The 72,089-nt window shown below is 41.5% G+C and overlaps 3 protein-coding genes across 3 annotated transcripts in view; 2 read left to right on the top strand and 1 right to left on the bottom strand.

The window, feature by feature from the left end:
- Positions 1-2,151, bottom strand: part of SELENOM (selenoprotein M) — a 6,322-nt gene extending 4,171 nt beyond the window's left edge. The window contains exons 1-2 of the mRNA XM_089502470.1: positions 2,035-2,151; positions 1,800-1,835 (exon numbers count right to left, since the gene is read on the bottom strand). Of these exons, the coding sequence (XP_089358596.1) occupies positions 1,800-1,835; positions 2,035-2,151 (153 nt within the window). The remainder of the gene's footprint in view (positions 1-1,799; positions 1,836-2,034) is intronic.
- Positions 2,152-19,607: 17,456 nt separating this feature from the next.
- INPP5J (inositol polyphosphate-5-phosphatase J) lies at positions 19,608-32,616 on the top strand. Its single transcript, XM_089502468.1, has 11 exons — positions 19,608-19,714; positions 21,527-21,635; positions 22,680-22,796; positions 23,074-23,249; positions 29,817-29,928; positions 30,517-30,626; positions 30,893-31,091; positions 31,207-31,344; positions 31,463-31,549; positions 31,852-31,956; positions 32,158-32,616. Exons 1-11 carry the CDS (start codon positions 19,701-19,703, stop codon positions 32,614-32,616), a joined length of 1,626 nt encoding a protein of 541 aa, XP_089358594.1. The 5' UTR covers positions 19,608-19,700.
- Positions 32,617-44,142: 11,526 nt separating this feature from the next.
- Positions 44,143-58,467, top strand: P2RX2 (purinergic receptor P2X 2). The gene is made up of 12 exons (XM_089502467.1): positions 44,143-44,285; positions 44,931-45,081; positions 45,389-45,460; positions 45,664-45,739; positions 46,619-46,715; positions 47,820-47,900; positions 50,761-50,893; positions 52,216-52,343; positions 53,813-53,903; positions 55,119-55,184; positions 56,509-56,586; positions 58,270-58,467. The coding sequence occupies exons 1-12, from the start codon at positions 44,143-44,145 to the stop codon at positions 58,465-58,467; spliced, it is 1,314 nt and encodes a 437-aa protein (XP_089358593.1).
- Positions 58,468-72,089: the final 13,622 nt, after the last annotated feature.

Here is a 72,089-nt window from a genome sequence, read left to right as displayed (position 1 = left end):
TGCAGGTACAAAACTTTGCTAATCTCATTAATATTTTATTTATTGTCCCTTGCAACAAATACGAACATTTTCACATCTCCTAATGCACATCATGCTTCATGAGAACTAAAGGTGACACCTAAATATGGCCATTCAACTGTGACTACGACTGACGAAGGTTTACGGCTGTTGTATAAAGACAGCAGATATATAATGGAAATTTATAGGACAGTAACAGCTGGATATTTGTATCTGACCATCTCCATTACGAAGTTCTCTAGTGCCAAGATTACTACAAGTCTGATATCCATCTTGGGTGTGACCAGCTTGTTGCCAACATGGGACTCTAAACAAGTACAGAGTGTGCCAAATACTCCAAATCTACTTTGCATTTGGACACGTGTCCTTTGTTCATAGACTTCCATATGTTACAAGCCTCTGCCTGGTTTCCTACACTTCGTTACAGACTTTGATGGTGCTATATAAAACCATAAATAATAATAATAAGACTGCAAATATTTTGAGCTGATTTATGGATTTATTTGGCCAAGCACTATAACGCCGTGGTTGTCCCAGGACAGCCTGATCATTTGAGAAGAATAAAGAACTTTAAACGCTGATCTTCCTGAACTGTATTTGCTCAGAGACCACAAGGTCTATTTACTAAAGGAGGGTTGTTAGAAGTGTTGTGATTTTTAATTTGCCAACACTGGTAAGTTCCTCCAGCAAAAAGGGTTGAGCTGGTCCATATCGTACATAATTCAATGTGTAAGGGGACTTTGAAGAAATCTTCATTTATATATACATTATACAGGGTCAACCACCCTCGTCTTACAGGAGGAGCTCACTGGGGTTGGACCTTCCTAATGTATAGTTAAATCCACAACTCTTCCGACAACTTCCTTTTTAGTGAATAAACCTCAATGGAATAGAATTATCAGGCAGTGTTAGGGTCCCTTGATATGACCCCTAGCACTAGACCTGTGCCCACGTGTATGCCAACATGCAAAATGTTCTTACCATATGGTTATGCAGCAAATCCTGTCAGACTGTTGTAAACAATATCACTATTAGAAGTTATTTAGAAATTGTCAACATCATTTAAAAATAACTGATGCCGCAACTATGGGTGCCAGCTGTCCAGGATAGGAAACCCCATTGTATGTTATTGCCCGTGACCTCAGGCCTTTGGGATTGTTGCTGTTCAGTTGTTTAACTAACTCCCTACAGGTAATCGGTCACTTTACTAAAACACATTGAAATCTACTGAATGAGCTTACACCCCCGACCTGAGCATCATTACGTAATAAAGCACTCTGGGACATATACAAAGGGCCTGTGCGAGTGTGACCAGCGGGTCGTTTCCACGGGTAGCCAAAGTGTCTGACAAGCTTGTGGGGCATTTAGTGAAACCCCCATGAAATGTCTGTAGCTGCCTGGCTTTTTTTCTAAGAGGGCCAGTGTCACAGCAACCAAATGTTCATTTAGTTGTTTAATGTAACAGTATGTATGTTCATAAATCAATAATGATTTTAATAATGGTACGGCAAGAACCACCGGCCAAAATGGCTATACGCCAGCTTTGTTATGAGTTTATAGGGTGTGTGTGTGCGCGCGCGCGCGCGCGCGCGTGTGTGTGTTCCCAATTTTAGCATATGTTCCCTTTGAGTAAGTGAGCTGCCCAATCCCCTTTCATCTATACACATGCTTCCCCCATACATGTACATGACACATGTATAGATGCAGCCTTTCCATACGACGTTTGCTGGAGCCGATTGGGACGGATGAGTCTGTGTGATAAGCAGAGTGCTTTCTCTTACCTCTTTCAGCCTGTTCAGCTGTCATCCCCCACATGACTGTGAAAAGAAAAAATGAGAACGATCAGGCATCTGCTCCTAAGAAGTAACATCTTCTCTAGCAGACTGGTTTATATACTACAAACAATACAAAATAAGCCCACCCATAGATCATTTTAAACGCATCCCTCCCGACCACCCAAAGACATAGAAATCCCGGCACCGGAGGCACACGGAGTAAACACGCTGCGATCCTCACCTCAACTTTGCCTCTTGAGATATTTTCCAACTTCTTCCAATCGATCTGGAATCCCAGCAGGGGCTGCAGGAGGCCTAACAGCAGCAGCAGCGGCGGCAGCAGCGGCGGGAAGCGCATCTCCACAGCTGTGCGTGAGACGCGGCAGACGGCTCACAAATGGTGTCAGCGCTCGCTGTGTGCCACGTCAGTGGGGAGTGAGGAGGGGAGACTTAGAGGAGGGACCCAAGGAGGGGTAACAAAACTCGCTGTACACTCCAGAGAATTAAATGTGTTCCATGGGTTACATCTTACTGAACATTAAGCCGTGCAAACGTGATTAAAGGAGGTTAAAGAGATTGAAGGTTGTCTGTCTCTCTATCTATATTTCTATCTGTCTATTTATATGTTCGTCTGTCTATCTATATGTCCGTCTAAAAGTCCATCTCTCACTCTTGCATTGGGTGTCTAAATGTTCCCGGTTTCAACGAATTTTTACACTTTAAGGCTTTTATCCATGTGGTGAGAGAAACATTTAATTACCGTATTTGCTCAATTAAAAGGCGACCCTGATTATAAGACTACTCCCCAAAATTTGAATATTAATTTTTTTGGGGAAAAAGCCTGAATATGGGGGGCGGGGCCGGCGCTGAACCAAGATGGCTGCATAAGTTCGCAGCTCCGTCTACCGTCTCGGGACTATTAGCCTTTTTTACGCTCCCGCGATCATGGGGAAGTCGAACCGCGCTACCGGTACCCCTAAAGCTCCTGGCACTCGGGAGAGACCTCCGGCGTCGTCGGTACGCCACTTCTTTCGGGGCTCTCAAGACTCCGAGACTCGCGGCCATGTGTCCAAGATGGCGCCGTCTCCATCGAGCCGTGCGAGCGAGTGCTCTGACGACGCCTCGCTCGACCAGGATACCACGCTTTCGGATCCTCCGGCGGTGTCACTTACCTGGCAGGACGCTTTGAAGCAGCTTCCCACGAAGGCAGATCTCGTCTCCGTGATTGACGCCGCCCTGGACCAGGCCTTGCAGGGAGTTCGTGCTGATCTTACGGCGATTAAGCAAGACGTCCAGCATATTGGTGATCGGGTTGCAACGCTGGAGGAGGACCATGCTAAGACCTGTGAAACGGTGGATGCTTTATCCGCGATGCACCGGGATCACTCTGAACTTTTCCTTGCCCTACGCAGACAGCTTGAGGACCTGGATAACAGGGGACGCCGTAACAACTTGCGCGTCCGGGGCCTACCCGAATCAGTGTTGGCCGATGATGTCCGTATGACGCTACAGACCCTGTTTAATCGGCTCCTTCAACAGCCCGACGATACCCCGATAAAGTTTGATCGAGCCCATCGGGCGCTTCGTCCGAGAGGCCCTCCCTCGGCTCCACCGAGGGACGTGGTCTGCTGTCTACATGACTATTCCGTCAAGGAGGCTGTGCCCAAGGCATGTCGCCTCTCGGGCGACTTGGATTACGAGGGGGAACAGGTCAAGATTTTCCAGGACTTGTCCCCGATCACCCTTCAGAAACGCCGGGCCCTCAAACCCGTTACTGCCGCGCTTCGGGAGGCGGGTATCCCCTACCAGTGGGGTTTCCCGTTCGTCCTTATTGCTCGTAAGGACAAGGATGTCTTTACCCTTAGGCACCACGGCGATTTGGAGGACTTCCTTACTCACCTTGACCTTCCAGCCATTCGCCTTCCGGATTGGGAACTCTCTCTGGAGGTTCCGAAACAACTCACCAACCCTGCTATGTCCTGGACGGCTCCGGTGCAGCGTAGGAAGAGGTCTCGGCGGGCCGCGTCTGCCGCGCCACTGCCGGAGGGAGATGCCTGATGGATTGGCCCCGCTTGCGACGTTCCGTCCCTCGTTGGTTCCTGCGTCTTGGTTGGCGGTCTCCCTTGCCTAAGACTTTTCGCCGGTTTGGGTGGTGAGTTGGTGGAGTTGCGGGCATTGGTGTTTGTGCTCCTGTTCGCCCCTCCGGATGGAGAACTTTGGACGCTATTCTTCGGACTTTTCGGACTTCGGCACTTTTGTTTTGTTTTTTCAGTTCTTTTTCTTTCGCGCCCGCCCGTTTCGTTCCGGTTCTTCGCTGTGCACTCGCCGTCCCTCGTGCACCACATTACACTATTGTTGTCCGTTGCGCCGTGACTCTGCAGTCTCCGTATTTTTGCATTGTCAGGTCCCTTGTTCTATGGGAGGTTTGCTGTCTCATGGCCTTGTGATTTCTCTGCTGCTCTTCACTTTGTTTGTTTTTTTTTTCTCACCTTTTTTGCCTTTTACTTTCATATATACTGCAATACTTACCTGCTGAGCGCTTATTGCCTTCGGCGACCGTCAGTGGACGCTATAGCTCTTAGGTCTCTCTTCCTCTGCGCGGTTCATTTAATTTAGCTCCTGTCCCGTAGATGGGGACGTTTGGTTTGGCTCCCGCCACCTTTGTTCCCTGTGACCGATACGGTCCTTTCCTTTGTGCTCTTTTTGGCACCCCCCCCCAGAGCTTTCCTGTCCGTAGGTGGACAGTTGATTTGGGCCTGCTTGCAGTCCCCGTGCTCACCCTTCATATTGCTACAGCAATATTACTAGGGATGTTTTCCCTTGCATCGCACCACACCTTACACACATTTCACACAGTTTGGTTTATGTTTTGTTTTCTTATGTTTTTTGCATGTCCCAAGGGTCCCGGGTACAGGTTGTACTCTTTCTGGTGCTCTCTACTTTTTTTGTATGGCTCCTCAGTCTCTTAACTTGGTCTCCTTGAATATTAGGGGCCTTAATAAACCTCAACAGCGTTCTAAACTCTTAGCGTTTTTTCACTCCTTTAAGACGCATATCGCCTTCGTGCAGGAAACGCATTTTTCTACTAACAGGGAATTTCCTCTTTTAAATAGGCACTTTACCCACTCCTTTCTGTCCAGCTCTCCTTCCTCTAAAACCAAAGGGGTAGCTATCCTCATACATAAGTGTATCCGCTTTCGTCCCTCTGCGACGTGGAAAGATGACGAGGGGCGAGCTGTGTTTGTTAAGGGCTTTGTGGGCTCTCATAAAGTCACCTTGGCGAATATATATGCTCCTAATAGTAACCAAGCCCGCTTTGTTGTCTCGACCCTATCTAAATTGGCTGATTTCCAGGAGGGTATCACCATCTTGGGGGGAGATTTTAATATGGTTTTGGACCCTAAAATGGATACCTCCTCTGGGAGTTCCCATATCCCCTTTTCTATGATCCGTAAAGTATCCCACCATTTGCGCTTAAACCAGCTGGTTGATGTATGGAGGGCCCTCCATCCTACGGTGCGGGATTACACCTACTTTTCCCCTAGCCACTGTAAATATTCGCGTATTGACGCTTTTTTCCTGTCTCACTTTCATTTGTCGGTCCTGCGTTCGGCTAGCATCGGTGTGGCAACGATTAGTGACCACGCCCCGATTTTTCTGAAGCTCGCCCTCTCTGGTCTCCCTAGGTCTTCTTGGCATTGGCGTCTCAACGAGAATTTGTTGAGCGACCCTCACCACGTTACCCAATTGACTTCTCATATTAACCAATATTTCGCGGAGAATGCCACCCCGGACGTCTCGAAGCCGACTCTATGGGAAGCCCATAAGGCAGTTTTGCGAGGTCATTTGATCAAGTTGGGTGCTTCAGTTAAACGGTCCCGGGCGGCAACTATTTTAAACCTTACGCAGCAAATTGCGCGTCTGGAGGCCCGCCATAAGCTGACCCTCCTCCCCTCCGCCCAGGTGGAGCTCTCTGCATTGCGTACGAGATTGGCGGCGCTTCTGGATGATAGGACTAGGCGTAATTATCTTCTGGTACGGCGTCAGTTTTACGAATTTGGTGACAAACCTGGCAGGCTCCTGGCTCGGGCGCTGCGGGCGAAGCGAGCTCAAACTTATGTTCCGCGTATTAGAGACTCTGCTGGCCGTCTTCGCTTTCGTTTGGAGGACATTGCCGACTGTTTCAGACGGTACTATGCCTCCTTGTATAATTTGCCGGGTCCGGGATCTCCCTCCTCTGAGTCGGAAGCGGCCACTGCGGCTTATTTATCTGAATTTATTTCCACTACCCTACCGCCCGAGGCCAGAGCTCTCCTTGACCAACCGTTTTCTTTGGCTGAGGTAGCCGAGGTTGTGAAGTCTTCTCCCGCTGGCAAGAGCCCTGGTCCGGATGGTTTTACCATTTTATATTATAAGAAATTTTTTTCTGTTCTGGGCCCTCATATGGTTTCGTGCTTTAATGCAATCGCGCAGGGTGTTCCGTTTGCCCCGCAGGCTTTGTCCGCGCATATTGCGGTCATCCCTAAACCCGACAAAAATTTAGATCTCTGTAGTAGTTTTCGCCCTATCTCTTTGATTAATGTTGATTTGAAGCTGTTTTCCAAAATTTTAGCCAATCGCCTATTACCTTTTTTACCCCATCTTATCCATTCCGACCAGGTGGGTTTCGTTCCTGGACGCGAGGCCAGGGATAATACAATTAAGGTGATCAACATAATAGCTCATGCCCAGTCCTGTGACCTTCCGTTGGTCGTGGCTTCGATGGATGCCGAGAAGGCGTTCGATCGGGTGTCCTGGTCCTTTCTTTTTGGGGTGTTGTCCGGGATTGGTGTCGGTTTTAACTTTTTGACTTGTGTCCAGGCATTATATGATTCTCCGACCGCTCGGGTGACCGTTAATGGCTTGTTGTCGGACCCGTTCACGCTGGCGAACGGCACGCGACAGGGGTGCCCCCTTTCCCCTCTCTTGTTTCTTCTAGTACTTGAGCCCTTTGCGAACGCCGTCCGAGCCCATCCGGATATCACGGGGGTTCAGATTGGACCCCGGTCTTATGCCTTATCGTTGTTTGCGGATGATATCCTCATGACTCTCACCCATCCTATTCGGTCCCTCTCGACTGTCCTGTCGGAGCTTGACAGGTTTCAGGAATTGTCCAATTACAAAATTAATTTGTCCAAATCCGAGATTCTAGGGTTTCGCATTCCGGCGCGTCTTCGTGACCGCATTCGGACTGAGTTCCCTTTTAAGTGGAGGGAGGACTCTATCAAGTACCTTGGTTTGTTTATCCCTGGGGACCTCTCGAGGCTGCGAGTTCTTAATTTTGAGCCCTTACTCTCCGCGTTGGAATCGGACTTGCGTAAATGGGCGTTTCCTCATGTTTCATGGTTTGGGAGGGTGGGAGTTATAAAGATGAATCTATTGCCCAGATTCTTATACCTTTTTCAGACGCTTCCCATCGCTCTCCCGAGATCCTTTTTCCAGAGATGCAGGAGGGTCTTCCTGCGATACGTTTGGAGGGGTAAGCAGTCCCGCCTGGCGTTTTCCTATCTGACTCGGCCAAGGCTACAGGGGGGGATGGGTCTTCCAAATTTGGAACTGTACTGGCAGGCGTCTCACCTGCGCCGCGTTGTTGAATGGTCCGTAGATTCTGTTAAGCAATGGGTATTAGTGGAGGGGTCTTTCCTGACGTGTCCGGTGTCCGTGTTACCGTGGATCCGTGTCCCCGCGAGGTGTGTCACGTTTTCCGCCCATCCTTTCCTTCTCCCCACCCTACGGGTTCTTCGTAGATTGCTGGGTGCTGGCGTGGTGGCTAGGGTCCCCGGCCCATTGACCCCCTTGGTTGGTAACCCGGACTTTCCCCCGGGTTTGGCGGGGAGGGGCATACAAGCTTTCCTCCCTCCGGGGATTCGCACTCTGCGTCTGTGTCACGTGGTCGCTGGGACAGCCTTGAAGCCTCTGGAGGCCCTGTCGGGTCCGGGACCCTGTTCTTTCTCCCTCCGGTTCCTTTATCATCAGCTTAGTCATTTTGTCTCGTCCTTGGCGGTCCTGTCGCGCATGGACCAGCCTCTCTCTCCTCTGGAGAGGCTTTGTTTGGATTCGAAGGAATCCCCCCATCTTTTGTCTAAGCTGTATTTACTTTTGCTCTCCCCTGAGTCGGTCGCTAAGCCGTATTATTTTAGCCTATGGGAGAGGGATTTGGCCTGCTCGTTCGACCCGGAGGATTGGTCTAAGATCCTCTCTGTTGTCCACAAGGGAACGGTGTCTAGCCGGATGCAGGAGACGTCTTTTAAGATTCTTACTAGATGGTATAGGGTTCCCTTGGATATTCATAGGTTCGCTCCCCAGGTTTCCCCTTGCTGCTGGAGGTGTGGGACCCACCCGGGCTCCTTGTTACATATTTGGTGGTCCTGCCCCGCTATTAGGCCCTTCTGGGATTCCGTTACTGCGGTGATCCGTGATGTGGCCGATCCCGACTTTCAGGCTTCTCCTGAGTCCATTCTGCTCCACCACACACAGCTTTCTTATTCCTGTTATAAGCGGTCCTTGACATTTCACCTGATTAATGCTGCCAATGTGGTTCTCCCCCGCCACTGGAAGTCAGCCACTCCTCCCCCCTTTCTGGCCTGGGTGAACCAGGTCGAATTCGTTTACCAGATGGAGGTTTTGGTGGGGTCGGCTAGGGGTGCGGGGCACAGGGTTGAGCTTCGGTGGTTTCACTGGAGGACGTTTGTCACGTCCCTGGAACACCGCCCTTTACCTATTTCCATTTAGGGGGTTGTGACTCACTCTCTCTGGGTCGTTCTCTCATCTTTTGTGTTGGCTCTCGGTATCCTTCATTGGGCGACTGTGTATTGGAGCTACCCGATAGACCTTGGGACGGACATGTTTTATTTTGTTTTGGTTTCTTTCTCATGTAATGCATTGTGGCACTGTGATTTTGGGTACCCTGTTTTATCCATGTATTACACTGTGCTGTCTCCCTGGGGGATGGCTCTTTCCCGCTGATGTACCTGCGTGGTTCTACTTTTGTTTGTACCGTGTGCAGTATCCTCCTATGCTGTTTGGTAATCTGATCTCTTGCTGTTACTCTGTACTTCTTATTTTGTGCCCTGCGTTTGTTACCACTTATGCAATAAACTGAGAATTGATAAAAAAAAAAAAAAAAAAAAGCCTGAATATAAGACTACCATATAGGAAAATGTTTTGCAAGTAAATATTAATTCACATGTAAACTATTTTTCATTTTGCCTGATATGTCTTTTAACCCCTATTATGTCACTCTGCCCCCCCACGAAATGCCTTTTAACCCCCTATATGCCACTCTGCCCCCCAGATATGCCTTATACCTGCCTATATGCCACTTTGCCTCCATGATATGCCTTTTAACCCCCATTTTGCCCGCTAGAAATGCCCTTTAACTCCCTATATGCCACTCTGCCTACAGGAATGCCTTATACCCCCTATATGCCGCTCTGCCCCCCCAGGCTTACCAATGAATCCCCAGATTTATCCCTCATGCTCCAGATTCTCTGGTGTGTAGTGGGGGCAGCCGGTGGACGTTTGTGTGATGTGCCTAGACAACCTCTGCTGCTGCCTGTCATTTCCACCGGGGCTTCTATGACTGAGTACCGGAAGGTCATGTGATGCCGGTGCTCCATAATACTGCAAAAGCCCCAGCGGAAGTGCCGGGCAGAAGCGGATGTTGTCTGTGTGCATAGCGCAAACCTTCACATGCTGCCAGAGAAGAGGATCTGCGGGGGATCTGGATCTTAGTCTTATAGTCAGACCTCTATTTCAGATCCGATTATAAGAAGACATCCAATATAAGACGAGGGGTATTTTTCAAAGCATCTCAAATTTATATTCAAGCAAATATGGTAACGTTAGAACAAGAGATCCTAATCTAAAGTGTAACGTGAGGCTGTTTTACTTTACTGGGAGGATGAAAGATATTACTATTATTATTAGCATTATTATTATCTTTTATTTATATAGCGCCAACAATTTACGCAGCATGAGACTATGGACCATCCAGACCTCCTATACACGTTGTGACAAACCCTGTAGCATGAGGGCCATAAAATGTCACAGTTAGGGGTCTTAAGCACAGTCTTCTAGGGCAATCAGACTCAGGAACACCAACTTGTACTGCTTTATTTTTAACTGTTTAAAAGCAATAAATCATAAAAAGAAAAACCTAGCTCCCAATTGGAGCCATCTCTAAATACACTATGCTGGCCCAGACTGACCTGCCTAATCACCCACTCAACCTCCCCGCCAGACCCAGCTACGCCAGGCTCTGGAAAACCTCCCCCAGACAGCACACAAAATGTCCAGGTAGGTGATGCCTCACTTGGCTCAGGGGTGGTCTTCTTCAGGGCCTCTCCTTGCCCTGAGAACACAGGGAAATGTCCTCTTCCCACAACAGTCTCCCTGATTATCAGGCTCCAGGCATGGGCGTAGGAACCGGGGGGATAGATCCCACCCAGTAACTCATGCAGGGGTGGGGGAGCGTTAATGAAGAAACCCCCCCAGGGCCGTAGGAAACCATCCCCCCAATAGAAACGCCGCAGGAGGAGAGAGAGTGGTGCCGAGCGGTTTTCAGCAACGGCTCGGCATCCTTCTGTCTCCTCTGCTCCCTTCCGCCGCCACCACCCACCTCAACACTGCCCCGACTGCAGCATATGCCGGCGCTCAGCAGTGAAGCCGCGCGCATCGTGGCAGAGCAGCGATGCCTCGCGCTCCCACCCCAGGACGGTAACGGTACGTACGGTAAGTAACCTACAAAGGGGGGTAGGGAGAGGGTAGCTAGCGAGAAGGGGGTAGCAAGAGGGTAGCTAGCGAGAAGGGGGGGCAGGAAGAGGGTAGCTAGCGAGAAGGGGGGGCAGGAAGACGGTAGCTAGTGAGAAGGGGGGACAGGGAGAGGGTAGCTAGTGAGAAGGGGGGTAGGGAGGGGGTAGATAGTATGAGGAGGGGGTAGAGTGTGAGAAGGGGGTGAAGTGGGGATAAAAGTAACAAAAGGGGGGTAGTAAGTATATTGAAATAAAGAGTTAGAATGAATGAATTAATATGTGGATGAATTGTGTGAATGAGTAAGAGAATGAATTAATCCACGTGTGAATGAGTGAAATGAATTAATGTGTGGATGAATTGCTTTAATTATTTGTGAGCTGGGCTGTTTGGGGACAAAGTTGGCTCACGCTGGGCTGTTTGGGGACAAAGTTGGCCCACTCTGGACTGTTAATTTGTTTGTGTAATCTGAGCGCTGGTCAGGTTATATGTGGGGAATGTGGACGCCAGGGCTGGGCTTGAGGCGTGCAACCTGTGATCTATGCCTGAAATTTAGGGGGTTTCTATCTTTAATGCTGACTTTTTATGTGATTTCCAGTTGATTTATACCTGCAAAGCTGGGTTTATGTGTTGTTCTGTAGATCCATATCTGCTACGCTATGTTTCCATACATTATTTATATATACCTGCAAATATAGGGTTTGTATGACTTATTCAGTTAATCTATACATGCATGTGGGGATCTGATGGGGGAAAATGCTGTCCCCCCCAGATTTTTAGGGGTTCCTACGCCCATGGCTCCAGAGGGTTTTAATGCCCAGCACCTGTGACTGATGCAGGCCCCATAGAAATCCCGGACCGGATTGTGCAGATTTCTAGCCTCTTGGAAAAGCTGGCATTGATTTTCCACAGAATGGGACAACAGAGCATTGGCCCACCCTGCTCTCCAATTGTTCCACCCCAGGGACCCATATGTATGATCTACATAGCACCTGTACCCAAATGCCACGCTAATCATCTCCCTAGGATTTAAAGCCTCACAACGTGAATGCATATGATAGCTGCATGGCCCCTTTAAATCTTTAAAAGAGGGATTTTACAGACTCCCCAATATGCATTTGCTGTTTTTCTTCTTCATCCCCAGCTATTTTTTCCACGCAGGAGGTATAATATTGGTGGTTCATTAATTTATACTTAAATTATCGGTGTTCAAATCTAGTTGGGGTTTTCCTGTATTGAACTTTTTTGTAATGCAGTTCACAAGTGGTTAATAGTGGGTAACCCATCACGGGAGAAATAGCCAATGTTGGACAGCCTGCGGTGATCAGATCAGGACAGGGGATTTAGTATAGCTGCTTTATAATAGGTCAGAGAACATGCTCCGAAGTACAGACTCCCACTTGATTCTAGAAAACAGCGTAAATACAGAGGAAATAGGTCAAAATATGTCCATAGTTTATCATGTTATTAATCCCGGTGGGAGGAAAGATGGTAAAGAGCCCATGCAAACCTACTGGCCCCTATGCAGGCTTCCAGAGTAAAATACCATATTTTCAAGGGAATTATATTTAAAAATTGCTTTGTTTTTAGTACCTATATTGCAAAGTATTGGGTCTATTAACCTAAGCAGGAATTGGAAGCATAATCCAAGAAAGTTTTGGTTTTGTTTCCGTAAATACAATATGCATTATAAAAAGACCATCCTTGGATAATAAGGGCTGAACAGTAAAGGAATTTCACTGATTAAATACATAGGACCTTTTGTTGTTCTCGGAGCAGAAGCTCATTTAGGTTGGCCCTTCATAATATAAAGTGAGTTCACAAAGAAGGCTGTCCATCTCTCCTGCCAACAAGCCCCATTGTTTTGCATTCTCTTGTACTGGATAATCGGTTAATTATTGAGTACCACAGACATAAATAGTGGTTTAAAAATAAAATTATAATTGTTGCTCAAGGTGTAAGTGATCAATTCGTATATTATGGAGATTGACCTGTGGCCAAGACATAGTATGTCCAGCGCACCAATTAGATACCACACAGCTGACCTCAAGCTGTCTATTGAGTGAAGATACTTGGCGGCATATCTTACAGTAGTGCCCAGAATCTGGACATCATAATCTTTAGTCTACATAGGAATATGGTTGTACAAGCAACAAGGTTGCTTTATGCATATCCAATGCATTTTTACATTCCCTCAATGAATTAGTCTCTACTACCACCTGCTGGGTGGCTGTTCCATTTACCTACCACACTCACAGTAAAATCTTTTTATAACGTTTCTCTTCTTTTGAAATAAACTTTCCTACTATACCTTAAGTATTTTCTCTCCTTCTCTTCTTTCTCCCAGGCCGTACATATTGAGATCACATAGTCTTTCCTGATAACTTTTATCCTTCAGACCATTTACCATTGCAGTAGCCTTTCTCGAAACTGCCTCCAATCTGTCAATATCCTTTTTGGACTTGAGGTCTCTAGAACTATATACAATACTCTTACAACAGAAGAGGGGGACTATAATAATAGCCAATGTCTAAATATATGCCTCCATAGGCAACCAAGCCTCTGAGGAATTATAGAAAAGGTGGCCATTTCCATCCGAAATGTCAAGATGTGTTTCTGGTTGATATATACAGATATTGTAAAAATAAGAGACCAAGTGATTCTTTGATGGTATGGAACCCTAGATTATCTGCACTTGGACAGTGATATATAAACATGACATTATTATTGTTGTGAAATGCTGACACATATGCTGCACTAAAAGACTGTGAAAGGTTCTCGAAAGTTTTACACTGTAGGCTTGACACATCTATTGTATGAAAAGCCATCTGTGAACACCCTGGACATAGCAATAAATGTAGAAATATTATTATTATTATTATATTTTATTTATATAGCGCCAACAATTTACGCAGCGCATAATACAATACATATATTCAAGGGGTATGACAAGACGAGAATTGACAGACTAAGACAAACCGATACATTAGGTGCAGAGAGCCCTGCTCGCAAGCTTACAATCTTGAGGATATGTTTTGCAAGTTGCAACAATGTCCATGTGATTCAATAACAATACCCCATGTTTAGCACATCAAGAAACATATGTGTTGGGGTGTGTGGCAAGAGGTGTGGAAGAGCAGGCAACGGTTGAAGTACGCAGGGCTGGAGGTGTTACTACATGCCCATCTTATCCAAAGAACCACCTCCAGACTCTTCTTCAGAGCTTCTCAAGGAGGCCACATACGGTCTGCAGTGGAGGTCTGTGTTGGAAAAGCACACACCTCAGTTGATTTTACTGCTCTCTGGGCCAGTCAGAGTAAATCAAAGGATCTCACTGACTGGCTGAAGATCCCCACTGCCCAAAAACTGGAAAGCGGGGGACTGCACAAAAATTGTGATTATCCTACTAAAACTATCGGTAGGTATGCTATGAAGTTCTGTGTTAAGTAGGCAAGTTCATGTAGGGGAGGATGTAAATAACCAATTAATAACCACACAAATTACTCATCGGTTAAATAAATAACTCAGACTGAATGAGCTGAATACAGTTAACACGTATATATTGCCCTCTACCATTAAGTGCAAGGTCAAAATGTTTAAATATGTCAGCCTTAACTCTGTCAGACGTGAAAGTTAAGTTCTGCGAAAGGCAGTTTAGACAAGACAAGGGGAGAAGGACATCCAAAACCAAAGGTGTAGAGCTGGAATACATAAAGTGTAATTTGATCACAATAATAATATACTCAGCTAAATTAAAAATATGTATTTTAAAAACCTATTAAATTTGTATTAAGAATATCAACATGTGTCCGTTAAGGTTAGTTTATATTTTGCAAAAATAAGGTACATAATGTATCTGGAATAATATTATATAGCAGATAATTTATTCTTTTTTATGGCGAGAGGTTTGGTAGATATTGACAAGTGAAATGATGTATAAGAAAAACATTTTGAAAATGATACAAGACACTATGGTCATATTTATGAAAGAAAACCGTGGTGACCAAAGGATCACCACAGAAACCAATACTTCTGCTAGCTTCAGATTTCAGCATGTTGGCCCAGGATTGCTTAAAGTTTGCCTTGATAAACATGGTACAATATGTTCAAAAATTATTAGTGACATCAACTGCACCTTAAATTTTTACCCCTCCTTTGATTCATGCCTCTCTAGTGTCCCTGTTTAGGAGGGATAGCCCCCTCTTTGGAACGTAAAATCTTTCGGTCCCACTATCCTCCCAACATTGCAAATGGCCAAATAAGCCATTTGTATGCCTGTTCAGCACTGTATATATACTATAAGTGCTGAATTAAATGACAGCTGTCACATATTTCAACTTTTCAATAAAAATAGCACTGTAGCTGTCACGTGCCCCTTAATGCCTATGATAACTGAGAGGTCTCTTTTAATCCATGTGGGCTCCCCTTGTAAATGCATACAGGGATTTTACAGATCCCCCCTCATGTGAATTTTCCCCTCCCCCAATGTGTTATCTCCTGACACATGATATACTTCCCTCCAATCAGCTCCAGCGCTGGCTCCGCAAACCCTGTAGTGGGGTCTACTTGGACCTCCTGTGAGCATGCACCAAAAGCACTCCCGTTTCCCTGCAACTGATTGGCTAGCAGTGGCAAGGATTGACAGACAATGGAGAAGCTGCATCTTCTTCCTAAAGTAATTGTTTTTACATTTTAAAGAATGCATATTTAAGTCCTAATAAAGACATTAAACTGTCTCTTTAAATTGCTATGGTAAAGGGACAGTTCCCTACCCATTTCTCATGTATACATATGTGTCTTAGTGGCAAGTTCACTATAAAAACTTAGTTATTAGAGTATCGTTAGATTTGGTCACATGACATCACAGCAGCCGTGCCTTCCAGTGGAGCTTGGTAATGTCACCATCAGCGGGAATCTGTGTGGAAATGTCAGGAAAGAAAAGGGGTGAGCAGGGGGTGTTGCTAGTAGTAGCTATTCAGAATGATAGCAGTATAGGGAGAAGTATTTTCCACTACGGCAAAAATATGAGGAATTTCATTTATAAGTATAGTAAAAACCTTCAAAATGTCATGCCGCCCATGTTTCACATTTGCTCGAGTGTGAGATCCATGTTAACCATTATCACAAGTGGAAGTATTCACACTGTCACAATCAAAACAGATGTAAGTGTTTGTGTGTGTGTACTCATAAGTAACAATGTTATGTTCCTTCCTGACCAGTGAAGAGATATAAAGTATGGCGATTATGGGCAAACAAAATCAATTGTTGGTTGTTTGAATTCCATCCCATCTACCATAACAGAATTTAAATTGATGAGGTGTTTAGGGTTATGTTAGGTTGAGGGAAAGAGATAATCCGTTCCCAGGACCTGGGAAAACGGTAGCTAATAACATTTATTCTTCAAGCTTTGTTCTTAACATTTACACCACTTCCCATAGAAAAAGTGCCTATGGTTATCTATAGAGAAGTGATGCTAGTAATGTATCGGTAGGTGTGCCTAATGCTTCCATGTCTTTATATGATGCGTGTAGTCCAGCTTAGGTCTATGGACACGCTATTCTCACAGTTCTGCTCTCGGATGGTGTATGCACAGCTGGTGTCTTCCAATAGCCGAAGTCACTGTGGTAAAGAATGCTGTCATTTGTGGCATTTAACCCTATTGCAGCATGGATTGCACTACCGCAGCCTATGATTGACCTTGTGGAAGTGTTACATGTGCACCTCTCATAAAACAAATGCCATTTTCACAAAAGTTCCAGGAGAGGGCAGATAACGTTAAATATGCTCCCTGTCACAGACACAGCCTTTTCTGACACTTTGCAAGGTATGTTTTTATATCACTCTGCTTTGCATAGTGTTGCTTCTGAAGGTTATCTGCCTGCTGGCTGATTCGGACAATAGAGTGACTACTTCAGCAAGCTATTATGCTTAAGGGCTGGCATTTTGTGAGCGGTCACAAAAACCCTCTGGATGGTTGAATACAAATCAATTTCCTTATTTTGTCTCTTCCTGTGCCAGTCTCCGCCTTTAGCTTGTAAGTCCTAGGCAGCAGTAACATAAAACAGGTACGCACATGGGGCTTGCTTCTTTCCACAGAGGTCATTGAGTAGGTAAGCAGTGTGAATGTACGTGAATATAGCACACCACAGTTTAACTTTTCACTCAACGGCGATGTGGGATTGTGTATTGTTAAGACTCCAGGATAAGGGTGCTTTTTTGCTGAATGAAACGATAATATGAAATTGGTGTCTGTCCCTTTAAAAATCCTCATGCAGGTTGATTCCCTGACGTCACCTTCTACTAAAGGCTGAGAGGAGAGAAAGGGAGAGAGAGAGGAGGAGAGAGAGAATAGCATCTGCTGAACTGCTATGGAAGAGCAGAGGGACCGTGAGCACAGCAGCACACACAGGGCACAGAATGTGGAGAGCCGACAAAGACAGGTAACGGCAACCCAATTACAGTAAGAAAAAAAAATTACAGCTCTAACATTCCAACATGCCTTATGAGCTGGATAGGTTTTTACAATATAGTCCATGCTATCTGCTGCTGGTTTGCTCAGCAAAGTCAGTAAATCAATGGCATTTTATTAGGTCTTCTGTCCACTGTCATCTGTCCATCATCGTGGGTTTAATTATCAGTGAGATCTAAAATAGCTCAGGAGAGGGACACATTTAACCGCCATTGAATACCACATTGGCTGCAACGGGATAATGCTGATTTGGCTTTGACTGTAGGGTCAAACTGACTGGATTTGTGTATTTAAGGTCCATACGTTACGTCTCGTACACATGGTGCAACACAATGATGTGTGTACATATTGTAAATTAACCCTCACACACTACATTGAAACACATTCTAGCACTGGAGGCGTTGTATGAAAGTGTCATTGCACCAAAATTGACACAATGATCTTCAAATTAATGTTGCCAGGTATAAAATAATATATTGCAGAAAGCGATTACATTTATAAATACCACCCTGAATTTTCAGTCAGAATAAGTATTTCTTATTCATACAGCTCTATACTAAATACACTGTATCAAAACCTCTAAAACATTAATTATGATACTAAAAACCACAATTATTCTTGTATTTGCACATTATTTAACATACTTAACACTGACTCTTGCTATTAAAGCAAACAATGACTTTGCCACAAGTAAAATTAAAACTAATTCCTAGTTACCAAAGCACGAGCATTTGCACAACTATCCTAAATATCCAGCGGCTATAGAAAGGTCTGTATAATATACGCTAAATTGCATATTCTGCTCTAAAACAATTCAATATACCAACAGCTGTAAATGCTAGCACTTTGACACACACATATTAGTAATCAAATATTGTATGGTTGATTTACATACATATTCATTACCATCTGTACACTCCATATGTATGTTGACCCAAAGAAACTAGGTATATTAACCCTCTCCTGTTTAATCCTTCTGTGTCTTTGCTTATCACCACTCAGCCCCCAACTTTTCTCACCTCTACTTAACCGTTTGTGGTTTGTCATAATAGATCAGCGTTACCTTTTCCTGCTGCCATTTCATTAAACTATGGTCTTGTCCTTTTTATCCTTCACTGCATTGTCTTTTTGCCTTTATTAGTTTTTCATCATTGCTGTGCTTTCCACGCAAGTACCTACTTCTCTCTCTCTCTATCTATATGCCTCCCTCTCCATTGCACCCCCCATCTTCTCTAGTGTCATTATCTCATTCCATTCTGATAAATGCAGAGAAAGCTGAATGTTTATTTTTAGAGACATTATTAGGAGACATGAGAAAGGACATATGTGCCTCAGATAAGGGAAGTAAGAGCAAGCAGAAAACATTTATATGAACTATGTGTGTTATAAATATGTGTTATAAAGTATGTTTAGTTCCAAGTCATTAAACACATGTTATGGAGACAGATATTATTCCTGTGAAAATACTGATCTCCCCTACAGATGGATTCTAACTCATATGGTGTGGAGCAATGTGTGTTTGTGGCACCTCCTTCTCCCGAGCCACCCTCTAGACCTACTTCTTTGACCTCTCCTCGGCTCAGCCCTGCAGGATCAGGAAGATCTCAACCTGAGGGATCTAGTGGATCACAAACTCCCCTCCCAGTAATGCAGTTATCTATCCGTCCCATGTCTCCAGTTGGCTCATCTGCACCTGATCGATCCCAGCCAGAGGGATCCCAGAGAATTCATCCAGTGGGATCTCCACTCAATCCTAGGATGGAATCTGGCAGATCACAGCCAGAGGGCTTCTGTTCTGGCCTTCTATCCCCAACTCAGCAGTACCGACAAATACCACCGCCTCCATCCTCTCCTCATCGGTCTCCAGCTCCTAGCCCCAGAGAATCTCCAGAACGTAGGCGATCACTCCATACATCTACCCCTACAAAACCACAGGAGCCACTTCAAATGTCTGATCCCTGCCGACTTGCACAAGAGGAGACAGAAAGGTCACCTTTCAACAGGTTAGCGGCAGGTAGTGACCAAGAAAAACCTGGTGAGAATTTTAGGTAAGCTATAATCATTATATTTCATTAACTTAGGTGGGATAAATGTGCTGCATGTCATGCAACTGAGCCTAGTAATTGAGTTATTATTTATTGAAGGAACAATGTAGTCTCCAAATATTGTACTGTATTTTCATTTGCATGCTGAAGACCTTTTTGCATGTACTCCAAAAACCAATTTCACTGCATGCAGATTGAAGTATACACCATTTAGTTAGAAAATGAGGCTTGCACATGCTGATGAGGGATGAGGGACATGATGAGGGAGCCAATCTGCCAATACTCTCTCGTGCTTTTTCCTATTGTGCAGCATGGATCCAAACTCTGACAATACAGGAGCCAACTGTGTCCATGCTCTATTGTTGGATGCTCACTATCGAATACCCTAACTCTCTTGTTTAATCACTTAATGCTAACATTCACAACTGTGGAATAACCCAGAAAATCAATGACAATTTCAGTTTTATGTCATTTGAATGTGTTATTTATAACATGTGCCTCCTTCCCAGAATTTATGTCATCACATGGAATGTTGGCTGTTCCGTGCCTCCTGATGACCTCACATCCCTACTCTGCCTCAATGCTGGAGATGGCAAAACTGACATGTTTGTGATTGGGTAAGAGACCCCTTTGCTGATATTCTGGCATCATGTATATATGAAGCAACCACATGTGGCACAGCATTTGGACGTGGTGACTGTTTCACTGAAAACTATGAAATAGTTGTGCAACATGTCCTAGGATTTAGTCCTAGGGAAAAGTAATGCATTTTAGCCAATATATCTGAATCCCGGAACCCCTTAGGATTAGCCATACCCTAGTCATCCAGTCATGGCTTGATCCCAGAGGGCTGCTGTTGAGTCAAAGTGCTCTGCTTGACTACATGTACGGGCTTTGTCATTAAGGGGTTAATTTAACAAGAGGCCATTATCTAAAACTGAGAGTTAGATGTAATGTAAGGAAGTTTTACTGTACAGAGAGGAGAAGTTAATAAATGGAACAGCCTCCCATCAATTGGTAGAGGCCAATACAGTGGTGGAGTTTAAGAATGCATGGGATAGCATATAAATATCCCAAACCTAAGACAAGACCAAGGACTGATTAAGGTCTGAGGCTGTACCTCAGTAAAAATGGGCAGACTAGGTGGGCTGAACATTTCTTATCTGCCTTCAAATTATATGTTACTATGGATTTAACCATGAGCAGAAATAATAAAATGACAGATCCACTTTTTATCTGCTTTTTAACTGTTTTATCTGCTTGACATATTAACTTCACTGTTAAAAGGAAACTGTTGCCTTTATAGTACCGCATTTATAGTATTTAGCATAACATTACATTTATTTATATAGTGCCAGCAGATTCTGTTGTGCATAACTTCCTATCAATATGTTTTTTTGTGTGGTTGTTTTGGAGATATTTAGTAAGATTAGGTCAGGGAAGATAAAAAACACCTTTTTCCCGAATCAGCTTGTGTGCCTTTGCCTCCAAGAAGCTTATCAGTGCCATCCTAACCCCCAAACAGTATGTGCCATCTTTGCCCCCAGCTTCTCAATGCCCCCAAACAGGTCAACTGTTACTAAATAGTTGGTATGTGCCATCATTCACCTCGAGCAACTTGTATATGCTTTCTTTGAACCTTGCCCCCCTTCCAACTTACACTCTGACACATGTAAACATACATACATAGACAAATTACACACACCATGCTTACACACACAATTACACATCCATGCTCACACACACACACGATTACACAACAATACTCACATTCATACATACATACATACAAAAAACACCGCCCCGCCCTGTCTTACCTTTCTTCCTCTCAAAATAGTTTCTAAAGGGCCTTTCCTAAACAATTTTAAACCAGTACAAGAAAACAGGAACAAGGGGTCACCTGGGGCTCCCTAGAAGCACAGGTCCCTTCACAACTGCAAGCCCCAGTATTTCCTATATGACAACTAAACAATATGATCCATGTCTGAGCAAGGGTTTCCATGGTAACAATAAAAAAGACGCCTGGCAACTGATCTTTAGTTAGATTGACATATATATATATATATATACATACATTTACATTTCCACTAAATGTAACTAGGACAATCTATTGCCAAGTCTTCTAGGGGGAAATGAGCCCAGACCCCAGGCAAAGGGTAAATAGGCATGGATAGTTATGCATATCCTGAGAACAGGAATGTAAAAAAGCTGATGCAGTGATATACACATAAAGTAGGTTTCTTATTTTTATTTATACATGTATTTCTCTTTCTATTCTGTAAACATTATTATCTACATGTCTTTATTGTATATGACTTTAAATGTAGGGTTTAAAAAGTGACAGATCAGCTATAAGCTGTAAAACCTGACTTTTCGCTGTTTCTGGGTTGATATTCCTCTACCATTGTCTACCATTGTTTTCTCGGCAGGTTGCAGGAGGTTAATTCTATGATTAATAAGCGTCTAAAGGATGCGCTCTTCTCTGACCGGTGGAGTGAGGCCTTCATGGATGTCCTAAGTCCTTTTAGCTATGTGTTGGTGAGAGCCAGACTTGGCACCACAGATACCTGTCTTGTCTGCTGCTTACGTTGCCTGTATAAAATTTAGTTTTTCCAAAAAAACATCCTGAGGTCATGGTAAATAATATTAATCTGTTAAATTGCATATCGGCTTTTCTGCACATGCATTACTGTGCTGTATACGTATGTATGGGTAAAACTGTATACAATCATTATGGAATGTTGACCAGTTACCTGGACATTTACACATTACAGTTAGACAGCATGAATTCTTCTCTATATGTTGTATTACCATTTGCTATATTAGTACCATGAAGCTATTTCTATAACATATGAGTATTTAAATATCAGCGATCACAAAACACACACTTTGAGCCCTCACCATGAACAATGGACATGCACATGTATTTTAATGTTTTGCCTTTGGGCACTACAATTCCCATCATCATTAGTTATTACTAAAACGAAAACTTACATATATGGGAGAATAATGATTTTTTTTTATTTACACCATTATATCAGGTGATGGGTGTCATGGTTTGTTACTTATGGTGTTTTAACTATAGAAAAACAAAAAAAATGCCCTGGTCCCACAGGGAATAAATGCATCCTGGTTCTTGGCACTCAAAAGGATAAATGTGTGCACCACCAAAACAAGCTTTGCATATTGTTGGCGGAAATTGGTTTTAAAAAAAAAGTTATCAGGGACATATTCCTTCCCAATGCACTCACATACTATCTGCCTTTGGCACATTGATTTATTCATGAGCAGCTTTGTTCACATTTTTAGATCCCATAGTGCTATTACAATAAGGGAGAATACAGAATTAAGAACATACAGAATTACTAATGACACGAACACACAATACTTACTAGGACAGAAAACTTTAGGTTAGGAAAATGTTATCACAATGTATAGACATTTCTATGGTCTATTGATTTTTTGTCCACTAGTAGGTTTCCAGTGATGCTACAGGAGTTGCCTGTTGAAATAAGTGTCCAAAGAAAACCATTAATCATAGAATTTCCCTCCCCATCGTGTCCATGACTCTATTCTGTGCAGGTCAGCACAGTGAGAATGCAGGGCTGCCTTTTGCTGGTGTTTGCCAAGTATTTTCACCTACCTTTTCTGAGGGATGTCCAGACTGACTGTACAAGGACTGGCTTAGGAGGATATTGGGTGAGTGATTATGTATGGTATATGTATGTATATATTTCACATAAACATGTCAAACCAGAATTTGGGATTTTATTAAAATCTTATACACCAAGGCAAGTGCGAAAAACTGCTGTAGTCTCGTAGATTTTTTGTTTATTCCTCATTCTTTTCGCAATTGTGTATCATGTATTTGAATGATATGGAGGTATTTTCATTTTACAGCAGGAGATATGTTTAGCAGAATGCATCAGTCATGTTGGTCCTTTGTAAGACTACTGACCATTCTATCTTTTTATAGGGAAACAAAGGTGGAGTCAGTATCAGAATGGCCCTGTTTGGTCACATGGTTTGTTTTCTGAACTGCCATTTGCCAGCTCACATGGAGAATTCTGATCAGCGGGTCGATAATTTTGAGAGCATCCTACAGCTTCAACAGTTCCAGGGGCCCTTGGCAAATGGTGTGCTGGATCATGAGTATGTTGCCTGTGTGGTTATGGTGCTCTGAGACATTTGCACAGCTCTGATATTGACATATGGAATACTTGACCATAACAACTCTGTCTATAACCCTTCCTATTATTCAAATGTAGCCTTTCCCTGTGGATCCTAGACAGAGGTGCTACCATCTGATATTGCCCTGTATAATGTTTCTTCCTATAACATGGCAACTTTCAGTTTGCAAAACACTCAAGTGATTGTAATGTCACCCATGGGTCCATCACCAATTATTTACGCTCCATCCATTATGTTTGTCTTTAATCTGGTTGTTGATAGCAGCGCTATAACTCCTACGATTGTTTCATAAAGCTGTTCCCCATTACTTACATTCCTTCATACATAACGTCTACAGTATGGACAAATAGGAAAAGCCACACATTCAGATCTAAATAGTCATGAAATTTAGTTTTATTGCCTATTACTAATAATCTAATTTATGTAGATTTTTTTTAACCTCTTCTGTTTCTCTATATGAACTCTTCCTATATATTTATCTTCCATTCTCTATTATCCCTGGAATTTCTCTTTATATGGATCCCTTTTTGCTTTGCTGTAGCGGCTAACATGTCTCTGTAGGAAAAGCTTTTGGGCCATGCAAGTGAATGGGAATGGGAGAATTAGTAGTGTTTCCAAATTCCTCTCTAAGATTTCAATATTTGCAAATCGGTCATGCAAATGTGGATAACCATATAACATGGAAAATAGTGTGTGTAGTGTGGCAGTTGGATACACATGCTAGAATGTGCTAAAAGTAAGCTGCCAAGCTTCCCAATAGCTATATATATATATATATATATATATATATATATATATATGCGTCAGGGCACCCAAGTCCAGCAAGCATCAGTACCATCCCCTAAAGTTGATGGCCTGTATGTATGTGTATATATATATATATATATATATATATATATATATATATATATATATATATATATATATATATATATATATATTGGGACAAACCCTATAGCAGGAGGGCCATACATGTCACTTTTAGGGGTCCTAAGCACAGTCCTCTAGGGCAATCAGTCTCGGAAACACCAGCTTGTAACAAAACAAATCTTTATTTTTAATTGCTGAAACCCCAAAAAACAAATCATAAAAAGAAAACCTAGCTCCCAATTGGAGCCCTCTCTAACTGAACTATGCTGGTCCAGACTGACCAGCCTAATCACCCACCATGGGACTAAGCAGCTCTGCTGATGACATCCCTCTTAGGTTGGCATCAGGGGGCTTTCCTTTCCACACACCATAAACACGTCCTGGTATTGGAGACTTTCTCCTTGTATCCGTCAGCCCTTCTGGGTTTCTGCAATGATCAGTGAATGGGTAACACTCTGCACAGCCACGTCTCTTCTCTGTACAAATGAACACCATCGTAGCTTGCCCATTAAGAAGGTCTACCCTGTGTGGTCTACACGATACAGCCAAGTGCGCACAATCTTCAAGTTGTTTCCCCGTAGCTTGTTCACCATCAGTCCATTTAATACCAAGCCCATGTTTATGGCCATTTACCCTAGATGCATGTAAACGGTGTACCTTACTGTCGCCTGTAGAATGTTCCATCTTTGAAGTAGAGTTTCTACTGGAACTGGGACCACCTGTTCCCTGGAGCAGCTTACTGCCATGTTGCTCTGCTAGTTGGTCAGTACTTCCAGCACAATGCATAGTCCCTCCATCACTTAGGCCATAAAGGTTATTTTCCTCCAGACAGCTTGTTTTGTACTGTATCTGCTCACTTGCTGCTTGTGCAATTTGTGACGTTTCAGATACTGTGTCCATTTCCTCTTGGACCTTAATCTGTTTCTGTAGAGCTAGCTTGGCCTCCCTTTCTTCAGCTAGCTGTATACCCAGTTCATCTAACTGGAGTTGTAGTAGTACATGTTTTTCTACTGCAGTAACCCTTTGTTCCTCAAGGATTGCTTTCACCTCTCTCAGCTCTAAGGTGGATATCTCCAGTTGATATCTGAGGGATATATTCTCTTTCTGCAGTTCAAGTCCAACTTGTTGAAGCTTTTCATTGGACATGAGGGCTTTCTCCAGACTCTCTGACAATTTCGCTCTCTCGGTCTGGATATCAGCAAGCTGCCTCATTAATGTTTGCCTGTCACGTTCTGTGTTACTCAGTATTGCTTCCAGGTTACGTTGGATCATAGCACTCTCCCTTAAAGCTTGATCTCTGTTGTGAATAGCCAACCCTAAGTCCTCCTCTTTTAGAAGCATAGCTGCCTCCATTTGCTTTAGCTGAGCTTCTGCGTCCTGTAGCTGATCCTTGCACGATTCCAGTTCCGCCTTTTTCTGGAAATACTTGTCTTTTAGTGCTATGTTGGCCTTATGAAGTTCAGTGTTCTCTTTACTGGCTTTAAACAAGGCCTGGATTTCATCTTGTAGTTGTTTTACGGTCTCCTGCAGCTTTACTTTTTCTAGACGCTCAACTGCAAGTGTTAAATTCACACTGCTATTCTCAGAAAGGAGCCCGAATACACGCTCTGCATCCTCTTTACCTTTCTGGGACACCTCCGCGAGACGTTTTTCAACCACCAGCTTTTGTTCCTGCAACTGTTGCATCTCTTGAAGTTTTGCTGACAGGTCAACACAATGCTTTTCTCTAGAAGCAGCCACTTCAGTTTGCAAAGTGAGATTTTCTCCCTCAAGCTGGCCAATAGTTCGGTGCAATTGCTCCTGTAATTGTGCTGCTTGTTTTTTAACCTTTATTAATTCATGTTCTTTTAGCATACACTCATCAGTCAGCTTTTTGTTCTTGCAGATCTGTTTCCCAACATACTCTGACTGCTCAATCACATACTGATTCAGCTCATTTCTGGGCATAGCTTCCACTTTCCTGAGCTTAGTAGTCCATGCCACATTGTTACATTCACCACGACTCAGTTTGTCATAGCAAACATTTAACTCTGTCAGTCTCTTAATTTCACAGTCTCTCTGTTTGATAGCATCATCATACTTTTGTTTGTTGAAGACAAGCTCTTTCTGTAATTTGTGTTTCTCCTCCTGAAGTTGAAGAACCACCGGTGAAAGACTTTCTCTAGCTACTGTACAGTCTCTTTTGTCCCCATGTGCACAATTGCAAGACATAGGTAGCATTCCCACTTTCTTTTCTGCAGCATTTAGTTTATCGGTTACTCCTTTCAGCTGCAAGTTCAAATCAGAGACTTCACCCTGGTGCAGCCACTTTAGGGATTCAATTTGCTCCTTTAATTCTTGTGCCTCAATACAGGACCCTGCACACTTTATGTAGGCCTTTTGTGCCAGTTCTAGTGATTCCACATATCCACTGCAGGTCGGCTGGCGAGTGAAACATGGAAAGGACATTTTATTTCTGCTTTGCTGTCCTTTTCCCATCTTGCATTAGACCAACAGTCAGTGCAATACACAAGTCCCAGAGATTGTACTCCAGGTCTTTAATCTCTCCCTCTGCAGTAATTAGCAGCAGGTAATAATGACAAAATGCTTTTCTTTTGCAGGTTTCACAGATACACAATACTTTTATCCAGCAAAAAGAAACTTCACGTCCGGATCATCAATAAGTCGTCACAAACACATCAAGGCCATCCATCCTCCATAAGCATATGTATTTCAGCCAGCAATACACAAGGGCACATACCATGCAACAGTCTTTGCAGAGTTTCTACTCAATCCTCTGGTTTAAGCTGTAATAACTTCTGGCACATCCACAGCAGCTTGGTAGCTTCAGGCCACACAACACTGTCTCACGTTTTGGGGTTCCTGGATCCGGTGTAGCACTCGTCACCAGCATCCACTCAGTTGTTCACTTGGTTCCTACTTTCTGCCCACAGACCATAGCAGTGCTTTGCCCGCATTCTCCACCATATGGGACAAACCCTATAGCAGGAGGGCCATACATGTCACTTTTAGGGGTCCTAAGCACAGTCCTCTAGGGCAATCAGTCTCGGAAACACCAGCTTGTAACAAAACAAATCTTTATTTTTAATTGCTGAAACCCCAAAAAACAAATCATAAAAAGAAAACCTAGCTCCCAATTGGAGCCCTCTCTAACTGAACTATGCTGGTCCAGACTGACCAGCCTAATCACCCACTAACTCAACCTCCCAGCCAGACCCAGCTATGCCAGGCTCTGGAAAACCTCCCCCAGACAGCACACAAAATGTCCAGGCAGGTATTGCCTCACTTGGCTCAGGGATTGTCTTCTTCAGGGCCTCTCCTTGCCCTGGGAGCACAGGGAACGTCCTCTTCCCCCAACAGTCTCCCTGAGTATCAAGCTCCAGGGGTTTTTAATGTCCAGCACCTGTGCCTGATGCCGGCCCCATAGGAATCCCGGACCGGATCCTGCAGATTTCTTGCCTCCTGGAAAACCCGGCATGGAATTTCCACAGCATGGGGAAACGGAGCACTGGCCCACCCTGCTCTCCAATTGCTCCACCCCAGGGACCCATATGTATAATCTGCATAGCAGCTGTACTCAGATGCCATGCTAATCATCTCCCTGGGGTTCACAGTCTCACAATATATATATATATATATATATATATATATATATATATATATATATATATATATATACAGTACAGTCGTGACCAAAAGTTTTGAGAATTACACAAATATTAATTTCACAAAGTCTGCTGCCACAGTTTTGATGATGGGAATATGTATATACTCCAGAATGTTATGAAGAGTGATCAGATGAATTGCAATCAATTGCAAAGTCCCTCTTTGCCATGAAAATGAACATGATGCCAATAAAACATTTCCACTGCATTTCAGCCCTGCCCCAAAAGGACCAGCTGACATCACGTCAGTGATTCTCTTGGTAACACAGGTGAGAGTGTTGACCTGGAAAAGGCTAGAGATCACTCTGTTATGCTGATTGACTTACAATAACAGACTGGAAGCCTTAAAAGGAGCGGGTGCTTGAAATCATTGTTCCTCCTCTTTTAACCATGGTTACCTGCAAGGTGACACATGCTGTCATCATTGCTATGGATTATGCTATTCACAGGCAAGGATATTGCTGCTAGTAAGATTGCACCTAAATCAACCATTTATTGGATCATCAAGAACTGCAAGGAAAGAGGTTCAGTTGTTGTGAAGAATGCGTCAGGGCAAGTCCAGCAAGCAACAGTACCGTCTCCTAAAGTTGATTCAGCTGCGGGATCAGCGCCACCAGTGCAGAGCTTGATCAGGAATGGCAGCAGGCAGGTGTGAGTGCATCTGCAAGCACAGTGGGGCAAAGACTTTTGGAGGATGGCCTGTTGTCAAGAAGGGCAGCAAAGAAGTGACTTCTCCCCAGGAAAAACATCAGGGACAGACTGCAAAAGGTAAAGGGATTAGACTGCTGAGGACTGGAGTAAAGTATTTTTTCTGATGAATCCCCTTTTTCAATTGTTTGGGGCATCTGGAAAAAAGCTTAAACAGAGAAGACAGGGTGAGTGCTACCATCGGTCCTGTATCATGAGACCATTCATGTGTGGGGTTGCTTCTCAGACAAGGGAGTGGGCTCACTCACTATTTGGTCTATGAACACAGCAATGAATAAGGAATGGTACCAACACAACCTTCAAGAGCAACTTCTCCCAACCATCCAAGAACAGTTGGGTGACGAACAATGCCTTTTCCAGCATGATGGAGCACCTTGCCAAAGGGCAAAAGTGATAACTAGGTTTGGGTCCATGGCCAAAAATCTCCCCAGACCTTAATCCCATTGAAAACTTGTGGTCAATCCTCAAGATGCGGGTGGACAAACAAAAACCCACATGTGGGCTTTCATCAGTCTGGATGTGGCCCAGAAGTTAATTGACAGCATGCCAGGGCAGACTGGAGAGGTCTTGAAAAGATGGGTCAACACTGCAAATATTGACTCTTTGCATAAACGTAATGTAATTAAAGTGTCAATAAAAGCCTTTGACACTTATGAAATGCTTGTAATTATACTTCAGTATACCATAATAACATCTGACAAAAATATCTAAGAACACTGAAGCAGCAAACTTTGTGAAGACCAATACTTGTGTAATTCTCAAAACTTTTGGCCATGACTGTATACATACTATATGAAAAAAGCATTGGGACACCTGACCATTACACCAACAGTGACTTTTAAGACATTGCATTCTAAATACATAGACATTAATAGGCAGTTGGTGCCCCCTTTGCAGCTATAACAGCTTCCTGTTAGACTTATCCACCACCCTCTAAGTGAAGTATTACTACTTTACTATTTTGTTACTAACATAACACATATATACAGTATATATATATATATATATATATATATATATATATATATATATAACATGAGTTATAATTATATAGACAAATATCTGATGAGTATCTTGCAGATTCAGTCCCACTGTGGAAACATAGTGTTTACACCACCACTGTGGTTTCCCTGTTAGAGATAAGGGATGGTGCACACAGGAGGTTCAAATTCTCTAAGCCCACAGTCTAAAAATTAGCCATTCTGTTTGTACTCTAGTGGGAAAAAACAGCACTGGGTGATGATAATGATCTGTAGTGTTTTCCCTAACAACTCTCCATTTTCAGTCTAGTGTTCTGGTTTGGAGATCTGAACTTCCGCATAGAAGATCTGGATTTGCATTTTGTGAAATCTGCCATTCAAGGCAATAAGTTTGCTCTTTTGTGGGAGAAGGACCAGGTAAGGTAATTTTGGCGGACCAGTGCTAAAAGGGATATCTTTCCAGAAATAATAAAAGAAACAGATTGAGTCTTATATGGAATACTTATCTATATTATCCTGTACTCCAGTAGCATGCAGTTATGTATTGGACTTTACATCTTTGCTCTTTATAATAGGACAATTGTAAATTCCTCCCAGGTTTTAGAAATCTTGGTGTATTTGTATATGTGACCAAGATTTATTGTGTAATGGAAGGTACAGTTTTGTGTAAACAGTATTTACTGTAATTGTATCAAGAAAAAATATGTAAGTGCTTCCTGTTCTGTATGTGAGCTTTTTCATAAATGACTAACACTGATATGAATGACTGGTTACTGAGAAGGAGATAGATGTCAGTGTTGTATGTCTCATGTGAGGCAGGTCATTGTGATCGTATGTTCCAGCACATCTTTGATGAGTTTTTACTATGGAAATCGCAGTGTGTTACATTTATTAACTGAACTTCGCAGCTTGTCTGAAACTTCAATGAAGGCCGTTTTGCTCATCAGAGAACTGGGTTCTTGTGTCCTGTGCACCATTGTTGCTTAGACTTTTTTGTTTTTATAGCTGAACATGGCAAAATATTTTGAGCCTGTGTTGAGTGGATTTATGGAGGGTCCTCTAACATTCCCCCCCACATACAAATTTGACGTTGGTACAAACACATATGATACTAGGTAAGTGTCTGCTTGAAAAAACAAGTGTATTCCTTTTCTATGTGCATTGATGAAAACTTTGTTAAGCATTAGTGACAGTTGTGTAACATTTGCATTGTGCTTATTAAGTTGTTTCAAGCTAAATGTGTTGGATAGTGGTAGAGCATTGCAATGCATGGTTACTCATCACTGTTATTAGAGCTCCAGAAGCATTTTGTGTTTGTCTGTACTTGTTCTATGAAACTCTCTGTCTGTGTAAATGCATAAATGACTCTAGTCTTCCATAGCTCCAAGAAGAGGAAGCCAGCCTGGACTGATCGTATCTTGTGGAAAATTAAGTTTCCAATTTCTCAAAACTCCGGGGAAAGTGCAGGGATAATCAGCTCCGAGTCAGAAGACCTGTCAGTAACCTTACTCAGCTATGGTAGTCACATGCAATATACAGAGAGTGACCACAAGCCTGTTTCTGCCATTTTCTCAATGCAGGTGAGGCTTGGTAAAGTGCAAATAGTTAAAATGGTTTAGAACTGGAAGAATTTATCCTCTAGCTTGACAATGAGGAGACAAGATCTAATTGCAACTGTTCTGTGGGTCTGACCAGTTTTCTACAAGCCACGTGGCCCCTCTTGTTCATCTGTTGGTACATGATGAGTGGCTACATCCTGAAGATGCGTGTGCCACCTACAGATGTTCCCCAATCTATATGAAGAGCTCATGGGATTGGATTGGACTTTACAAGGTAAAAAAAACCCAGTTTAGTATCAAATGGATATTTCCAACAGAACAACCCATCAGCCCCCAACTTATTTCTCTTATGTCATTGGTCAGTTTGTGACTTTACTCCATTTCATATTCAGGTTGGATTTCGACATCACAAAGATTATGTGTCATATGTGTGGGCAAAGTCTGAAGAAGATATTGATGGAGAAAGGCACCAACACCAGGTTTATACTTTAGACTCCTAGGTCTATATTTAAGGTACCCAAGGTAGCGACAATTATGTTTTCAGCTCTGGTTAAGCCACAAATCCCATGGTTCTTGGTAAGCCCTTGAAGTAGTTTATCAAGATCTGAATAGCTACCCTTAGATCTAGAAAGTCACGTAGACATCAGAAACATCCCATGCTCAGATATCAGGAACATTTTGGTAGATTTACAGGCCTGACTTCTAGTATTAACTCCACAATTCAGATCTGTAGTTTCAGTTACACATGTCTGACCTTGAGCATTATTCTTCTCCAACCTAGGTAATCTTTTGTGAGGAATCACTGCCCAAGGGTACTGGCGAATATCTACTTGGTTATTACAGCAACAACCTTGGCACATTGATTGGGGTTACTGAGCCATTCCAGGTAACAGATAGAATGTCTCCTAACCCTTAATTTGTGTTTTTCTCAGTTCTTACCTATAAAAAGAAAAAACGTTTGCATAATTTAAGATATAATTTCACCCTCTTTCTTAATAATACAGCTTTACACCTACTTTTTGTATTTTATGAGTAACAAAATAGTTTTTCTATACACTAAATCCATCTATCTCATGTTATTCCTTAGATTGCTTTGCCTGGTTCTGAAGCCAGTACCCCTTCTGATAGCTCAGACTCCAGCTCAGAAGAGGATAATAGCACCCAGGTCCTTCTCCGACCTAAATCCCGCAGTCCTAGCCCAGCTGCTGCTCGTTCTCCTAGGAGCCGAAGTCCAGCACTTGCCCGCTTGCATGACCTCATTCTTCCTGGCTCTTCACGCCAAAAGAGTCGTAGCCCTTCACCCCATGGAGCCAAAAGCCCCAAACAGGAGAGATCCCAAAGGCCCCGATCTAGGGAACTCGCCCGTGACAACAAGGGTACCAAAGAGCACAGTTCACATCACTCTCAGTACATCTCTATTCCAACTCCAAGGCCAGCTGTGGAGGGGCAAGGCTACAATCCAAAAGAGGCCACTGTCCTGTTACCTAATTCACCATCACAAATGGCCAAACTGCACATCACTGCTCCATCACAACACCCAGAGTAAAATAGCCCTCCAAAGGGAAAGCAGAGGGTGTTGTAGGAGCATTGCCTCCAGTTATTGTTTGCACTAGGTTGAAAATTTGCAATGATCTGTGTATTGTCACATACAACATTTCTGCACTAAGCATTATATAGGTATATGTGGGGGTTTTTTGTTTTTTTTTATAGTATAGATTTAAATGTGAATGTGCACAATCACTATTTCACTTTCAGGACTTTCACAGTTACATGTGTTTTAACAAAAAGGTAACAATTGTTTTCACATGTTTCAAAGAGTCTTAACAGTTCTTCTTTCAGGCATATAACAAAAGAACATATAGCAAAAAATCCAAATATTTTCTTTATTTTGTCTGTTAAAATGAGTAACAAACTCAGCAATTTTTTTTTTGTGTTCCTTGTATTAGATCCCAAACATTGCCAGTATCTACAAAGCTGAGATAAAAGTAGCACTATATTTAATTAAAAAAATAAATTACATACAAATAGAGTGCCAATTTATTTGCAGTTTGTAAATCTGTCTCTAACGTAATCTATTAAAATTAAGAAACACAAAAAATAAGAGAATTAAATATTAAACTAATTAAAGATAATGCTGATGGTAACAATCAGTGCCTCTATGTTTGACGATAACACTATTAAATAACTGTTAAATATTCTGTTCTCAATGTACTGCAATTGTAGTATCATTTGCAGCAATGTATACCTATGTTTTTTTTAACCCTCACTCCACAAAGTCCCCCTAGTAGACATTATCAGTATCTTCATAGAGCCCCACTACTCAGGTTCCTTATCTCCTTAAGTCCATATTTGTCCCTGACAGCCACACAACCCAAGAATGCATATTAAAGTACACCGTGAGTTAATTAGTATAATATACATACGTTTAGTTTATTATGTGATATGAGATGTGATTAATCAACACATCTCCTATGAAGAAAATAGCTGGGGTGGGAAAAGGGGTAAATACGTATAGAGTGGGTTCTGCTGAAAATTAAAGGGACCACACAGCTATAATGCATATAATGGCTGGAGTGTTTCTTTAAGCCACGTGAGGAGGGAAGACCCCATCCTCTCTCTTACTTGCTTACTCCTTTATGTCTCTACATTGATCATTGTGGAACAATAAAGAGTGACCATTCTCTGCAAGGTAGGTGTGGATGGGAACATTGGGGTACCTTGTAACATTTTGTATTGGACAGAGTGCAGCTGGGGGGATGATGTGTTAGGTTTCCATCCTGCATAGCTATATCATGTATCAAATAGTAATTGGAGAGCCATCTGCCCTACATCTAATACCTCCAAGTGTCCCTCTTTAATCATGTGCATAAATAAACAGCAGCAAATGTATTTCTAAATTGAATTGTGTAAATAAAATACATTATGCATTTTCATCAATAGGTCACAAAGTCACATTGAATTATCCTAGTAAAGCCCTGCTCTTAGAGATACCTCTGGTCAAACACCCTAAAGCGAAGTGTCCACCAAAATTAATTGACCCTGCTATACTACTTCATAGATAATTACCACACTGTTTTTATTGTGTACATTTTAGATGTAACATATTCACAAAGTAGGTTATATACATTTCCACATACACAGTGTGCACACCTATAAAAGAACACATGTACATATTACCGTAATATGAAATCTACTGTACATATATACATACAACATGTATAAGGAGTGTGCATGCACACTTATAATATTCTCACGCAAGTTGCATAAAGTGCATTTTAACATGCCACAGTTTTAGTCATGGGGATGGGAATGCTCTGGTTTCTCCTAAGAAATCATTTAGATATTAAATAGATTTGCATGCTGTTTGCAGAATTAGCAATCTAGAGGAAGCCACCATTTTATATTTCTACCAAATATCAGCTGAGGTTACTTGAGCTTGTGAAGTTACTTAGTGTCACAAGGTTAGTACCCATCCCTTTCTCCCTTTACATAACAATCATTTTCCTATGTATCTGCTTTCTCTCTTTTTCTTTTCTTTCTCCTTTTTTTTTCTCTCTCTCCTGCTCCAGTTTACTCCCCCTTATGCTTAGGACATTGCAACTTTATCTCTGCCTCTCAACCACCTATACATCCTAATCAACATTACTCCATAACTTTTTTAACCAATAATCTAGTTTCCCCACAAACCCATTATTATTTGTTATTTAATATTTTAAACTTCCTCCCACTTGCTCATTTCTTTTGTGGGAATAATTATCTATCGGCCAAATTTGCTATGAGCTCCTAGGCAGTCCTCCATGGGGCTTAATGTGACGAGTCAACGCAGCGGAAAGTTACATCCCAGTAGTATAGCATTAACAGAAGTACAGATCTGTGTCTGCTGTAGGAAGGGTTGCTATCAGAAATATTCATGGCAAGTGGTCCTAACCATATCAAGACCTGCCATTATTATCCCCCGCAATACCTTTTGTGGTAAGGAAAAAAAGCCCAACCCCTCTTCTCCCATGTAAAATAAATAATACACATTCCGAACACGAAAACAATGCAAAGGTGTTCAAGAGTTGGGATGCTGGGACCCCACGGTCAGGGGCTGTGCCCTGCTAATGGTCATGGCTGAGTGCAGTATTAAACTTCACTGCAACTACCCCCAAAAGGTATACATTATCTGGGTTTTGTCTTACATTATCAGGGATTTGGCCTCTCATATTGTTGGCATGTGTGATTCTCCACACCCCAGAAATGAGATAAAATAATCCAAAGATGAGGGCCAATATTTACATCCACCTTGGTGTCCCCTGATGTCTTAACACCAGCTATTTCTGTAAAACATCCTTTCACCAAAATAGCGCATAATTTTTTTCTGTAATTTAAGAAACTGTTCATTTGTCAGAATCCAGTTGGCTGGCATTTGTTTACTGTCTGGCTGTGTCTTTCTCCAAGCCCTTTGGCATCTCTTCCTGCAAGGCCGTGCCTAGAGTTTTCTCAGAGGCTGCCTCTTTGTTTTTGTTCAATTGCTTTGTCTTTAGTCTTGTGCGTCCATTTTTCTGTTTCTTCTGAAGTCGTCTTTGCCTCCCCTTGCCATTGCTTTCCATGGGCACAGAATGATGTTTAGAATGGCTCATGATCCTAGAAGAGGATGGTGTAAAGGCGAATGTGATCTTATGCATTAAAACGTTAGCCTTGACTGTGATCTTTTTGGAGGAGGATGTGAAATTATACGTGCCCCTGTGTAGGGGCAGAATTGTTGGACGTGTTTGTAGGAGGTTTGAGTTGGTAGAATTGTGATGGGCATTAGGATGGGTATAGTTGAATGGGGCCTGCTTCTGCATCTTGGCTTTAGGTAACAAACCATACTTTTTACAGCTGTGAAGAGAATGTAAAGAATTAGGATAATGTATTAGGACAATACACAGTAGCAGGGACACGTGTGACACATACTCACCCTCCCCACCAGTGCAATTCCACACACTGATTCCGCTCTTTCACACTAAAGCAGGGCATTTCAAGGATGTTGAAGTACATGATGCCAACCAACATGGAAATAGTATCATTGATAGCATGCAGGCACATCCTGAACCTGAAAATTGGATGCAGGAAGACAAAGGCAGGTTGGCACTAGCCATGGAAATATGTTATGTGTTAACTAATTCAGCACTACATTATGGTATTTATGAAATTATTCTATTGTACATCTTGAGCTTGATGGACTCATGTCTTTTATTTACCCTTAAATATTATGCATGTGCATGACCCTTGTCATCCTAAAAAAACAAGAAATGGAAGCAGATTCAAAGGGAAGAGAACAACCAGAAAGTGTATTATTCTAAGAATAACAGGTATTCTAATTCTCCACCGTTTTACTTGTTAGTAAACCTACTTTGGTGTGAATCACTTGGCGGAACAGCTTGGCTCTGCTCCTTTACACTGATGGCAGACCAGCAGTGCAATTCTGCCAGAGATGTGCACGGTGCAGAGAGGATTCAATCATAAAGCCTTTGCTAGGAGAAATGGTTTAAAAGTACACAAGCCCGAATGTATGCACATGCACAGATGTCCCAGCTATTCTGCATGCCGGAAGCCAGGAAACAGCTTCTATTAAAGTAAATAAGTGGCACTTCTGAGTTAAGAAAGTGAAGAAATAGTGAAGTAATCACTATACAGTTCACTGCTGTGTGAAAACAAATTTGGACATTACTACCCCCTTTACAAAGCCACTTTTACTCAAGTGGGGAGAAACAAACCCCCCGGTTCTGACCCATCGTAGTTATTGCTCCTTATATGGACCACCTCTGTTGATAACCTTAACATTGCCTTTTTCTATTTTCCTGGCCTTCTCTCTAAGGTACTTATTCTCTCTATCTAGTTTAATCTTATCAAGTATTTGTATGCTTCTAACACGTACCCCTGTTTTTATTAAAATAAGAAAATAAGAAAAAGTCACTCTATGGAGTAAATATTTAAGCATCCCTCACCCAGATTAGAAATAAAACAGAGAGTAGGAACAGACATCTCACATGACATGTTTAGGACATATGAACTAAACAGCATGAAAAATAGTCAAACATATATCACATCCTTTTTTCCCTAAAGTTTGAACACAAGTTTAAAAGAACTCCCAGCTGTGCAAGTTTCTTGAACACTACACATAACTGTTGCAACTACGTCATGTTTGCACGTGTTTGCAGGGAATGATAGGATGAGGAACGGTCCTTTTGGTGTTTTTTGAACAGTGTCAATGGCATTGTCCTATGTGTCATTTGCATTTGCTGACTAATTGAGCATGTCATGTCCTATGAGGACCTGTTTATATTTATGCTAAATACTTGTGATTGACCCACTCACCTTTCGTCACATTCGCAGTGGGACACAGTGTGCAGACGATAGTTTCGCATCCCATACTGGAAGTCAAACGACTGGATTTGAAAAGCGCAGTGATCGTGCTCTCTACAGCAATGATCTACCCCTTGAAATAAACCTGAGGAAAAAGCGTCATTCAATGATTTTAAGTCACATTCACATAAATTGACACAAATAATTATGAATTCTATTCCTATGTGGAAAAGACACGTAACATCAGAAACATTTTGCTTTCTTTAATGTGATGAGCACACGAAGCTGGCCTGATGAGCTGATCTTATTAAGTTCTGTTTATCTTACAGATTTATAGTGTTTATGGAATGGAGTATAATTTTTGTCATCTGTGTAATTGTGTATGTGTTACACTGTTACACAGTCTGAATAATTTACCCTACAGATCATACATTTGTGTACTCAATTTTGAACCACTGCGTAATTAAAGGAGCTCACTTTTTATGTTATATATATGTAAATTAGCATCTATATAGTCATCAACCTAACCTAAATTGTTTTTGTCATTTATTGAATTGAAATGAACTTCCTTTTAATATGTTCTAAAGTGTCTGCTGATGATTTTGCATGGGCTTTGAGGACATTTGCCCCGGGTATGTTGATGTGCTACTATACTTGCATTTGTGCCACTGCTTGTATGCTGCTGCCTGTGTTCACGTGGGTGTTCTTTCCCCGGTATGCATGCAGCTGGGTGTACTGTGTACAGTGTGCATTTGTCAAGGTGTGCAGCTAGTGTTTGTGAAGTTACATTTGTTACTGAATGCACAATTCATGCATATGTACTAATAAATGCTTAATGTCTATGTATGCCGCTGTATGTGTTGGATGATGTATGTAAGTGTTAATGTATGTGTGGTAGCCAATAGTGCAATATGATGTCCTCACCAAGGTTGGTATAGTTCTCTGCAGCACTCCCAGCTCCACACCACAATGTCCCAGGCATCAACCAGCTCCTTCTGTATCTGGCCTTGGACTCCTTCCCATTCACACCACTCAAAATAGCAAAGAGATGCACTCCCACCAGTGTACAGACGCCCCGCACCATCCTTCTAGCTGGGCATGCAGCGAGATGCAGGAATGCAGCGAGTGCAGGAATGAGGCAGCACTGTCCCGCAAACTACACACTCCTATCTCCCATAAATCCGATTACAGAGCAATTTAGCATGAAAGCAGCAATCAGGGCAATCAGCCAGGACTAATGCTTTTATAGCATTTGCAGAGATGAGGTGATGTCTGATACACCCGCCCTCTGACCCGCACCATCACCTTCCATGCCCCACATGGTGCATTTTCTTAAATTACATATTAATAGATTTTGCACAACAGTACTATGTTTTGGAGGTCATTAATTTTCATTTTAATGTTTTACATTTGCCTGAATGTGCGATCATGTACATTTTTGATAAAAGTAAATTAATATTAAGGCACCTGTGCATGTTTTCAATGCAAAGTCTCCAAAGAAGCAACTGGGGCTTCTTTTTACAATCGATATACAATAAAAAACACTATATTAAGTATTAATAGTAAAGGGATCAGCAAGATTAAGTCGCTCAACATCTCATGTGCAACACCATCACAGTGTTGGCTATTCACTAAATACTGAGGCGAAGTGAGTTCACTCTAGAATGAATCCCTCTGTGTAAAAACAACAACTGTTTAAGGTCCGAGCCTTTACATCAGGAGAAATAAATGGGCATAGACGGGCCGAATGCTTCTTCAGTCAAATTCTATGTTTCTATGTAACCTCTGTTTTTTGTCTCTATGCTCAGACTATGCTCTGATGCTAGAGTCAGTTCTGCGGGGAGCTACAGAGCTCAGCGTAGCCCCCGCCAAGTCCAGTTAATGAAGCCAATAGGGACTCAAATGGACTTCATGCGCTAGCAATAGACATTGCTGACTCTGCATATTATGTGGAGTCTTTGGCCCAGAAAGCTTCCGCGTTGACAGCTTCCAAAGCAAGAAAACAAACATAATCCTATTAGGTGAGAAATATTCTTGGATAGTTTGTGCATTTTGATTATTTCTGAAATAGACAATTTCCCAATAGTTGATTCCTGTAGTAGCAAATTCCACCAAGTAAAGATAGAGGTGCTTTTGTATATGGCATATTTACAAATTTGGTGATTTACTGGTTTTGTAAGTTTTTGTAAGTTTAAATAATGCACTCAAATGCACATTGTTTATATGTCATGCTTTCCTTTCTGGTGTGCAAAGAGTTAAATCTAGCACAGCATTTGAAATGGTACATGTTTATGTTGTTTCTATGGACATTATTTGGACTTGTTCTTGTAATTATTTAAGAATGCAAGTTTACATTACTGGGTTCTCTCAACAAATCAGTTATTTAATGGTACACATTTACAGCCCGTGTACAGCATTGTGTATATTTTCAGATAGAAGCTAGCTATTTTCAGCATTGGGAAGAGCGTCTGAATATTTACTCATATTCACACGTGTATCCTTGGAAAGAAGAACCTTCTGCCCCTAGACACGCAGACACATCTGTGGGTGAAAGTCTATAGTCCGTCATGACACAATTTCTTATGACGGGGAACCTTCTATTGTATCACGTGTTATAAACGTCCCCTTCACCTATATTCCGAAGATGAATGAACTTAACTTTAATTTATGACCTTTTTTTCCACGGGGAGAGTGACTGTGGGAAGTAGTGCTCTAGAATAGACCCTGGCCTGGATTCACAACAGCTTTGGCAGATTATACATTAGGCACAAGCCAAGGAGCCCCTGAGGTTAGGGGCCCTCACTAATCTAATTGATAATCTGCCACACTGTGCAGGCGACCGTAATGCGGGTGATCATTGGGGTGTTATGTGACGCCACAAGTGCTGCAGCTCTCATCGCGTGGTACCAGGGTGAGCCACATGCTTGAGACATAAGGAGATTTGTGTGTGTGAATATATGTGTATATTTGTGTATGTGTGCTACCTTAGGGTTGCGCACCACACCTGCCACACTGGTGACTTGTTAATTGTGTCAAGAAAGGGCTTTAAATTACATGAGAGTCTCAGTGGGTTAAAATGCAGTGCAGTCCCAATGATTCAGCTCCATGGTACGCAATATAGCCATGAAACATTAGTTTGGATTTGCTGAAAATGTGAGGCTTTGACGTATTGTTGTGGACTAAGCTATATGCCTCAGATAGGTGCTTTTAAATAGTATTTGCTGGGTGTGCGCCGATTTCTTCATTTGTTGTGTGTACATGTTGGTCGTTTCAGCAGCACCCCGGAATCAGCATGTGCATGCTTTTTTAGGGTGTGCTCCCTTTTCTGTATGTTTGTGGTGCGCAACATACGCGCCCAGATAACTATTTGTTATTTTAATTTTGCCTTCCGACATTAACTATGTTAATTGCCTCAACAGCCTCTGAAAATTCATCAAACAATCGGAGACAGCTTTCTGAAAATCATGGGAGCACCAAAAACAGTTGGAGACAACTTCTGGGCAGTCCTGTTATAGCATAACACAGAGCCAGAATTATACAAGAAACATACATAGGCTGTATCCACGGTAACGCAGGAGTTTAAAATATCCTAATGTCTGCTTACATTAAATATCATTACATTAGGTTCAAAGTGAATATTGAGATAAACATTGAACTGCTGGCTAATTTGGAAAATAATAGATACATAAACCAGTAATGTACTTAACATATCACACTTGATGCCATCACACAGAATGCTTGTTAGTACAACGGGTACAACAAATTTACTGACACTGGGAGGTCGAAGTCCTTATTACAAAAACAACGTATGGTGCAAATATTTGGAGAATGTGTGTTACTGAGTGAGATTAAATAAACATATTTTACATAACAGATGAATTTTTCTTTTTATTTATTTTTTTCTTAATGTTTTGTATTGCTATGGATACGGTAGAGGTTTAGGTTCTGTAAAGCTGCTGTTGTTGCATAAATGCCTTCTTATGGACTAACACAGTTCAGCACAGGAAATAATCACAACCAAAAATATTTACATATAAAATAAACAATATATATCTAATAAGAAGCCAAATTAGCATGTTCTGGTTGCAGCCATGTTTTATATATTTTATATATCTGTATGATTATTCTTCCCAAGTAGGTTATGTTTTCCATATGGCCAATATTCACCTTCAAAGAAGATAACATCAAGATAACAACCTAATCGAACTCAGCTTCCTTGGGATAAACAAGTACCTTTTATTATTGTTTTAGTAAATGAATTTCATTATGCTAATTGCCTCTTGTGCCAAAGAAAACTAAAATGAATTTAATGCTGTGCCTGAAACTTTAATAATTTAATAGATACGTAGAATTGAACAACATTTAAAAAACCATTCGGCCCATCTAGTCTGCCCATTTTTCCCGATGTTAAGACGCAAACCTTATTCAGTCCTTGGCCTTGTTTTAGATTCAGGATAGTTGTATGCCTATTCCATGCATACAGTATTGTATTTTCTCACTGTATTAGTCTCTGGCACTTCTCCTCGGAAGCTGTTCCACTTATCTACCACCCTCAAAGTAAAGTACAACATCCTCACATTACATCTAAGCACACATGTACCAATTAAAGTATATTTTGTGTGTGTACTTTATTCTTACTCAGCCTGTTTCGTTAGCTTTTTCAGATTGAAACATTGTAGTGTGGGGATGTATCTTTCTGGCTATGGCGCTATAAATAATTTGCTAAACGACTATAAATACATAGTGACAGCAAATAACATACCTTTTAGAACTGGTGGGATCACTGTGCCGAAGCTATTACAAGTGCAGCAGATGGAAAGCAAAGGGACCTAAAAACAACCTTAACACTTTCTGCACCCTGGCCCTGAAATACTTCACTTTAAGCACAATATATGGCCTGAGTTTATTAGGGTACATTGTTCCCCTATTTGGAGCAACGTGCATCAAGCAATTATGAGACTTCCAGCAAGGCCTGATGATGCAAAACCAAGTAGCCATTTAGTAAATCCCCCCAAGCCATTTTTAAGTGCTGTGCCATCAGAATTCCTATGCGAATAAACCTTGTTTTATAATTCTGCCTCTGCACAAAGAATCCATCACGGTTATTAACAGTCCTCAAGCTGACAGACCCAGCCATCATTACAGCAGAAGTGTAGTGATTGTAGGGAAAAGCTTTATAATCACCACATAAGCAAACTCACAGGAAATGGTCACTGTGCCCCTGGCCAAAATTGGCCCAGTTTTGCATAGACTAACATTAGCTAGAAAACTGTTTCATGCATTGTAGGCTCAGACGCAGGAAAAGGACACACATGTTCAGACCAATTATAGCATTTCCCATATGCAGCTTGTTGAGGACCTTCTGGAGCAAGTTGGAAGATGCCAGGCTATGATGGCCTCATGCACCCTCTCTCTGTGGTCCCTAAATTGTAGTTTTGGCTATGCTATGTATGCAAGGCTATGCCCTTTTCTGTTTAGATTTAAGAGACTTCAGAAGACAGTCCTTACACCTATCATGAAGCTTTTAGATTAATAGAGGAAGAAAGACTTTTCTGGGAAGTACCATGTGTGTTTTTCTGTAAATTGAAGTTAAAATCTGTGCATGCATATAAGAAAACATTGTTTGATTTCAAAGAGGAACCTAATATTTATCTATGAATTTTACAATCACTGCCTTAAATTAGTCCTAAAGAATACGGCTGGTCGAGACAGGTGGTCAAGGGAAAAGCAAGAAGTATACCTTCTCCTATCTCTTCGGTTCCTCTTCTCGACTATGTGGACAAAAGCGCCCAGTTTTAGATTTGACATCATAACCAAATTCTCTGTGGTGCAACAGTTCTCTTCACTAATTGGTTGCTTGAAGCAGCCAAACAGTGGCAGGAAATCACTCTTACTGAAATCAACAAGAGCACTTTCCAAGCATGGGCACAGGGGGTTTCAACAGACTCCCTCCCTGACACTGATAAGTAAACTGTGTGTCAGCAAATGCATTTGGTCCAACACATCTCTTGCACAGAAAATAAATGGAGGGTAGGGAAAAGGGCAAATGCATATTTGGGGATTCCGAGTCCGCCATGCATTAGCAATAGTACACCATTGCTGGGGAGGTTGTTGGGGACAAGAGGTCTAATAAGGTTGTAGGCAGAAAGTGGATGGAAATATAAAATGTGTTACAATGAGGGGTAATATAAAGATTGTTGGGACAATTTATATAATGTATGTGATTTTATGATAAACTATACTGATTTACTGGAGTAAGTATGGAGCAGTTGGAGGTATGTGGAAATTGCTAGTACTTGTGATTATTATTGGTAAGTTAGCCATATATGTGTACATGTGTGAGCAAAATGCATTTCCATCACTAGAAAACCTTTTTTATGTTACAGTGAAAAAGTTAATTAAAACAGTACATTCATGTATCAGTGAAATGCAGTTAAGTGCAAAGGAAATTCTTCTCTCTCTCTCCACTAGAGGACAGCTGAGTATCATCATTTCCCACCTACAAAGACTTGAATGTCCTGTGCCCTGCTTCTTCCCTTCTTCACCCTCCCATCATTCTAGATCAGCACTAATTACTTTATAGACATCTCCAGGAGGAGCTAGCAGACAATGCACAAACATCAAGTGGAGCTGGACATATTGGGGCTATTTCTTCTCTACCGGTATAACCCAGTATAAGAATTTTCAGCCCTGTAGCTGTTCCCCGAAGGAGTGCCAAACTGTGACAAAGGAAAGGAGCCATATGACAGGGTGCACTACACACACCTTGGCATGGATTGGCGAATTGTGGGCGTACGAGACACCCAAGGTCATTGTGGTGAAGAACCGTCAACTGGGGACCATTTACAGGCTGCTGCAGCTACTCATAATTGTGTACTTTGTATGGTAAGTGAATAGCCAAGGGTGGAGAGTTGGTAGCAGACTACATAGATGAGTAAATTGCATTAAGGGAAGAGTAAAATGTGAGAAAGACAGGGAAGATTTGGAATGAGCAGAACATGGACAGAATATATTAATTTAATTAGGGTCTAAGAAAATGAAGCAACTTCGAGCGGGCAAAAACCTGGACATAGGATGATGAGCAGAAAACAGGTATGTGAACAGATAGCTGGTGGGTGAGGGCCTATATGTAGGAGAATTGTATAGCAATGAGAGAGTACCACAATGTATGACAATGAACAGGGAGTGATTTGGGACACATAGGAGACATTGACTAAGATGAATATGGTTTGAGATAAGATTTCAGAGACTTAATCTGAGATAGGTCAGGGCAACCATGCATGAGCCGAGTTATAAAGACTGGTGAGAGCACTGTGTTGTTGGCATTACAAAGAGGCTGGTGGGAGCTTGGTGCAGGTAGGAAAAGAGATAAAATGGGTTAGTTTGTCATGAATGGGTACTACTGAAGTAAGGGGCGCAGGAAGGACAACAGGGCACATGTTGAAAAGGACTATTTGACACAGTGACTTTGCGAAGTATCCCCTTGTATAGAATTTGCATGCTAGTTCTGTCCTGTTCTGTTTTTTGTAGGTATGTGTTTGTGGTTCAGAAGGGATATCAGGCACGGGAGACTGGACCTGAAAGTGCCGTCATTACTAAAGTCAAAGGGGTCTCTGTATCCAAAGCTCTCAGAGGCCTAAGGAGGATTTGGGATGTAGCTGAATATGTGAAGCCTCCTGAGGTAAGGCAGCAAGGTGATGAAATGGACCGGGAAATGTCAAAAGGAGAAAAAAGGGCTTGGCACAGAAGTGTATGTGAGTGATTTAAGAGGGGTAATTAGAATGTTGTGAATGAGTTGAGTAATTTCAAGGATTGGTGGAGGGGAGTATGGTAGTAAAAAAGACATTATTTTTGGCATGAGGTGTTAGGGGAGTGACAATGAATAATGGAATTAACAGCCATTGGAGTTTTGGGAGTAGAGAGTTCAGAATGTTCTATTAACTAAACAAGGTAGCATAAATATTTCTGCTTTTTATTCTGTAAATTAGGGGGGCAGCATTTTCACTATTATCACCAGGACAGAAAGCACCAAACTACAGACTTTGAGGACCTGTGCTGAGGTGAGGAGACTGTTATGTGTCATTATTCAGTGGGGCTATTACTACACAGATCGTTGTATGATATATCTGTCTGTCTCTGTGATAACACCTCTCTGTCGCTGGAATTACTCTGGTCAATCTCCCTTTATTCTTGTTATATCCGTCTTTCCATCTCTCTCTCTCCATTTTTCTTTTCTTCTCCTTCCTTTAATGGTCTCTTTCAGAGTAGGAATGTACCTGAAGCTCAATGCATTTCTGATGAGGACTGTATAAAGGGAGGGATGCATATACTTGGTAATGGTGAGTTACTATATATATTTACATTAAAAATATGCACATAGATTATTAACAAGACAACTCAGGGATCATTTGCCATCATTATGAACATAGCAGTCAAAATCAACTGTACTAACCAGTTATTTATTAAAGATATTGCATTAGGCATCTTCTGCTTAAAGGCATCTGCCGCCGCACTATAAAAAGTTTTCTTTTTCTTTTTAATTTTTACAATTGTGGTATTCGTACCCATGACCAGTAACCATGTTAACACAGGGGCCACACATGGCAGAGCGGGAGAAATGCAGTATGCCTGTAAGAGTGCATATAGCATGGATAGGAGGTCAGGATGAATGTGATGGACATCACTGCAGACATAGGGGGTAAATGTGATTTATAACAGGGACTGGGTGCACAACTGGTGCTATTCATGCATTTATCAGGAATCAGGAAAAATGTTGAAAAATAAAATTCTACTTGTGTTTATTAATAAAGCTGTCAAAACAGCTTTTTACATGTTTTATGTTGACCTGTATTAAAACTTGGTATGACTAAGTAAGTACAGTAATACTAGTAATCAGGAGAGGAAACACAAGCTGACATTTGCAATAACATAGGAAGGGAACCTACCATCACACTTTGAGGGAACATCATCAGTAATGCATATTTTGTTAGATGAAAACTAATTATTTATTTTTGTAAACACTGTTATTTCTATTGACTTAAAACAATTCAGGTATAATTTACCTGTAAAAAACAAAAATAAAATCATTTACGGGACAGTTGTAAAAACTATAAATAAGCTTTTTTATGTCATCCGACCAATTGGCCGTTTCATCAGTAGCCAGTTTGAATACCAGCCATTGGTCAACTCTAAATAAAAGTGCTATGTAATTTTCACAGGGCAGCAGACAGGGAGCTGTATCCTGGCTGGCAAAGGATCACTAAGAACCTGTGAGATCTTCGCATGGTGTCCCCTGGAAGATGAAAGCGTGGCCAGGTCAGAAGCACAGACTAAAGGGTAGCAGCTGCGTAGTCCTTATAATAACGTAAAAAAGGCCAATGTATGTTTCCTTGCACCTTATATACAGATCATAATATTAGCATGTATTCTGATGATCTACTCAAACTATATCATATCCTAATTTACAATCACATTTTTATCTTGGTTGGGCATGCATTATTCTTAATATCCAAACCTAAAGAAGTACAATTTCTAACATATTGTGGGTGGGTCTTTGCAAATGTATCTTTGAATTTACGGTACAATCCTCAAGTGTGCAATAGGTGAGCTGTGCAATCTCTTTACTGACAACCAACTTTGCCTCCTCCTATTACATCTAAGAATGACGATACTCTGAAAACCTATTAGTCTTAACAAATCTAATCATATTATCTATATATAATATGTCAATACCTCTTTCATTTCATTTATTTTTCTTTTATCTGAAAGCATTGACCTTTACCTAAATGCACACAAGCTGACATATCTGTATTTCTTCATCACTGGGGAGATTTATTCCATCCCATCTGACCTTGCCTCCTTCTCATTTCGGCTATGGCCACATTATCTTTTCTGTATTTATCTTGTTTCTGTACCTCCATACTTCTAATACCTCTATATGTCATGTTACCTCACTTCCCCTATACTCCAATATCCAAGTTGCTCATTTTCATTCCCACTCATTTTCATAGCTTTTTAACATTCTTGCTCCTATTTCATTCCCTTTGTATTGCTCCTCTCATTCTAATGTTTATTATTTATTGATTTATGTAACCTCACCATATTATGCAGCGCTGTATAATTAATTCACTAAGCATTTCACCAACTTAACGTTTCATGTAATGAAAGGGTGTCTCAACTGAGGTTCTCCTGCAGTTCTAAAATGTGTCAGTAAGAATATTCTACTGATTTAAGGATAATAAACCTATCCTTTCTTGTTCTGTCAATACCATTACTTCTATCACTTTGTGCTGGGTTTTCTTACCTGAAAAATAAACTGGTAAACTGAATCTCAGATAGTAGAACATAACCCTCTTTGCTATTTTTCTTTGGTATTTGTCTCCTGTTCTAAAAATGCTCTCTCTGTTCATCTCTTCATAGTGAGTCCTTGCACGAATTTGTGCCAAACTTCACAATCTTAATCAAGAATGTCATTCACTTTCCTCAGTTTGGTTTTTCCAAGTAAGATTTTTCACTTTGTCTTTCATTTCATTTTCATTTTCCAAATAGATATTTTAAATCAACATCAGATTAATATCTTTGTGCCCTGGGAAATTCAGGGCTGGTAGCCATGTGAGACCTAATTTCTTAGGGGGTCACTGGGCAGCAGTGAAAACAGCTGATTGTTGCCCTTATGATAAGGTGAGCAGATTTAAAAAATGTATTTGGCAAAGGGTAAACAACTATTTTCAAAGCATATTTTCTTCAAACTATATATGCAGTGTATTTGGTATGTGCTTATGAAGTGATTGTATGTTATATCCGTTATTTCTCACATTTTGTCCATGAGATAAAAAAAAACTACTTACACAATTTAGTGCCACTAATCATTTTCAATAAAATATACAGATTGAAATAGAGTAAATAACACAAAATCTCACTGATCTCACTGATTTTTAGGCCTAGAAAGTTTTTTTCCTCTGAAGTGACTACAAATTCAGGAGGGTGTTTTATCCCTGGATAAGTAAAAATTAAATAGTTCATTTCATTTCTACAGTAAGTAAAGTGCCAGGATGACCGAATACACAAACCAGGACAGGCTCTGCCACACTGACACCAAAACACACACACCAGGACAGGCTTTGCCATACTAACACCCAAACACACATCAGGACAGGATCTGCCACACAGGCAGCCACATCTGGACGCGCTAAGGTTAAAAAGAAAAAAGGATTTTCCACACTGCTTTGTCGTTGACCCCCCCTTTTGTGTTTTCACCCCCTTGTGTATCGCCCCCAGCCAGCTCTATGTGTGTTTATGCCCCCAGCCTGCCCGTCGTTTTAGTATTGATTACCAATTAGTCAGATATACATAATAATTATGTAATGACCCCAGTTGCCCCCCTTGTGTATTGATGCCACCAGCCCAGATAAAATACTGACCTGCAGTATGGGGTATGTATATCTGACTAATTGGTTTCTTTCAATGGGTCTATACATCCCCTATACTGCAGGGCAGCATTTTATGTGGGCTTGTCAGCAATATGTACAAGTTATGTGAAAACATGGCCGATGTGATCACCCTTGCATATTGCCCCAGCTAGCCCCACATTGTATATTTATCCCACCACCCAGTATTGATTTATGTGATGGCCCCAGCCAGCACCCCCTTGTGAATCAATGCCCCCATACCCTTGCATATTGCCCCTATTTAGTATCATGTCAGCCATGGCCCCCAGATTGAAAGCAGGACCTGCCCAACGCCCAGATTTGAAGCATAAGACTTGCCATCCTAGCCTCAAACAGCCTCCCTGTGTCATGCTCCCCACTCACACATCCATGCTATCATACACATATTAATTCATTTACTTATTCACAAATGTTCATTCACTCATTCATATACGATACAGATACTCGTTCATTCCCTCATTCACCGATACTCATTCATTCCCTCAATCACGCATACTGATTTATACACCCTACCCCACCTCCTTACCTGAAATGCAGATTTCCTGGTGCCGCTCTCAGACTTTCACAAGGGCCGTTGCTTCCCTCTGTGAGTAGGGAAAATACTTGACTTGCTGTGTATGCTTGCACTGATGCACACGAGGAAGGTTGACTTATAGTATTGAAGCGTCTTTGTGCTGGAGATTTGTAGACTGAGGCAACAGTCAGTGCTGATTCTGTTCTAAAAGAAGAGTTTGCCTGACATTTACTGTGGCACTAAAATAATTAGCATGTTTTAGTTCTCTTTTAAGTTGTAATTGGTATTTTTTTTCTGATAACATTGCTGGGGCCATTTTCTTCTCTCTCCTCTTCTCTTTTTTCTCACCTGTTTTGCTCTTTTTTTTCTCTATTTTATGCTCTTCCCTTCTCTCGAATATCTTTTGTTTCTCCTTTTTTGCTCTACTCTTTTTTCCTTTAATTTCTTTATCACCACACTTCTGACCATTACTCAGCTACAGCTCGGGTAGCAAACCCTCAAAGAGTGTTCCGGAAACTGCTCAGCAAAGGTTGCGCTTGGAAGCCTCATTGAGGCTGGGATAAAATAATGACATACACTGATCAGCCATAACATTATGGCCACCTGCCTAATATTATGTAGGTCCCCCTTTTGCTTCCAAAACAGCCCTGACCCCTAGAGGCATGGACTCCACTAGACCTCTGAAAATGTGCTGTGGTATCTGGCACCAAGACATTAGCAACAGATCATCTAAGTCCTGTAAGTTGCGAGGCAGGGCCTCTATAGATGGATCCTGGTGCCATGTGTTCTCCTGGAAAACGATGTACACGCACCCGGCCATCCATGTGATGTAAAAGAAACTGTGATTCATCAGACCAGGCCACCTTCTTCCATTGCTCTGTGGTCCAATTCTTATGCTCACTTGCCCATTGTATGCACTTTCGGCAGTGGACAGGGGTCTGTTCTGCGGCTACGCAGCCCCATACGCTACAAACTGCGATGTACCTTTCTATCAGAACAAGCATTTACAAGATTATAATTGTTATCCACTTCACCAGTGGTCAGTGATCATAATGTTATGGCTGATCGGTGTATTCTGGGCCCGTTTGATTGTGAACTACAAATCTTTGCAAAACTATTCGTTTAGCAAAACTACAGCTACATGTTGTTATGCATTTGACGTTGCAAGACCCTCTGCAAGTGAAACTTTGTTTTTACAATCTTAATCTTTTCAATCATAAATGGCTAAATAACTAATAACTAAATAGGATTTATGTCAGTTATAATTCTTATTATAGTCCATTATGATTTGGGTACTGTTTTTTCTGAATTATAATTAATTTGCTTGTACTAATGCTTTTGGACTTGGAAAAATATCCTGTTCTATCATGCTCATCCCATGCTCGTTTCTCAACTTCAGGGGCAACATAGAGGGTCAGAGCTTCCTGAGGAACTGCACTTATCATCCCATCAACTCACCTTTATGTCCCATTTTTACTGTGGGGTTCATTGTGAGTGAGGCTGGGGCAAACTTCACTGAGCTGGCATATAAGGTCAGGTTATATAGACACATCTATTATAATATTGTATGAAGTAATTTGTCTTATTAACTACAACAAATCTTAAACCTAAATGTATAAGTAAAGGAAAATACAGCTATGTGGTAAAAAAATATTTGCACCTCTCTGATTTGTTGAATGTTTTTCACATCTTCTTGGTGTTTTAGTAATTTGATGAGAGAACAAATGACACCAAACTTGGTACTTGTTTCATTTTTTTCATGTGCTAGGTAATCAAACCCACAGTCTTCAGGTATGAAAACATTAGTGCCCCCAAATAAACTCAACCCCCCAATGAATGGGACCATTGTGACCAGGTGTCTGAAGACCTTGGTAAACAATTTGCTTATTTAAGCCAGCTCTGCCCAGCATTTGTTGATGTATATCTTTGTGGACTGGGGTACCCAGCCACTTCTAAGGCTCTTGGACTCCCCAACACACTTGACCAAATGTAGGGACAGTTAATTTTTTCTAAATTGTTCATCCTGCTAAAAGCTTTCAAAGAACAAGACTTGAAGTCATTTAAGAAGTCACAAAGAGCCATAGAACATCATTCAGATATTCAGCCTCTCCCATTTCAGCAAGTGAATGTTTATGACTCCACCATCATAAGAACAGTGGGCAAACAAGGGATCTGTGGCAGAGTAGCAAATCTGAAAGTCTGCTTTCTAAGAAGAATGTTAATGCTCGTTTAGAGTTTACCATACAAGACCTGCATTTTCCTTGAGACTTTTGGGACATCATTCTATGAATAGATGAGTCAAAGGTGGAACTTATTGGCGCAGATTTGTCCTGTTATGTCTGGCAAACCGCAGGTGCTATATTCAACATTGAGAAGTTTTAATACCACTGCTTGAATGTTGGTAGCGTTATACATTTTGGAATGCTTTCTTGCATCAACACCAACAAACTTTTCTATCAATGAGGGAACTCTGAATCTCTGTAGTTTGTACCAAATATTTCTACATGAGAATACCAAAGGTCTATTAACTAAATAAAATCAACCATGTCATGTTATAAACACATACATTCAAATTTTAGAGCTGCATTCATATTCCCAAAGCATCCTTTTCTAGCAACGGATCAGTGTCAATGATGCTCCAGCCTAATGTGTCATGAAACAAAAATGGGCAGGCACATGTAAGACTGCAGAGTGTTTCACTCAGAAATGTTGCAGATCTAAGGGAGAATGGAAGCAGGTTATATTTCATTATATGGATCAGTAAAAGAAAAAAATGGCACGATATAATCTGCTTGTAGCTACGTACTTCCCTAGAAAATATTGGTTTGACAATCCTGTCTATTTACTTGCGCAGGGTGGAATTATCGGGGTGATTATTAATTGGAATTGCAATCTGGATTTACACCCCTCAAAATGCCGTCCACAATATTCTTTCCGGCGTCTTGACCTGCAGAACAAACTGTCATCCGGCTACAACTACAGGTCAGTGTTTGTTTTGCTGTCACCTTTTGTGAATTTGCATGGCATGAGTATATCGCATACCTGGGAACTCTCCGGGTTTGACGGGTGAGCGCTGCTCCTCTGGTTCTCCGGGTCAAGACCCGAATCCTCGCCATTTTTCCTTTAAATGGGGGTGTTTCCCCCTGCCGTCAGTAATGCCGCCGACATCGGTGGGACCGCCAACCGTCTGCGGGACCAACCACCAACGTCAGTGTGCAGTCCTGGCCGTGTCCCGCAAGGGAAGGCTCCGGGTAGCCTGAGCCCAGAAGTTCCCAAGTATGAGTATATGTATATATATAACCTTTTAAGAAAAAAATTGAGTAATTGAAATCATACAGAATTTATTGGATATATATATCCATGGGCAGAAATGATTTAAAAAATGGAACATGTAAATTGCCTCATCTTTCAAACTCCTCAAACATTAACCCTAATAACCAATAACAACCATGGTTCTAGCAATATAGATACCATAACATGTTAGAAGGTATTCTGGATAAAGTAACTTGTATTCAAGCAGGGATTGCAGTTGTGAGAAAATAACCAATAAACCAATATCTCAATAATTTGAGATATCATTAAATGGAGAGTAAAACATGAAGGACACCGTGCTAATGTACCAGTGTTATACGGCAGCTTTTAACCTTCTAACTGTAAGGCGGGCGACTACTGTGCTGATCTCCACAGAGACACACAAGCTTAAATGTTTGGGTGTATTAGTCCAAAATTATAATTAATGAACCGCTAAATTAAAACATACGCTTTTGCTTCATGAATAATGTCAAATCCAACATCATAACAGATATTATTATAGACAAATACATCCACAAATGGCATTAAATACTGAAGGATAATGGATGACTGAGAAACCTCTCCTGCACTTCTGTAATAATAAATGATGTAATATTTCACACTGCTTTGGTGCAGAGTGAGCTCTGGCAACAAGAAACCATCTACTTAATGTGCTCTGGAATGTTATCTTTCGAATAGCTTGCAGGCCAAGTAATAGCTTTACAGACTCTTAAACAGTACAGCACTGGCACCTTATAAACAAATGTAATCATTTCAGTAATATTGTGTTTAAAGACGAGCAATTTTCATAAAATCACTTTAAGTATCAACTCCAATTTTAGACCATAGCACTATCATTACAATTACTGGGCTTTGAAATTTTCCCACTACTCTTAAGGATTTCCCTTATGGTACAGTAGGTTGGTGTCACATCTGTGCCAGGAAGAAAGGGTTGTGATAAATTGGTTTGATAATACTATTGGCATATTGGTTTCGGCACCAGACTCGAACCAGGTTCACAAATGGGATATAGAAACGCATTGATGTTTCAGCCAAGAATTGATCTAGTTCAGGTTCTTTGACATCATCTCCCTGTTACTCCTCTCTGTTCTACATGATCGTTTCTGTATCCTTCAAACTTACTTTCTCCTCTCTTTCAGGTATGCTAAATATTATAATAGGAATGGCACAGAGTCTCGCACCCTCATTAAGGTCTATGGCATCCGCATTGACGTAATTGTGCATGGACAGGTAGGTGCAAACATTTACAAAACTGTTTGTGGGAAATAGGTAGTCATTTGTGCCTAGCTGATGACAGGCCACTGAAAGCTTCGCAGACGGTACCGCAAATATCTTGTCTGTCTTCTGACTTCAGCAGTATCAACAAACAATCTTTGGGATAACAATCTATATTCAGGATATAAACTAACAGCAGACTCTAATCCTGCCTGCATTAAACTGACACATTCTGCTTGATGCCTTTAATTTTGAAACTCTAAATTTTTCCATTATAGACTCTTTTTTTCCCACACTTAAGCCCCCACTTTGATGCTTAAAGGAAAGGTCAGGTCGTAAGATGTGTGGCATATTATGCTGTGTCTTAGCTAACTTAATGTAGGAGGAAAGCTTCCAACATCTGAGGTATTCTTATGGTGGTGCCCTCTAAAGCTTAGGCACTTGGCTAGTATGTTTATAAAGTAGGGCCGGCCCTGCTTTTGCTTTCACTTGTGCCTACTCTTAGATTTTTTTCCTCAGAAAATAGATACAAAGTAGCAAGTAACAGAGAGCTTTGTTTTGAAAAGTGTTGAAGTTTCTTTTTGTCACCTTGAGCCTCAATGTTTTAATGTCCCCTTATTTACCACCCTCTGAATGAAGTAAAACTTATTTACATCAAAGATTCTGACACTAGCACAGCCTATATAAACCAGTAACAGCAAAGCATTGTTTGTGTGTTTTCTTTCAGTGTTCTATAAAGGCTAACAACAGTGGCTCATGTAACATATGTTCTACATGGTTGCACAACCTGAGGAACTTTAGCTACGGGTGATCTGCAGCTCCTACCATTTTTAGTCAGCCATAGAAAGTTGTAGATCGTCTATGTTTTAACACAGGACTGCACACGCCTGTATGGACACTTTCACGCACTCTTCTAGCCAGCAAATATAAAGTGTAAAACAGTACATATATCACATATATTGCAAGGAAGAACTTTAGATATGTTGGGTAGCAATTTGTGAAATGTATACATGTCCCGGAAAGAATCTTAGTGCACCAACCCAATAGAAGCATAATATTTTATGTACAAACAGATAAAACGAGTATTTTTTTAATATGTAACATTTTTAGTGCTGGGTTTTACTGACCTGTTTAGAGTATTCCTTTAAACAGCCAATAAGGAATTGGTTACATGGTAAGAGGGCTAGGCATATGCATTATTTACTCTAATCGGTGTCTTCACTCTTTCAGGCTGGAAAATTCAGTCTCATTCCGACCATCATTAACTTGGCCACAGCCCTGACATCTGTTGGTGTAGTAAGTACGCTATGTTAATATACAAAATTGAGACTCTTCCTATTGAGTAATGTCTTACAAGATCAGCTCGCTACAGGTCAAGCTGCTATTACATGGCAAAGTGGTCATCAGAAATGATCAGGCCTAGTATCACCTTTGGGCCTGAATTTCCACCCGCTCAAAGCCATGTTTCACTATTCACATTTTATGTAAGTGTGTATATTACACACATATTAATTATCTTAATATAGTATTAGTATGTTCTGTATGATCAATATTTACCATGGAATATTATTTTGGAGTTTGTGTGGAATCTATCTTCTACAGGGTTGCACACTTTAGCAATAGGGGCTTTGCAACTCCCAGTTGGAGTTCATCTATGTTTTAACCCAGGACTGAATACCTCTGCATGGAAAGGCAGGGGCTAACAGATGTGAGGATGCAGAGATGACACTTTTACTCAGTGGATGAAATCATGCATATAGTTTATTAACCAAATTAAAATACATGGATAATAATCATAGGACTGAATTAGATTATGCTTACATCCCTTCCTGCACTGGCATAACTACAGGGATCCCCTGCGACCCCTTGTTCCTGTCTCCTTGTACCGGTTTAAAATAGTTTAGAAAAGGCCATTCTGACCTGGACCGCACCGCTCCAGGTCAGAAGGGCCCATCCTGAACTATTTTGAACCAGCACGGGGAGACAGGAGTGTATCGGGGTCGCATGATGTCAATTTTCGCACCAGGGCCCTGTGGTTTCTAGTTATGCCCTTGCCTCAAAGCGATATACTGCTTCAGTGTGTGATACGAGCTGCAAAGCTAATGCCAGGCACCATGCACTGATCTGTGGCCGGGTCTCATCATTGCTGGAAATGTCCCACGTTTTATATCATTTAGCAATACAAAAAGTGTCCATATATTCATCGGTCTATGTATTTATAAACCTACGGTATTTATTAACCAGAATTGGATCCTCTTACTGTTCTCCATATCCTGTCAACAACCCAACATTCTAGGTTCATGGACAATGTTAGCCATGTTTAACTACACTATAGACCCTTCTACATGATATCATTCTGTAGTAAATCACTTTGGTTTAAAGCTCCTGTTATACTTTTGGCCAGAGAATAGCTGAAAAACATCACATTAACCCTTTCCTCAACAATTAACCCTTACATGCTTGCATCACACTATTAACTCTTTTGCATCACAATCCTCTTTCGTGCAGTACAATCTACAATTAGGGTCGTAGGCTATTACAGTTATGTAAACAAGCTGCATCATGCATGTTACCGAGTTAATGAGATACATTGGTCATTAACCTGCTTAACCTTTTCCAGGGATCTGTGCTCTGTGACTGGATATTGTTGACTTTCATGAACAAGGACCATATGTACAGCATCCGGAAATACGATGAGGTAACAAAATAAATGCTGTCAGAACATACAGACTGATGATGAAGATAATCTAAACATTAATAAATGAGTCAACCCATTTTTATGATTTTATTTAAAAGAAAAAAACACTCTCACTTATGCCCCAGGGTTTCCACCTTTGTCCACCCCTGGCCTATTTATTTAAAAGAGCACACATACACGTAAAATAAAGTACATTATCTAGGATGTGTGCATTCACAGAAGGGAATCTATCACTTTAGGTAATTTTTTGGTTCCCTCCGTATTTGTATCAGAATCTGTCTTTATACCAGAAGGGATGTATTTTTTCTGTACAATAATTAAATAAGAAGAAAATATACTGGTAAAAAAAATAAAAGGAAACCTTGCTGTCAGGTTGCTAAGTGGGTAAAATCACAAAATCTGGAAAGCCATGAGTATCAAAGAATATGTAATGCTAGAGGAAAGTCTGCTATGTGTGCACAGTCGTGGCCAAAAGAATTATTATTATTATTTATTGTTTTATATAGCGCCATCAACTTCCGTGACACAAGTATTGGTCTTCACAAAGTTTGCTGCCTCAGTGTTCTTAGATATTTTTGTCAGATGTTACTATGGTATACTGAAGTAAAATTACAAGCATTTCATAAGTGTCAAAGGCTTTTATTGACAATTAAATTACACCCTTCTTTTTGAAGACCTCTGCAATCCGCCCTGGAATGCCGTCAATTAACTTCTGGGCCACATCCAGACTGATGGCAGCCCATTCTTGCATAATCAATGCTTGGAGTTTGTCAGAATTTGTGGGTTTTTGTTTGTCCACCCGCCTCTTGAGGATTGACCACAAGTTTTCAATGGGATTAAGGTCTCGGGAGTTTCCTGGCCATGGACCCAAAATGTCAATGTTTTTTTCCCCGAGTCACTTAGTTATGACTTTTGCCTTATGGCAAGGTGCTCCATCGTGCTGGAAAAGGCATTGTTCGTCACCAAACTGTTCTTGGATGGTTGGGAGAAGTTGCTTTTGAAGGATGTGTTGGTACCATTCTTTATTTATAGCTGTGTTCTTTTTGTGAGTGAGTCCACTCCCTTGGCTGAGTTAAGTGAATTCAGTTATATTTAAATTGATTGCAATTCATCTGATCACTCTTCATAACATTTTGGAGTATTTGCCAATTGCCATCATCTAAACTGAGGCAGCAGACTTTGTGAAAATTAATATTTCTGTGTATTTCTGAAAACTTTTGGCCATGACTGTACAGTACAATATGCATAATGCATGTATCTATGTGAGTATAATGTGTAGGGGTTAGACCTACCTGTTGGTTTTGTGGTGTTAATGGCATTAATTCATTCCCTGAAGCAGGAGTAGTGTGTTTTCAATTCCTTGAATTCACTGTGAATTTTCTATAGTGTGATTCTGGCAAATGTATCTGCAGGAATGGCTGACTTGGGTTCCAAGTACTGATTTAAATATACTTTTTACAGTACTATCCAAGAGGTGAACCTTTCTCTATTGAAGCTAGCATTGGCTTAACCCCCAAATCTAGTATGTGTCTTGCATACTTTGTGTATTCAATATAAGCACATGAAAAGTGATTATACATATCCAAGATTTATGGAAAGGTATGCGTACGTGCAATTACAAAAGCTTGATACTGAGATGATATGCAAAGATTAGTCTTCTTAACCTGTCCTTTCACCATGCAGATTTGGAAGGCACAGGAGCCAAATCCTTCTACATTAACCACAGTCAGCTCCCCGCAATCCTCTGCAACATCTCAGTCTCTCAGCACCTCTCATGAAACACCGTATAAAGATAGAAGCCCTGCAACTGACAGCCCAGCATTACAAGACCAACAACCTCAGTCACAGAGCGAGGGGACAGAACCTGCTCCTGGGAGCTGATACAGAAATTTCCCCTTCTCTTGACCATGGAATTGAAAGTTAAATAAAGCATTGATAGTTAAGTGTTCTCAGCCCAATGCCCAATATATGTTCTGGAGCATGGAGAGGAGACAAAAAATAATTGGGGTAGCAAAAGGTTTTATAAGGGCAAGAAGAGTGGATTTCACACTGAGTCGGCAGCGGGAGAAGGGTGTTGAAGCAGGAAGAGAGTGTTGTTAAGAGAACAGATACAGTAGTGAAAGTGAAGAGGTCCAACAAAAAGAGAGATTCCATGATGGGTGAGAAACCAAAGAGAAAAAGTGTGTAACTTGGAAAAGGAGCAAGGATGGGTTATTGATTCATATAAAGACGAGAAGGGGCCTCATGACTGAATGAAGAGATATTCTGGGAATGTGAGAACCATGCATTGAATCCATAATAAGGTCAGAAGTGTACAGGGAGGTCCATATGATAATTAAATAGGGATTTAGAACGATAGAATGTGACGCAGAAAAGAACCATACAGCCCATCTAGTCTGCCCGTTTTCCTGATGTAAGGGATACAAACCCCTATCAGTCCTTGGTCTGGCCCCATAATGAGAATAGCTTTATGTCTATCCCATGCATGTTTAAATTACCTCATTGTATTAGGCTCCACCACTTCAGCTGGGAACCTCCTTACATTACATGTAAACCTCTGACCCTTTAGTCTCAGACTATGACCATCACTCCTACTTTCAAATAAGCTTGCCTCCTGTACTTTATTATTTTATTGCATCTCCCTTCTCTCTTGTTCCTCCAAGCTGTACATATAAAGATCCCTTAGTCTTTCCTTATCATTTGTATCCCGCAAACCATTTACCATTTGTGTAGCCCTCTTCTGAACTCTCTCCAATGTGTCAATATCATTCTGGAGATGGTGTCTTCAGAGCTGTACACAATACTCTAGGTGAGGTCTGAGCAGGGCTCTTCCCTCTTCCTGCTACTAATGCTTCTAGCTGTACAACCCAGCACCCTGCTTGCTTTTTCCAAAGCTTTATTTCTTTTCTGCTTACCTTTAAGTCACCAGAACAAATTAAATAAATTAAAAACATCCCTCTCTTCTGTTGTCACTGATAGAACAGTATTCCCAATGTTATATTCTGCCCTAGGATTTTAACATCCAAACACTGCAAATTAATCTTTTAATGGAGGACAGCATTGAATACATTACAGAAATCTAGATATATATCAACACCACATTATTATTATTATAGCTACCCAGTTAAAAAACTAAATTAAGTTAGTTTGACAGGATTTTATTTTTGCCCATTTAGAAATGTATTCTGGCCGCTCATTTTTTAGAACACTCCCATCCTATGTACATGGGATGTGTGGTTCCCACTGTGTAGGATCCCTATGGAGTAATGTAGAATTCCTGGAGATCAAGGAACATGCCCCACAATTTACATTTTACAATGTGGGCAATATATAAATAAATGGACAGAGAATTTGGGGAGTGTCATGCTGGATAAAGGTATCTATACTCTATCTATATACAAGGTGCTCTTGCGTTCTGTTATTTGCTTAAATATCATCATGTGACAGAGTGTGAGCCTAACTAGTTAGTGACCAATCAACATACTCCTGTTTGCTGTTAGCCATACACATAGTCCACAGACATCCTTATAGACCAGACTATGCCATTTTTGGGAGGTTGGTGTCCCCAATTATTTAGGGTTATAAAGATGCCCAAAAGTTTGGAAATTACTTCCCATTTATCGCTGTTCATTTTTAACCAATGGAAAAATCCCATTTTGGCTTTACTCATGCCATTCTGAATGCTGCTCTAAATTTTCACTGCATTGCCATTTCAAATTGTTGGACTCCTGTCATATGGTTATATGTTTTGCTTCATTTCTGCCTTATCTCATCTTAATTTTCTGGTGATGTCCCCTTTTCCTCAGTTTCCAATCTCACAGATGAATCTCAGCTCTCTGTCACCAATCTTTAGGTCTCTCTCATTTTCCTTTATTTTTTTTCTTAGCTTCTATCCCTTTCCTCCTCACACACTATGTTCTGGTCTTTACCCTTCCTTAGGGAACCATGAGCAAGGAAGCGATGAGAAACGATTTCCCTTATTAGATAACAAGATTTCACAAGTAATTACAATAAAGATTGGCCGGCGTGGTGTGTCATCTACCTCCATTACCGACTGATCCACTTACTGCTCCCCTCCCCCCCACCTTCTCCTCTTACTCAAGAAATGAAAGCCTGGAGTGTAGGGGTGCCACACAAAGGCATTGTCAGGAGACCATGTAAGTGCCGAGAAGTGTCAGTAAATCCATTATTAAGTTACTTGTGGTATTGGAGTGCTTCTAATGAACTTCCAAACACAAGTAACCCCATCTGTAGACATCAGGCACATATCTGCCGGTGTTCTACTGACAGAGTTCCATCACACTCTCTCCTGTTAACAGAGAAAGTGTAAGAACCACTATATGTTATTATGAAAAAGAACGCAGGTTATCAGAGACATTGCTACACATTAACCTTGAGTGGGTTAGCATAATACCCTATGCAAGTCTTAAGCAGTGTTCCTCAACCCTGGCCTCAAGGTTCACCTAACAGTCCAGAATTTAGGTATTTCTCAGGTATGTTTTAATGTTGCAACACCTTAAACACACCTGAGTAATACCTAAATCCTGGACTGTTAGGTGTACCTTGAGAAGAGGGTTCAGGAGCACTGGTCTAAGGGATGTAAGATTTGTGAATAATAGAAAAAGTGAAATGGATATGGTGTAACTAATATATAGCAGTACATGATGTAAGCTCACAAGAGCAAGGAGGGCAGCTTTTCAACATAATAGGGCCCAGAGCAAGCTCCCCCTATGGACCCTCAGCCTTTTCTTACCATAGTGTGAGGAGGGCCCAGGACAGCATCCCTTTTTGCCTCATGTCAAAGGCGACCATGGGTTAGGCTCCCCTTCTCCTTCTGTACCAGCATGTATTTTATTTGTTTGTGTTATTGTTAATTTTGTATATAGTCGATTTCAACGTTACTGTTAATTTATAGTTTTTCCTCATTATTACAGCACTGGAATATGCTGGTGCCTTAGAAAAAAACTGTACTTACAATAAAAAGTGTACAAAAAAGATTTAGCAGAATACATAAAAGAAGTGTGGTTTGAATGGAGAAGATACACCAGGCAGCATAACATTATAACCACAGACAGGTGAAGTGAAAAACACCGATAATCTTGTTATCGTGGCACTTGTCAATGGGTGGGCTATGTTAGGGAACAAGTGAACATTTCCCCCTCACATTTGATGTGTTTGAAGCAGAAAAAAATGGGAAAGCGTAAGTATCTGAGCGGCTTTGACAAGGCGCAAATTGTGATGGCTAGATGACTGGGTCAGAGCATCTCCAAAACTGCAGCTCTTGTGGGGTGTTCTCGGTCTGCTGTGGACTGTACCTATGAAAGGTGGTCCAAGGAAGGAAAAGTGGTGAGCTGGCAAAACGGTCATGGGTGCCCAAGGCTCATTGATGCATGGAAAAGGGCAAAGGCGAGCTGCTGGTACAGACGAAAGGGCACAGACGTGCTACTGTAGCTCAAATTGCTGAAATCGCTAATGATGGTTCTGATAAAAAGGTGACCACAGTGCACCGCAGCTTGTTGCACATGGGGCTGCGTAGCAGCAGACCAGTTATGGTCCCCATGCTGACCCCTGTCCACTTCCAAAACTGCCTACAATGGGCATGTGAGCATAACAACTGGACCATTAGCAATGGAAGATGGTGGCCTGGTCTGGTGAATTGTTTTTTTTTACATCTTGTGGATTGCCGGGTGCGTGTGCATCACTTACCTGGAGAACACATGACACCAGGATGCTGTCGCTGTTGGTATAATGTCCTAATACTTTTGTCCCTATAGCATATATATAGCTGGTCAAGCCATGTTTAATTCAATGGGGTAACATAACAGCTCATTGTTTAAATATTTTATCACCCTTTGAACATTTAACATTGTTGTTTATTTATTTATACAGCCCCTTCATATTATGTAGCACTGTACAATAGGAAAACAGGACATAACAAGAACTGCATCACATAACAATTTGGACTTACAGAAACAATGGGGAAGAGGGAGTCAAAAGAACAGCTTTATTTGGCGTGTAAGACAAAACATAGCAAAGTCAGTCTAATGTAGCTGCTCAACTTCCAAAGTAGCACATATTTGCTAGACTAGGGTGACCAGATTGCTGAAATCAGGCAACCTATACTAGTTATTTTAAATAACCATGAAAGTGTGCTTAATTGACTTAAACTCATTAAACAAATGGAATAATAAATAAAAATGCAGTTCTGATAACACAAACAGTGTTAAATACAGTAAGAAATACTCATATACATAAAAAAAATTCTAGCAATTTGAAAGACTATTCACTTCACTATTGGTGATATCTATGATTACATTCTTGTTATGTATTATATTCCTGTTATAATACATTATAGTTTGTCAAATCAATACAAAAATGTACATGAAAACATATTTTTTTTTTCTTTTTTCGTATTGTGGGCATCAAACAGCTTTACCCACTCAATTATATCTAATTATTTATACAGCATTTTACTATCTCCATTGCTACACCACTTTGTAAATGAATGGTGCTGTGGGAATTGTGGGATGTTTGTGACAGTCGTCTGTATGGACCCGGTACGTGACAACAGGTGTACGTCACTCTGTGTGTGTGTGTATGTTACTGTATGAATGTGTAGGTATGTGTTATGTGTGAGGGATTCAGTTGTGATGTGTGATACGTGTGAGCTGTGATGGCAGAGTGAGAGATGTTTTAGCGAATGACTGTCTGTTATGCTGAGTGTGTGTTCTAGTCAGGGGCGGGCTGGGCCGGGGGGCAGGGGGGCAATTGCCCCCCAGGCCGCCCGAAATCTAATCTAAACGGCCGCTGGGTGCTGATGCCGGCGGCCGGCGCCACTATAATACTTTCTTTTACTTACTATGGCAAGCCGATCCGATTTAAAAAAAGGTATTAAAGCAGCGCCGGCCAGCAGCATCAACACCCAGCGGCCGTGTGCGACGTCCGCCTAGTGATGGGAGCAATGCCAGCGTGAGGGGTGAAAGCTCCGCTCCCTCGCACTAAGACTGCTGGAGCACCGGATGTCAGTACGTAGAAAATGGCAGTCTGCAGCTACCAGGGAACGGAGGTCTACACGAAGAAGTGGAAGATGTACAAGGTTATTAAACCAATCTATATTTGTACAAATTATATATTATTTTATTGTATTCGTTAAAAAAACAAAAAAAAAACGGTAGTGTCACCTCCGTCCCCAATCAGCCCCTCCCAGTGTCACCTCTGTCCCCTTTCAGCTCCCCATGTCATTGCTGTCCCCATCAGCCCCAACCAGTGTCACCTCTGTCCCCAATCAGCCCCTCCCAGTGTCACCTCTGTCCCCTTTCAGCCCCCCCATGTCATTGCTGTCCCTATTCAGCTCTCTAGTATCACCTCTGTCCCCAATTAGCCCCTCCCAGTGTCACCTTTGTCTGCATTCAGCACCCCCATGTCATTGCTGTCCACATTCAGCTCCCCAGTGTTACCTGTGTCCCCAATCATACCCTCCCGGTGTCACCTCTGTCCACAATCAGCCCCTCCCAGTGTCATTACTATCCCCATTCAGCTCCCCACTGTCACCTCTGTCCCCTTTCAGCCCCCCATGTCATTACTGTCCCCATTCAGCTCTCCAGTGTCACCTCTGTCCCCATTCAGCCCCCCATGTCATTGCTGTCCCCATTCAGCTCCCCAGTGTCACCTCTGTCCCCAATCAGCCCCTTCCCAGTGTCACCTCTGTCCCCTTTCAGCCCCCCATGTCATTACTGTCCCCATTCAGCTCTCCATGGTCACCTCTGTCCCCATTCAGCCCCCCGTGTCATTACTGTCCCCATTCAGCTCTCCAGTGTGACCTCTGTCCCCATTCAGCCCCCCCATGTCATTACTGTCCCCATTCAGCTCTCCAGTGTCACCTCTGTCTCCTTTCTGCCCCCCATGTCATTACTGTCCCCATTCAGCTCTCCAGTGTCACCTCTGTCCCCATTCAGCTCCCGTGTCATTACTGTCCCCATTCAGCTCCCCAGTGTCACCTCTGTCCCCATTCAGCCCCCCATGTCATTACTGTCCCCATTCAGCTCTCCAGTGTCACCTCTGTCCCCATTCAGCCCCCCGTGTCATTACTGTCCCCATTCAGCTCTCCAGTGTCACCTCTGTCCCCTTTCAGCCCCCCATGTCATTACTGTCCCCATTCAGCTCTCCAGTGTCACCTCTGTCCCCATTCAGCTCCCCAGTGTCACCTCTGTCCCCATTCAGCCCCCCGTGTCATTACTGTCCCCATTCAGCTCTCCAGTGTCACCTCTGTCCCCATTCAGCCCCTCATGTCATTACTGTCCACATTCAGCTCCCATGTGTCAGCTCTGTCCCCAATCAGCTCTTCCAGGGAATTAATATTTGAGAGTGTATGGGCCCACTTGATCCTGGTAGGGTACACATATTAGCCTTAAAAACACTTTCCCTGCTGCTGTGTACTATACGTCCCATAATTCTCAGCCAGTATCATGGGGGACATTTACCTGGCTGAGCATCAGGGGGACATTAGGTTTTACGTTTTTTTTACTATCCTTTGTTGATATTAAATTTACTTATGTTAAACCACATTTGAATCATATTTGTATTTTTATAATCAATATGCGTTAGAAAATCAGGAAAAGATAGGCTGATTCGGTGGCACAATGGGCCACTTGACTTGACTTGCCCCCCAGGCCTTAGGCTGCCAGTCCTCCCCTGGTTCTAGTGCGTATATTAGTTATGAGGGAAGCAAGGGGCCACTCAATGACCAACAATTAAAAGGGACTCACAGTGACCAAGCCATCATTACTTCAGACATCTTATGACGCACAAGAGAGACAATGCTTTCAGGAGCAGAGCAATGTTAGCAATTACAAGTTGTCTGCATAACAGCAGAATAATGGCCAGGTAGCCAACTGAAAAGGCTTTATTCATTGCTCCGACCGCTGCACTTTTATAACTTTGGTAGCATAATGAATTCATACAAACTGCAGCAGATGTAAATGTAAACAAGAGCAGAATCGGGACTTAAAGAAGGTGAGGCAAGCAAAAAACACTCTGACATGAATTAATAATCAAACTGTGTCTTAACTGTTTGAAGCCATTGTGGTAGTATTACCAAATGTGCAGTTAGGAAATAAAGCACAAAGGTTCGTCATTGAATGTATTTAACTCCTTCGCGACTAGTGACATAACATGTACGCCATGGGTAAAACATTTTCCCACATGTAGGTACACTGCTGAAGTTGTCTGCCTGGAAATCAGGTTTGTTTCTGTATTCAGTCACTGTTAGCTTGTGGGGTCCAAAGCAGCATGTAAAGCATTATTAATAATGTTTGATATATAATGTATTATTCCTACCTGATCACTTATTACTGAGACTTTAGGTCACTGAATATTACTGTTCCCACAAAGTTGGAAGCATAGCATTGTCCAAAATGTCTTATATGTCCCCTTCTGCAAACCAACTTTGTGGGAGCAGTTTGGGGAAGGCCATTTTCTATTCCAGCATGACTGTGCCCCAGTGCACAAAGCAAGTTCCATAAAGACATGGTTGGGTGGCATATAGGGGGTATAAGGCATTTCTGGGGCAGAGTGGCAAGCCTGGGGGCAGATGCGCATAACTGGGGGGGCAGGTTGGAAAATAAAAGGAAATAAAAACAAAAAAAATATTTTTCTCAATCGTAGCTTTTATTTAAAAAAAAAATAGTTTACATGAATTAACATTTACTAGTAAAACTTTTTTCCTATAGAGTCGTCTTATATTCAGGCTTTTTCTTTTTTTTCTCCAAATTAATATTCAGATTTTGGGGGGTCGTCTTATAATCAGGATCATCTTATAGTCGAGCAAATACGGTATGAAAGAGCAGGAACATAGAAAAGATTTTTGACTCCCTCAACCACCCCATTCTTTTATAACCTAAATTAGTTATGAGGTAACCTGTTTCATAGATATTGTTCATATCAATGCATTATAATGGTTCACAGATTCTGAAATTGTTAACATTATGAGAAAGGACTAATTTATGAGAGATTGATGAATATCAAATCTTTAAGGCGATACAAGTCAGAAATATGCCACATAGGTGGCACAACAGTGCTGGAGATGGAGCCTGTGGCCCAAGGATGGATGACTTGCATATCAGACACTCATTTCTGCCAGGCCTACAGCAAGAGATAGAGTACATGATTATAGAGATGGAAAGTGGCAGATCTAACGAAGTATAAGTAAAGACAGATTACCTGTAGTGCTGAAGACACAGGAAGGCTTCCTTTCCAAAGTTAAAAACATGAGAACCACATATTACACAGCTCTGTTTGTTCAGGAAAAGCTACAGAGAAACACATGAGCATTACAAAAACATATTAAAAGAAGCAGGGGAGGAATAAAATAGCTAAAGGGTAGAACGGAGATCATCAAGTAAGATGTGAATTCCACAGAAGAGAGGACTGCAATGAAGACATGACAGGAAAAAAACATTGTGAAAAGAAAACAGGAGAAATATTTTTTGCTATAAGAGTGGAACAGAAATCCTTAGTAGGAAGAAAAAGGGGCAGCTCAAAAATGTCCCATTCACTGGGATGAAAGACAGAGATGACTGCACTATGCTGCTAGAATCCGAGCTCCAAGAACTTCTCTCACTTGTCCAAAAGCTCCAGTCTTCAAAGAACAGAACGGGCAAATCAAAGCTGGCATCCTGGGAAAACCTTCTCGACATACCTGGGAGCAACGCAGAGCCTGACAAACACACACAGCATAATAAACCAGGCTTTTAATCCTTTAGGGACAGTAACAGATTAAATAGGCCACATTCAAATGATATGGTGGGCATGGTCAGTCCTGTAAGGGACATATACATAATGTTTCACTCTATAATGTGTCCAAAATACTCAACAGTTCAACTGAGTAAACCTGGTTCTTTAGTTATCAAGAGTGGATCTGGCAAATGTTTATGATGGACAATGGTCCACCTGTGGTCTTGTTGAGGACAGGGAATCTGTATGAATAGACACATGAATATAAACACTGAGAACTCTACAGAGATATATACAAAGCCCATAACGATTTTGTTGGCTGCAAAAGGAGATTCATAATGACATATTGGGCAAATTTGCCGTAGAAAGGTTGAGTGAGAATGTAGGACATAAGCTACACTACTTATATTCCCATACAAACATTTCTGTCTGTGCAAAGGAGTGACCAATGAGCTGCAAATACATTAAAATACATCTTGTGGGCTTCAGTTAGGGCCTTGATTATGTAAATTACCTTCAAATATTGGGCACGTGTATGAGCCTGGATAGACAGGGCTCGCAGATCCTTCCTTAGGAACTGAACCAGACGACCATTCTGCTTGGCCTCCTGCAACAGACGTGGCAAATGATGCACCACTGTGACATCATCTGGGCAACTATACTCATAGTAATCTGACAAGCAGAGTAGGTATGGCTGACGTAAGTCATCTGATCCAAGGAAGCACTGTTTTACTGCCTGTAGCAAAGAAAAGCATAAAGGGAAAACTTTACACACTGTGGGCAAGTAGTATGCATACAACCATGCGCTACTGATGCAGGGACAAACTGAATGCACTCACGTCTAGTCACTCCGCAGGAAGACATTTACACAGATACATGTATTTTCTACATTAACACAGACAAAATACTTGCTTCCAAATCAAGGAAGCCAAAGCACAAAATATCTGCCTGAGTGTCCACATAGCGGAGAATAAAATGAATAACATAACTCCCACTAGTTTCTCACATAATGTATGCTTTGGCATTCTATCCGGATACACAGGGTCGTCAGGTACATGGCACAAGAGGTGGGAGGTGATTGCAGCGGCATTTTTACATCTACATCTTCTACATGACCAATTCCCTCCTTAGAAAAGTGGAAAGCTCCTAAATCAGTCTTGTCTAACTAGATGCCCATTGGATCCCCTCAAGTACAGTACATTTTATTGTTTTAATTTAAAAAAAAACAAAAATAAAAGCTAGTGTTTAAATTTGTTTATAGATTCTGTTGCACTGAATAAGCAGTACTGATGTAAGTCACTCCACCTACCGGCTCAGAAAAAAAACACAAGATCTCTAAAGGAAGTATTAACCTCTGTTCCCACTCTGTAGACTTATTTATTTTCTTCTACCATTCATAAAAGTGTTATGAATACATATTACAATGTGCTATTACTTGAATCAGTCTGTAGAGTATAGAGAGAAGAGATTTGATAAACCAGTGGCCATTCTGTTTATGTCCTTGTTTATCCTTACACTGGCGCTCTGTACGTACCTGTTCCATGCTGGCATGGAAAAAGCTGAGTGTGTCTCTTCCTTTGTGGTCTCGTCCTACCCGAAGGAGAAAGCGCAGGGTCCTGCGCAGCGTGGCCCAGTGCATTGTGGGTAACTCCAAGCTGCCTTCTAACTTAGACAGCGATCCCTTCAGGTCTCTCTCAGTAATGCCCTCTGAACAGCACTGCATCAAACACAGTAGCTGTTGAGGTAAATATGTTATTTAGATACAGTTATACAGTGCATGACTACAAATCCATACATCACATTATTTATCATCTTCTATTGCTGCGTATTGTGCACATAGCTTATATGTAACGCTGTTCAGTGCGTAATATACTGTACAGTTTAGCAGCCCTTTTACCTCTTTAGCTCGGGCAGTATGGTCTTCCTCGGCTAGCCTCTTTATGATCGATTCTAGTAATCCTTGTAATGTGTCAGGTAACTCCGAAATCTTCTGAGTGATCATCTTAAACTCTCCGAATACACGCAGCTCTTCACAGGACATAGAAAGCCACAGAGGATTTTGGGAGGAAGTCTTCTGCATAAGGAGGTGGATCTGCTCAGAGCTCAGGGTCTGCACAGAGGAAGAACAGCCTATTAAAAGTAAAAACTGTTAAACTATTTATTATTTAATGACTGAAAAAAACATTTGTTAATGCTAAACTTAATTTTTTGCTTAAATATAAAAAAAAGCCAGAAATACAAGATAACGTTCTTAAAATTTTGCTTCCTCGTGCTTTTGCTAATGACATCACAAACTATATCAATGACAGTGATGACATCACAAATTACATCATCAATTGTACTGAAAGTTGAAAGTTAAATTTTGCGATATTATATGCCAGTGCTCTGGATTTAACAAAAGTGCTACCACGGCATTAAATAAGTGTAAAGTTAGTGTTGCCAAGTGATGTTTGGAGGAGCTAGGTAAAAGTACTGGTGCAGCCCTTTGACCCCATATACCACCTTACCTGCCTTCATCAGACATCTTTGACATCACTGGTAACATCCATATCAGCCTCCTTAGCAATCTAACTGCCCTCTTCAGCCACCTCAGTCCCTCAAATGCCATCATATGACATCTTACCCCAAAACTACTCTCTTCAGCCATCTCAGCCTCTATCTGATGCATCAACCCAACTGCTTGCTCCTGCCACCTCAGCTTTCTTTCGGCCCCTTTAGGCATAATTTCTCCATCTGCCCCCTTCAGTCACCCCTTCACATACCATCTGACCCCTATATGTCCCCTTGATCCCAACTGTCCCATTCAGCCACCCTTATCACCCTCACCTTGCCCTTTGAACCTAATTTGCAGTCTCAACCCCTTAAGTGCCCCATTTAGCTACCTCAGTCCCTATACCCCTATCATCCCTCTCAACCACCCTCGTCAGATATCTCAATGAAGATTCATTAACTCATGCATTGCCAGCTCTCTGGCAATGATTTGTTGGCACTGCAGGTATTTTGTTTTTTTAAATCTGACCTAGTAAGGTGCTGCCTCAGCTCCTACACCCCCCTCATCTCCCCAACTGCTAAAGGGCCTGACGGCTGAAAGCAGCTGGGGAGATGAGAGGGATGTAAAGGGACTCTGATAGCATGCCCACTACTAGGGAAGTTTTGAACTACAGCTTGGATTTACTAGCTTTAAAAAGTGTTTAGAGCTCAACTACTACTTTTTGGGGAGGTCTGCCCACAGGATTTGGCCGAAGTTCTCATAGCACCATATGGCAAAACAAAAATATTCTGTAGTTTGGTCCTCAAAAGCTACCCAAAGGCTTTGCATAATATTTGCAGGTTTTGAAGGGATTGGTATTCTGAACAGGAATCCAAAATTTCAGACAACTGCATCAAAAATGCATGGGCAAAGCAAGATTCTCGACATCAATAGAACTTTTGTTCAAAATTAATATTTCCTTCTGTATAATAATGTCTGACCTTCCAAGCCTACTTTGTATGACTTCTTCAAAGAACCATCAGAGCTCTGCCTCTTTTTATTGGGGCATGCAACTACTCACGTTTATGTTTGTTACTCCAGTCTGTATATGTTCCTGTTTGTCCTACTTATCGTATATCAGCTCTGAATCCCATCTCTTCTGTTTCTCAGCTTTCTCTTATTTTGGCTTCTCACTTTTTCTTTTATTTTTCATTCTCTGACATTGGACTCTCGATTACCCACATAATGCCGTTCCCTGTCCCTGCAAACCTTAATCATGCAGTCACCTTGTTATAACGAGAAAGGTATGTGACTACCAGGCGTTGTGCAGACTCTAGGGGAAGAGGTTCCAGGTGCAAGTTGTAAGCAGATTGAACGGAGACTGATCTTGGGGTCCTGCTAATAACACACCTGCAGAAAGGGGATAAGAACCCCTCTGTACTCAGCCAGGACAAAAGTTCTGATACATCAGATGGTACTGAGAGCTGTGGGGGGAAAAGAGGTTGTAATCAAAGACAACCGTAAACTTGAGACTAACTGGATTTATAATATAGATTCATAGGCCTCTGAACTACTAGCAAATGTATTTATCTGTACAGAAGAAAAATCGGATGGTCCAAGAAGACTAACACACGTGACTTTGTTCCCATTATTAACGTGACACACACATTACCTGGTTTACACCATCAATAAATATATATAGAACCATGTCTTTGGAGATAGGAGCTGCTGCCAAAACCTTTTGCAGAATATCTTTCATTTCCTCATTCCCTGAATGGTTTTTCAGCCTTAGGAGAATATCATCTAGTTCTTAAAAAAAAAGCACATTGAAAAAACAAACCCAGCATACAATGAATATGGAGATTGTGAACAGGATTTTTCTTTTTAATGAAACAATGAAGGTGGATAGATCCTATCCTGGCCATGTAAACAATGTTCAAAGGCACTGACCTTTGGACATCCTACCTTGTGCAGATGGCATAAGGTGACAGCACAAACGCATCACAATATTGGAAAGCTGGACTGACGAAGGGCAACAGCCAACAAAATGGTAAAATACTGTGCTGCAAGGGAGCTGTGGATGACAAGACACCTAAGTGACACACTTACTTAAGTTACATCAGATTTGATTTTATATACTATGTTAAAGCAGTATCCCTAGAAGGTATGCGTTGCTCTGACCTCTATCGCTTTGCTAATGCAGGCAGCAATCAGAGATGATTTGCCCAAGCCAGGTTCTCCTATAACCTCGTACAAAGGAATCCCTGGATTGATTGCTCCTTCTTCTGTCCATTTATGTTCT

This window comes from Sceloporus occidentalis, unplaced genomic scaffold (genome assembly GCF_023333645.1).
Source record: "Sceloporus occidentalis isolate IW3139 unplaced genomic scaffold, rSceOcc1.0.p SCAF_204, whole genome shotgun sequence".
Taxonomy (NCBI): domain Eukaryota; kingdom Metazoa; phylum Chordata; class Lepidosauria; order Squamata; family Phrynosomatidae; genus Sceloporus; species Sceloporus occidentalis.
This window is presented reverse-complemented; position numbering and strand designations above follow the sequence as displayed.

Excerpts from the sequence above, each read along its gene's own strand:
- P2RX2 (XM_089502467.1), top strand. The coding sequence starts at position 44,143 with ATGACAGGGTGCACTACACACACCTTGGCATGGATTGGCGAATTGTGG. Across the intron at positions 45,082-45,388 it reads AATATGTGAAGCCTCCTGAG|GGGGGCAGCATTTTCACTAT; the intron begins GTAAGGCAGCAA and ends TCTGTAAATTAG. Across the intron at positions 56,587-58,269 it reads GCATCCGGAAATACGATGAG|ATTTGGAAGGCACAGGAGCC; the intron begins GTAACAAAATAA and ends TTCACCATGCAG.
- INPP5J (XM_089502468.1), top strand. Across the intron at positions 22,797-23,073 it reads CTGGCTTAGGAGGATATTGG|GGAAACAAAGGTGGAGTCAG; the intron begins GTGAGTGATTAT and ends ATCTTTTTATAG. Across the intron at positions 29,929-30,516 it reads TTTTGTGGGAGAAGGACCAG|CTGAACATGGCAAAATATTT; the intron begins GTAAGGTAATTT and ends TTGTTTTTATAG.